The sequence below is a fragment of the Apium graveolens genome, chromosome 4 (genome assembly GCF_009905375.1).
Source record: "Apium graveolens cultivar Ventura chromosome 4, ASM990537v1, whole genome shotgun sequence".
In the NCBI taxonomy this organism is placed as follows: Eukaryota; Viridiplantae; Streptophyta; class Magnoliopsida; order Apiales; family Apiaceae; genus Apium; species Apium graveolens.
In genome coordinates, this window is record NC_133650.1 from 4,156,443 (window position 1) to 4,219,382 (window position 62,940).

Below are 62,940 nucleotides of genomic sequence, written 5' to 3' on the forward strand. Positions count from 1 at the left end.
ATAATTTTATACAAAAATAACCTTAGAAATCAGGAAAGGAAATTTCGTGAGATAATCTTATACTTCCTCCATCCCATTTTAATTGTCACATTTTTTTTATATAAGTCAAACTGACCGATTTTTGACCAAATATTAAACATTACTCTTATATTATTTTAAAAAAATAAAAATTATATATTAAAATAGATTAAATCTACTTTTCGGTAAAATAATTTTTTTATTTTGTTCAATTATAAAATATTATAAAATGGGACGGAGAGAGTAACTTTTTTCTCCTTCCCGAAAATTAATATCATGAGCTCGGAAGGAACGGCTAGCACACGCACATGAATTCCGTAAAGTAATAAATAAAAATGAATAAATGGACGTACTTTTTGCTGTATAAATAGGTAAGCCTTAAATAAAAACTGGTTAATGTGAATGTGTATTTGACTCTTTGGGTGGAAGTGAAGGCAATGTACAGTCCATGCCCTCGTCTTGTCTCCTGCACGGGGCCGGTCCTTAACCAAGGTGATCAAGTCGGCCGTCTAGGACACCACCGCGTACAGGGGCATCAAAATATTTCAATAGTATATAGGTGTATTTATTTTTTATATTATATTATTTATTTTTTTATTTTTTATAATTTAAAATACAAATTTTTTAATTAGAATACATTAACATATATGTGATTGGGGCTATATTAAAATTTTAAAATATATTATTATCTTTGTGATAACTTTATTTTAAAATTAAAATATAATTTACTTTAATTTACTTTAAAAATATAATTAATAAATTTATTTAATAAACAAAACAAAGTAAAAATGTGAAAGATTTGAAGAAATTGAGTTTTTCGACTATGTGCGACTATACTCATTACCCCAGATTGCCGGATGAAGTCATATAACAAAAGTACAAAATCCTCTCCATCCCTCTGCTTAGCTACCGAATAAAATACAGAACACATATTGTTCTCTGTTCATTCTGAATATCAATTTTCAAAACAGTGGAAGTCATCGACTCATCGTGGAGATCGGATCATTTGTGCTTTGCAATTCAGCAATTATAACACATGTATGGTTTAAAGATTTCTATTCTAATTACTTTAATTTACTAGTAATGATGACTGTTCTATATTCAAGATATTACATCAGTGGCTTGCAGGAGATTATTGCAGGAGGTTGAAAATTTGGATATTTAGCGTACAAGAAATTCATTATATTTACTTACTACTTTAGATTCAAGTAAGTTTCTTTTATACAATGAATATATCTTATTGTGATTTTTTGATTATGAATATGGGACATCATTTTTGAATCCCGTCTAGGGCATCCAAATACATAGGACCGGCCCCGCCTGCATATTAATATTGACCTGCCTGCTTTGCTTGGTTCATTCATATATATAAAAACCTATCATGCCCTACATTTGTTCACAACAAAAAAAAATTAGAAGAACATGTACATAGTACTGTTGTATGTTTAATGGAAAGTGACACTGAGTCGTCTAAAATAGTAGAATCGATCAAACTGAAAAACCAAATAAGTTTAGCACGGAAAATTAATGTTATTGCAGATGTCAGTATTGTTAGAATATATATTTATTATATATTATTAGTGATATATTATATTAAAGATATTTTTCGTAATTTACCTTAAAACAGTTTATTATATAAATATTGAGACTTGTATCCTGATTATTAAGTACTATAATAAAAACCTAGTTATTAATCTATATTTCTAGTCTTCTATCATGGTATCACTCATTTTATGATTAGAGGAATGCTACATATTTAAAAATATTATCAAAATAACACGTGTTATCTTTTAATTTGTGAAATTCATATTAATACACAATGGATCCATTTTATTAATGAATGGACATCCAATAACACGTTGACAATTTATCATTCGGAAACGATTCTGAAAACCGTTTTTGGGACTCTGACATTTCTCTTACGATTAATTTTTCAGATTTAGTGTTGCGTCGCGAAAAATAATTTGTCAAAATCAATTATTATGTACCGACGCCGTTTGGCTAAAATATATCAATTTAATATGATAATTTTAGAAATAATTTCCCGTAATTAACTTTAGAAACATTTTACTCGGATTATATCTCGGAAAAAGTTAAGAAAGTTGTCCCCATATCTCTAAACGCATGACTTTAAAGGCCCATATTTAACCACGGGCCAACTAGTCAACCACTTAAAAAGTTCAAATTGGGCTCCAACTTACATCACATAAGCCCAATAAACTCAAAGCCCAATCACTTTCCCACTAAAAATTATATCTCTCCCTATATATATTGGACATTTTTTTTCACTTGATCTCCGGTCGATAAGGTACGTTAACAAAGCTCTATTTTTTTGTATATATACATGTATGTATTATTCTAGAAATATACAAATTTAATCTAATAATTTTAATTTTCAAAAATATTTACTCTTTATTCACCTTGCATGAAGTTGAATTTGATTATCTAAACGTTGATAAAGTAATAATAAAAAATATAATAATTTCCCTAAAATAATATTTTTCTATGGTCTCAACATTATGGACTCAAAGTATAGTTACTCCCGAAAAATTGTGATGTTGAAGCGATTAGAAGGTAAATTACTTTCAGCTCATTTTTGAATGGGGTGAAAATTTTGGAACCAAAGATTGTCAAATTTGCATCCATTAACACTTGTTTTCGCTCCTTTAAAAAACTCGGGAGCACGATTACGAAGAAAAGTGAAACTATGTTACACACCCTCCACTTGCTTTCCTTCCTTTTTAAAACTCGGAAGAAAGGGGTTAGTGGTGGCTGGAGATGAGAATTTCACTAGCTAGGGCACTTTCCGGGCAACCAACTCTGTTATTATTGGATGAACCTACCAACAAACTTTACAAATAAACAAAAGATACCGACGAAGGGTGAAAAAATTCATATACTATTTGTATATCATTCCAAAATTTTACTTTTAACCCATGGTACATCATAAACCTCAATGAAATGGACTAGTACAACACATTCTTAAGATGATCTAGTATAGTGTATTTTGCTCTATGCTTACAGGATGCACGGCAAGCAACTTCTCTGTGTTCCCAGTATATAATCCAATTACAAAACCTTCATCAGAATCACAACAGAAGCTGAGCCGAAGGTTTAAATATAAGAACTTTAGGAGCACTATGGAAGCAATTATACACATTCGCAAAGAAATTTTAACTTCCGTGGATGGACAGGACAATCTAGGAAAAAATTATAGTTTGGAAAAACTGAACCTTCTTGACTGCATAAAGATGAATTCACAAACATTGACGAGTCGCTTGTATCCTTTTGCTTGGGGTGCCAATCCGCAACACAAAAAATGGTTTTCTCTTGCCACCAAGTTAGTAAGGCCGTCTTTTCAGATTAAATTACCAGGTTCTTCAGCGCCTCTATGTTTTCTACTGTTCCATTTGAAGAAAGAGGCACTGCACTTTGATCAGCTTCTTGGTGATTAATACTCCCGTATACTGGAGTATCTTGTACCTTGTTGCGAGTAACAACAGAACTCTTACAGCCTTCAAAATATGTGGAGAATGGGAAGTACTCACAACATCGAACTTTCCACCCTACAATGTAAAGAAAAACATTATTACTATTTATCTATAATTTGTTCGCCTCAGCTTTCCTGTATGGTTCTACAAGTACTGGATATCACAAAACAAAAGGTGCTGAAGAATGGTGATACAAGACTGTGTCGTGAATGATGATTTTAAATCAAACATTTAAGAAATAGATAAAATAGATAGGAGTACTGCTAGAGGTCCAAAATAAAATCCCAATGACCACCCTTAATTGCTTACTGCTATTTTGCTCCTCTTAAATAAATAGACATGACACTTCCCACTGCAACATACTCCCTCCGTCTCATTGGATTCTTTACATACTTTTTCCACATGTTTGACACGCATTTTAAGGCTACTATAAAGTATAGTTCTATAATTTATTGTTAGAATTTTCTTTTTCTGTATAAAAGTTTAAACATTATATTTTTATTTAAAAGAAAAAAATATTTAAAATTATTTAGAGAACCATGTTTTACGGAAGCCTTAAAATGCGTTCCGATTCCCCCTCCCCCAGTGTAAAGAACTCAGTGGGACGGAGGGAGTACATTGGAATGCTCATTTCCTTTCCAAATTATGACCTCTTAACATTAGTTGCTTTGAAAAAAAATGGACGTGGCGCCAGTGACTTACTAGATGCAACTGCATGATCATCCGAAATTTTTCCTACAATTTTGTGCACCGCTATGCAGTCCTTGAGCTTCCATTTGTAAGATCCACCACTGATATAAAACAGATCAATGGCATAATTTATAACTAAAGTTTGATCTGGTCCAAACAACCAAACTAGTAACGGCAGATATAGATTAGAAAGATTCATATTTGAGGCATAATTCGATACTGACTTGTTGGTTGAATCTTCAATTAATTTGATGGCCTCAGCTTTCTTGTTTGGTTCTATAAAATAAAGCATTTCTGCTGCTGCTGCTCTATGCATCAAGGAATCTGCCAAGAAATACAAGTAAACAGATGTCAGAGTGAGGTGTGTATGGTGTTCATGAGAATTAGATTCAAAGAAATATTCAATTGACCTTTATGCTTCTCAAGGAAAAGAGTGTTTGCCTCTACTAGAGATTTGCCATGTAATTGACTGCAAATACAAAAAAATAAAGAGTATTTTAGTAATTTCATATGCTTGTTGTATCTAAACTAAAGATTAACAACATACAACATCAAAATAAACCTGAAATTGGGTTGCTCTGCATCTAGGACACTCCGTATAAGTTTCTCCGCGTCGGTAGCTGGAGCAGGCATAGAAGCCACCTTGTGGAAGAATCTTATCTGCATTGTTCCAAATCAATTGTGAAGAACAATTTACTCGGCAAAAATAACTTTGTGCACAAGGATTGCCAACACAGTTCTAGCAGATCGGAGACAAGAAAACACTAAAAAAGTCACCATGAACTTGATATAAATTTAAATTTTCAAATATATGTTATCAGGGGATGTTGTTTTATCTTATTCCTCAAAAATAAGCATGCCTTTCACAAGGGAAAAAAATCCATCTAATTTAAGATTATTTTCAAAAGATAAGAGCATGTAAATAGGTCTTTTTCTGATGGATTAGACCTTAATTTTTTAGAACTAATAAGTTACTACAAACACATTCATTATGGAAAAGCTCTGATATAAAGAACAATATGCCAAGAATTATATCAAGGGAAACTATTTACCAAGCAACAATGTGAATCTCGGTTTTCGGCATCCAATCGAAATAGCTGCTTTAGAGCCTATACGATAAAAAGATTAGAAAGACAGCATCAGTGTTGCAACTATGAAACCAATTAAATGAACGACTCTCTCTGCCTATGTACATATAGAAACATATCCAGAAAAAAAATCAAATCAAGAATGGGAAAATCAAGAAGAATAGCAGTATTAGTAAGACTGTGTTAATACTACTCTCAATTGAAAAAGAGCAAATTTGCTTCTTTAAAGAGAACATAGAAAAAGTGTTTTTGTGTGGTATCTCACAGGCAACGGGCATCTTAAGCAGGCAATACTGTGTTGCATGCCTTCAACCAAACCAATTGCTTGCAATAAAAAAATTAATAAACTTGATACATTAGGAACGTGATATTCCCACAAATATCTGTCCAGCTCCAGAACAAGGTCGTCCTAATATTAGCACAACTGTACTATAAAAATTAACAAATGTACATGATTGAAGATAAAACTATAATGTGTAATAACCGAACATGTTTGATATTTATTTAATTAATCCAGAAGGCAAGGTAGGAAAGGATTCATTTTTACACTTTGACATCAAAGTTTACCTGCAAGGCAAGCAAAATCTTATGCCTTCTCATGTGCACTTCGAAAGATAGCAGATGTGTCTCCAAGGAATCAGGTGAGTGCCTCTGGAGCAGTTTCAAATACTTAGTAGCTTCCAGTAACGGATCTTCAACCTACATCATTATAATTCCCAACATCAATTCAGAAGTACTACACATTATATACAAATCTGTCGTAATTTCAGATTCTGGAAAATAGAGAAGGATGAGGAGAGACCTGCAGCAATTTTTCTCCATGAGGATCTGGATCAACTGGTTTAACAACCCGTTTCCCGGATTTTGAGACATTGACACTGGATTCCTCACTCTTCACTTCTGCCTCCTAATAAAACCATAAATTTAGAACACACAATAAACAAAAAGAACAATAGAACTCCCTGAGGTACAAGAATTAAGTTAGTACTTTCTTAGTTCGGGCCACTGCCTTTCTCTGTTTTTGCCTAATTTTCTTTTTCTGAGAAGCGGGTAATTTCGCCATCTCATCATCTTCTTCGGCCGCTGACTTTGGAGGAGAATCATACAGCATAATATAGCATCTGCAACTCAATAATAAAGTACATGTAAACAACAGGGGATGAAATTCGGAAATAGCTGCGACTAAAAGACACGCTAAATGGCTCTACCGTCTATATTATGAATTACTTACTTTAGGTAGACCGCTCATGCTGACTATTATTAAGATATTCACAGGTACATACCAAGAAGAAATCGTATCAAAAAGTAAAATGTCAATAGAGAAACATAGAAGAAAGAGCACCTGACAGCCCCAGCCGCAGCCTTGCGAAAATAAGGATGTGAGTGGAGTCGATCTTGAAATTTCAACATATCAATATAAGCTCGCAGAGTCATCTTCCTTAAGCAGTAAGAGTGAAAATCAAACTGATCCTCAGTTATGTCTGCGTAATGCTTCTCGACAGCTAAGAATTTCTTTAGAGCTCTACCAATTTCACCTTGGCGGAAATAACTTTCTCCAGATGCAAGCTCATACCTTAAAGAAAATGGTTTAACAATCAAATTAAATTGCTACAATCCAGGGTAAGGGTTTAAAAATTAACACTAGATATTTTAGGCATCGGATTTAAACAGACACATACCACATGCACTGCATATCATGTAGGTTGTTGTGCTGCTCTCCATCTTTTGTGAACAATACAGCAGTCTTTTCTGCCAGGGAAACCTTGAAAAAGTTTTTAATGCAAAAGTTAGTTAATGTTAGAGAAGTCTGCATGTTGAAGACTAGATTACTGACGATCAACTTTCCTATCACATGTAAACTACAATGTCAAGCTGGGGAAAGTTGCAGCTTTAGAACCTGATCAGCTTGCAGCATGCGTTTAACACAATCACTATTTGCACAACGATCAGCAAGATCCATACATCTAGCTTCATCTGCCAATGCTGCAGCGGCTGCCAAATCACCTCCATGCTTTAATATCCGGCTCTGATGTTATTAACACAGGAAATAAGTATTTCCAATTATACAACAGACTAAGCCCGAGGATTAACTCGATATCGAAATCATGTAACAGCCAACCAACTCCACCATGCACACAAGATAAAAATCATATAAAATATTAATAGCACTGGTATGATTAGACCTTAATTGAGTACAAATCGATAACTGTTGGAGTGTGTTCGATAGCCTCATCAATTTTATTAAGAGCAATGTCAATCTGCCCTCGTCTATCATAATTCTGCGGTAAAGGGAAGAAAAAAGTAGCAACTGTCAGATCATGAACGAACTTATGGACTAGGTAAAATATAATATAAAACTATAAATATAATAAAAATTCATAAATAAAGCAAGTGCACTTGTTTGAAAAATCTACGGCATCAAACCTGAGCAAGATAGAACAAAGTCCACATAAGTGTTGAAGGGGGCTCTTTATCCTCTCTGCAAGATGAAAAACAAGGAATTAGCAGCAGACATGACAAAGATATTAACATAATCTTGATGCATGTTAAACATTATAAACAATCCATTTAATATGGTCAAGCAAAAGAATTTGAGCTAGTAATGTTACCTCCCAGGAAACACTCCACTCGTCTTAAGGGAGCGCTCAATATTAAGGGCCAATTCCTCTAAAATATCAGCCTGTATGAATTGACAAAAAAGGTAAGCTTTGTGATATTAATAATGCACGGGAGAAGCAGATAAATTGGGAACTGTTATCATCATTACATAGAATCCTGATAAGAGCTTGTACAAACCTTTCCAGGGTGATCATACAGCGGAGAGAGATCGGAGAATAGAGATGGAACTCCCTAAGTGGAATAATAAAGAAAACATGTAAGCTTGGCGCTGCAAACAGGATATCAACCAAATGAATCAGAAAGTATAGTACCTTTGCTAAAAGAGGCCGGATATAATTATCGGCTGCCTCGCAGAACTTCTCAGCATTTAGAAAGTCAAGCGGTATCCTCTGAAAAGTAGAAGAAAGGAATAGTTCACTACAACATAGACCGATTCTTCTGATCCATATTTTACTCAAGACGTAACAAAAAGAAGAAAGGAGAAAGGCATAGGCGAGCATCTCTAGGTGGATCAAACAGGATGCAGTAAAAACAAAATTTAAATGAAGACCATGTATATTAGAACATGCAGCCATGCATTGAAAAGTTCAAATCAAAATAGTCACATGAAGAAAAAATAGAAACAATGCACCAGAACAAGAATAACATATCTTTATTAGAAAACAAAACAGAAAAGCTTGGAGGAATAACATGTTATAATTAAGCTATGGAAATCATGGTCTAACACCGGCGACTCATTATTATTCTTATATGACATACAAATTTATATTCTGTGATACGTACTATTGCAGGTGGTGAAGACAAGACATGCATACACAATGATTTTCCAAAAAAAGTCTAAAGAGGCCAGCTAAGAAGATTTCCCCCAACTAGCAATATAAAAGCATTTTACAATTTTTGCACAAGTTTGTAGTAACTCTGTGAAATCAAAGGGATGTAAACAACGGAAGCTGCACCTTAACAGCAGACGACCAAGTGTATTGCAGCCCAAGTGACTTGTACAAAGCCTCCAACTGCTCAATCTCATTAGAGGAATATACAGCACTCTCTGAATATAGTCCTAAACACTTTTGCAGACCTTCATAGTAGCTAAAGAATTCAGAAGGGAAACAAAGGAAAAAAGTAAGACTAGAGCAAATATTGCACTTCAAAAATAAAATATATATTCCAGTACAGATGGAAGCATATGACTGATTTAGCATGCGTGCTATCCGTATTTGACAAAGCAACTTCAAAAACTGACAACTGAAAATCCACGAGATCACCTTTCATATGTAAAAAATTTGCATGAACATTTGAAGAAAAAGACATTACATGTGTCCTGCCACTAGAACTCCAAGTAACTTCCCTGTATCCTCAAAACGTTTTCAAGACACCAAAGCATCTAGATTCAAAGCCCTCAAATTGGATATATGTTTGGTTCAAATTATTTACTTTTGTTCATAAAAAACAATCAAAAAGTACAGCGTACTCATTAAATTGGTTTATTATGACGCAGTACTAATTTAAACATTTTTTATACAAGTAGCATGCTACACATCAACAACAAGCTATCGTAAGCATTTGGTTGTATTGGAAATTTAAATTATCATATCTTAAATTCGATCTCGAACTTAGAATCTTCGTTGCATTGATATGAGAAAAAACGAATTGGAAAAACATTCACATATCATGAATATAAATATTAAATCAAGATAATAGTAATGCAAGTACATATATTTATACAAGGTAGAATGATTATAAGTTGCACGATTGTACGATTTCTATCAGCAAAAACATCATCTATTTTATATACCTGTAATTGTCAGGATTCATTGAAAGCAACGCCCTGTACAACTTCTCACCCTCGTCCAATCGGTCAAGCTTGACAAGAAGAGATACCTCCGCTTCCTTGTACGACAATTTATCAACCTGAAAAGACATGTATCAATCCACATGAAACAGTCTCAAATTGAAAGTCAGATGTTAATGATAATACACACTTACAATTTTGTGATTCTTTTTGTGCAACTCGTTGAGGGCTTTCTCAACCATGTCACACTCCTCCAGTAAGGATACCTGGAAAGTATTGATTTTATGTGAGCATGAGCATAATGTACAAGTACATAGTTCTGACTTCTGCAAATGTTTCACAGTATATATTTCCTCTAATTAAAATGTTAAGATGTCATATTTAACAATAAAATCCTTGGACAATGAGAAAAATCTATCAACTTGGTGACAGTAATATTACATACATGCAGAGTTCAGGATATATGATACATGCGAAGTTCAAATCTTTTGTCCAATAATGAAGAGGATATAGATAATGATAAAAGGGAGGCCGGGATTCGAAAATAGAGCAGCAGGATCATGAACTATGGGGGAACAGTAAATTCAGCGCTCCAAAACAAAGCACTGAAACATATTGAACCAAATTGTTTCAAGTAGCAACTTAAACTGTTCATAACTTCAGTACATAATCTATTCAAACAAGTCTGTTATAAAGTTTTAAGTAGTACATTTGATCTGCAACAAATATCCAGAAAACGGCATCGATACAACAAATCCTTGACTTACACATAACATAAATATATTTAATATATTAAAATATATTTCATATAAATAATTCTATATTTGCATGTCAAATAACTTGCCTTGTATAACAGCATTTCCCCGTGCTCCAGACGTTCATTTTCTGGAGGATAATCGTTCTCAAGAGTCCCTTCATATGCTTCAAGAATATCAATTGCCTTAGATGCACTACATAAAAATAAACCCATAGCGCCATTAGTGCTGCTGAACAATTAAAATCAAGCAAATTCTAACTAAATATGTCCTGAATGCTTGAGACAAATGTGTTCCATGTATCATAACCAACACAGCAAATACATTAAAATAGCCAGCTTCACCCAAATATAAGAAAAATATCTCTCGCATTAATCTTGGCATATGATAGTTTTAGTTAAATTTTGTCATTCTTAGGTGAAGAACTAAGAAGCAAAGACAGAATATGAACAAGTATACAGTCCATTCCCAGTTACTGTACATCCCAGGAACAGTTGCATTAAGTGAGAGATTAAGAAATACAGATGCCAAAATTTAGGGGAGAGAGAAGTACATGAGAGAGAGGGCGGTTTGGTGGTAATTCTCGAAAAGTAGCACCTTTTCTTTTATTTAAGTTGGTTTTATGGAGTAAAAGCACATCCAAGTATTTACAAGACATAAGCTTCTTTTTGAATTAAAACAAAGGCTTTACTTATTTAACCTATGTTACTTATATTGATTTTGAACATGATACATTATGTAATATCGGGTTATCAGTTTAATTTACAATTATTTTTAACCAACTGGCTTGACGTGGGAGCTATTCTTTAAGTTGAATACAATTACAATTCCAATTATAAAGTTATCAAAGCAAGACGTTGGGACAAGATATATATTTGCTAATGACGTGGGCTACTAATTGAAGTGCAATAGCAAACATAAAATTTCCAGAGGCTCGTGAAAGCATCATGTGCCTATTGTTTCAAATTTAAGAATGTAGTAGAAACATTTACTTTAGATTCAAATGATGAGCAACGGCAAAGCCAATCCAATTCATTCGATGATTTGGTTTTAATGTCAGCAACTGCTGCCTAGTTTCCACAAAACCAGCTAAATCTCTTATCTGCGCCTGGATAACAGGTAAAAGTTTTCCTTAAGGCAAGAGTTTAGAAAAATCAGTAACTTAAAACAGATCAAACAGAAGAATAAAACATGAGACATTTTAAGAGAAAGAAGCTATACAGAAGTATTACAATCTAACTAAAACATGTGACTGAAAGGGCATTTAAATCAAAAATTTATCACCACCAAGTTGCACTAATATGAAAGAAATATATGTTAATCCATTGAGAAACTAAACAAGATTTGTGGAGAAATGTTCTGTTACAAATAACTAATACTGGTGGTATGAAGTATGATGGATATTGTTTGGCACCCTATGGCTCTAATTGCTTGTAGTTTGTTGTGCTGAAATGCTTCCATAGAAATATGATTAATTACAATCAATCAGATTCAGATATTTCATCATGTATTCTTGCATCGTCTATATACCACTAATTCAAAGGAGACTAATTATTTGTTTCCCAAACTAATCTTCTCATCATTTATGCATTAAGATGTAATTTCATTGAATTTCCAAAGAACTTGGCAAATAATAAAAAGTTTACTATGACCATATGTCCAGATACAATACATTAGAATGTAGCATACCTGTAGAAGGGACAAATCTCTGAGTATTTCTATGTTGTCAGGATCAATCCTTAATGCATTTCGGTAGCATTTGACTGCCTCTCTATATTCTCTGTCAGAGCGGTACAGAAGGCCATAAACATGCCAGCAAACATGACTTTTTAAGTCATTCTGTATTCAAAACACTGCAAGATTTAGCTTCAAGAATATAATGGCGTTGTAAGTATAATTAATTAAAGTGAGGAAAAATCCTGACCTTCAGCCCAAGACGGACAAGTTCATAAGCTTCTGATTTTCGGTCCATGCAATTCAAAGTTAGTCCCTTCATCGACAAAGTTTCTGGCAATACATTAAGACAAAAACAGATAACGCGTCAATCATGATTGCGCAAAGAAAGTCAGCTGCAACAATATCTGTCAGGTATGGTTATATAAATAAGAGCAATCAGTCGGGTATTTGCTAGATAATTACTTAACACCTAACCACTTGATTGCAAAATCAGATCATGTACAATCTCCCCAGGATAAAACTTCCTTACCTTTCCCAAGATCCCTTTAAACGAGCTGCTAGAGGCAAAAGTTATTTACACAGGTACACCACACGAATGCAGTGATACACATAACACGTGCAAACAAACGGTGTTAATGCACGGTCATTAAATAGCAAGGTCTCGCCATCTCGGTGTGCTGTATTAACAGTGTTATTAACTTCGTCCGCATTAGACAAGACCTCTGAAGTACTACATTTTACTCAAAGGTTTTCCAAGAAATTCACATCTATTTCTTCCCTGCAACCCCCCCCCCCCTTCATAATTACCTTTGAGGACCTCATTGGAGGACAAGATCTGAGATTCTTCCCATTGATTGTACATATACTGTTCTTAGCATAAAGCATTTGCATGGTTTTTAGGTTTTTATTTTGTCATGCCATTGTGATAGATAGATAGATAGATAGATAGATAGATGTTCCTAACTTCACTTGGACCTTTTGATGCAGGACAGGTAGTCTGAGCAAAGCATTGCAAATTTATGCTTAGGCCTTAGCACTAGTGGATCTCTTCACTCCCCCTGGAAGCATTTAGTCTAAGGCGCTATTTACAATTCTTAAAACAAAACTCTCATTCAACTTTATTTTAACCTTTCTTTTACGGAAATTAATGATTTTATCAACTAAAAAAGTTGCAAAAAAAAACCTAAAATTTCTAGATTAGAAGAGCTAAAGATATGCATGTTTACGTCAATTTATGAGAAAATTAGCACATTCACTGAAACGAGCTTATGTGTTTGGATCGTAGTCTTCCTTTGTTTAGTATGTCCTATATAACTAGACACATTGCATAAAGTTTCACTTACCTCCATGGTTTGGATACTTCTTCAGTATAGTATCCGCAGCCTTCAACCCTTTCTTGTATTGTTTTGTTTCGTATGATTTCTGTAACAATAGCAGCAAAAATTGAAGTATTTAACATCAACCATTATATTTGCAGGAAAAGTTTTCAATACATTGTGGTATTAGAAATAAAGATGATAAAAAAAATTAGTAAATCAGTGCCTCTTCAAACATTCAGTAATTCGTAAAATCAGAGGACAAAGAAAAAAATTTGGGAAACAAACTCCAATATGGCACAATGTTTGTATTAGCTTGCCATCATATATACCAGTCCAACAACATTATACGAAATATAAATACCAAACTCTACATTCATCATTTACAGTCAGCTCAATAATACTCAAAAGCACACGTGCTCGCCTAATTCCAAGTTTTAACATATAAACTCTTCCCTATCAACATAATTCCCCTATTCCGCCTTTACATTATTGCCACAACACTGCACTTCTTTCCACTTTCCAATAAAGCTTCAATCTTTTTAATCTTATCCCAATAAAGATTCGATTTTGAACAAATAACGAATCAGGTATAACTTCAAAAGTACCAAATTAGGTAACTACCACTCCTTTCAACTAATTCTAACCAATTATACCATTCCCACCAAAATTAAACAAATGGGTACCACCCAAAATTCAAGAACTCACAAAAAACAAACACCCAATTTACGATAAAAATCAAAATGCACATAAACCCAAAAAAAAATCCAAAAAAATCAAGATTAGACCAACAATTACACAACTCAATAACACAGTAATTAATCATCAATTACACAAATTAAACACACAAAAACATATAAAATTGAAAAGGGTCAATTTATATACACACAAAACAAGAAAAAGATACTTACAACAATGAGTTTGAAGAGATTGGCCTCTTTAGGAGGAAGTGAAGCCCCCATTCTTGAAGTTTAAGAAGCTTAAAGTCTAGTAAATATATAATTAAATATAATTAAAAAGCAGAGAGATTTATAAATATATGAGGATATAGATACAGATGGGTGTGTGTATAGGTCGGAGGTGTTGGGGATTGGTGTGGTGGCGTCTGTTTGCTGCTGCTGCAACCCTACTATGGCAAGTAAACGAAGCTCAGTTTTAGTATTTTATTTATTGTTATTGTTATGTTATATATACTTTTTTTATTTGTCAAGCTATTTATTGTTTTTGTTTTTTCAAATTATTTATTGTTATTGTTATATTTTATAAAAAATTAATATTTATGATTATATTTAATAATTTTCCAATTTTTTTAACATTTATAAATTTGAGCGCAAACGCGGGAATCAAGACTAGGGAACACATAAAATAAATTATTAATCACTTCAATTATTTTATCATCCTTAAGTTAATAATTGAAAAATGGACTTTTGTCATTTTAACTTTTTATACGGTTACTTTTACTAATAAAATGATTGATGATGGCGCATGTATATTTGTGTCATATTATTTCTAACAAAATATTATTTTTATCATTTTTTCACTTTAAACCGGTATAACTCAGATATTAGACCTAATAAATTATTATCGACTCCAGTTTTTTAATTTAGTGAATTTGAATTATACACTAATATTTTATTTTTTTCGATTGGAAATGTGAGTTCGGATAATTTATGAAATAACTCCATTTTATCTGAAAATTACATCTTAGTTGAAAATAATTTTGTATTTTGGACTTTTTTCAATATTTTTAACCAATTAAACTCACCAGAATTTTGATTAATCGATACCTTAAAATATTTAAGAAACGAAAAACTTGACTACCGTAATACTCGAAGTTATTATTGCACCTTACTTTACAAAAACAAAATTGCAGTTTTTTTCATAATCAAGTAATTCATTAATTAAAAACTATACGGTATACAAAAATAATTAAAATTGAACACATATGTATCAAGCTAAATTAAATTAAAGTCATCTTCATCAAAACTACAGTTAGATACATTCACGAAATTATATTTAATAATTTAAATTTCAATAGATTACATAAACTTTACCGTTACTCGAAAGTTAAAACAAAAAAGACGTATAATACAAAAATGGATTAATTTGGAAATAACTTTTCAAATATTTGTAAGAGAAGCTCATAAAAAATTAGATTAATCAAATGCCCAAGTTTATCCTCTATCGTTCCAGGTCCTAGTTCGATCCTCGGAAAATTTCCGAGAAAAGATACTCATTTGTAAGGTCACGAGCTGTATTTGTCAAACAAAAGAAACCGCTACTACTTTTAACATTTGAAATATCAAGAGTTAGCTCCAAGCTAGTAAGCCAAATATACACAACATTTAGAATGTACGTTGATACAAAAGCTTTCATGTTTTAGATTTGCAAAGTGCTGAAGCTACTGAGTTGTATGCTTTATCTATATCCTCTTCTGTCATCTCAATTGTTTCGTCGCTGTCATAGTCGGCACTTACACCGGACGTTTCATTCCGTTTTTTGTCTGTTTTCTTGCTTTCACCAGTCTTCAGCTTTTTCTTACTAGTAAATGAATCATTCAACGTTTCGAGTTCCTTGTCATAAATTTCTTTGCAGGCCAGTGCTTGCTTGAGTAGATGTTTTTTGGGAAGTGAATCTGGCTCATCTTGAGAACGTTCAAGCTTAGCCAGCTCCTCCACCACTTGGGGAACAAAGTTCCACTGCTCAGATATATGTTTAATTTCCTAGAAGAACGCAAATAAGTTGTTAGTTGAATATCATCTCTCGATTAGACAACTATACCCAAACTCTTCTTTAAAATTTTATGAAGAAGATAGCAAAGATGCCCAGGACAATAACAGTTCAAGATAGACAGTTGAGTTTTAAGGTCGCTCCGATGAGAATATATTCTCGGGTTGCAGCTGATATGATAAATATAATTCAAGATTAATGAATTCATACCTTTCATTCAGTATTTCACTCGGATCAATCTTTGGATGTGGAAAAGGAGTAATTAAAAACCTGTGTAAATGATTCATACCTGATCTTGCTTAAGAGAATCTATAGCGTCTTGTAAACAAGTCAAAATCCCTTCAGCAGCAATCTTCTTAATATCGCTTGGATCTGGCTGTTAAAAGCACACAAGAAAATTATTTGTAATTAAATGGTAAAACTACAGAAGATATGATTACTAGATATATGATCTGGCAAAATTTAAAGGCTCGGAATAGTATAACTACATAAGATATAACAACCAGATATATAATTTGGCAAATTTAGAGTTCCGGGCTAATCATCACATCAATGTTTTTTCTGTTTAACAGGTTCCTTTGAAGTGCAAATCTATATACCTAGTACACGATACACATCATTACATATTAGACTTGTTTTGGTTTCTCCCTCTAGTCAAAATTAATAAATAAAAATTACCAGTCTATGTTTTTTCAGGTAAAGGTGAGACCCCAACCCATGCAATGCAGAATTTAGTACTGATTTAGGCCATTCGCTATAATTAATAAAACTTATCGGGAAAAAAACTTACAAGGTACATGATACAGTTCAGAAGTATGTGAATTACAGTAAACCCGTTATCTACACAGTCATAAGATAGAGGAATTTATCAAGCTAACCTTTTGCAATTGGAATACAGAATTACAAAACAACAGTAAAGACTTCATGGTGCTAGCGCACAACATGAGTAGCAGTGCAAACATTACTGACAAGATTGTTAGCGCAAGATTGGAAAGTAACAAGAACAGTGTAGTTTACCTTTTCATCTTGACTCTCCAACCAGGATATGGTTTTGCGAAAATCATCTGCAGCCCATTTCTTCACTTTAGAAGGTACAAAATACTCTTGCTCACTAACAGAAGCTACACCATGCTACAGAGTGAGTGAGGAGACATAAGCAATGTATGAACATAATGTGTTTAACATGACTAACATACATGTTGAACCCCATAAACACTTCAGGAAGAATAATGCACATGAAAACATTTAGACTCTCAAAAAAACCTTTAGTGAAGCTTCAGGATTCGGCTTCGAGTATGCAGCCTTTTCGATTTGCTTCTGAGATTTCTTAGATGTTGATGGTTCTTGATCTGCACAAAGAACATGTCATCTAACATCCAAAACTAGAATTGCTAGAAATTTATAACTCATACAGCTTTACATTACAAGAAAGAAAGTGTATATAACTTTGTTCATATTTAAAGCTATATTTTAATACAAGTCATAAATATATTTTAATGTTGTGGCATTTGTTATCACACAAAGTTATAGTGTAAGTCTTACTAGTATTCTCCCCGTCACACAAAGCTAAAGTTTCTGACAGAGACGCTGAAGAGTGAAGACTAGTAATGCGATAGTTGGGCCTACCATGGACAGGAGTTTATGGCAAATATCTAGAAGTGTTGGGCTTTTAGTCAATTGACCTGAAGAGTTTTAGCTCACAAGAAGAATATGCCAAAGCAGTTGATACTAGGGAATTATAGCAGGGTTTATGAAATCTTAAGCTCCTTTTTTGTGCCAAGCACTGCATGAGCTCTGTTGTAGCAGGACCGCCATATAGAGTAGGGGGACAGGGATTCGAAAGTAATCACATCCCAGATAAGATGTAAGACCTGAATTTCAATTGATACGGTAGTCTGTGTATTTTAATGAAGCATGCTTATAGAATTTTGTACCATGACCTAATGAATATGATTTCGGATCCTGTTTCATCAGGCTTTTCCTAAGGGTTCATTAACAATTGCCGATGTGGGCAAGACACTAATGAAAGTAACTGAATCTGGAACCTTTAAGAATTAGAGGAAAAATGGTCGGAGAAAAGAGATGTGTTGAAGCGTATTCGCAAAAAGATGATGAAGTTAATCTAGGCCTTAACAGTTTTTGAATACCTTCTGAATTTACAGGAGGCACATCGACATGTGCTCTAGTAATCTATCTCTACGTGGACAACTAAAACAGCTAAAACGTCACCAGTACAAGAAAGTGGCGTCCTGACTGCATTTGCAAAATATTAGAGGCATCAAAGAAGAAGATTCTCCAGAAATATAAGTGATGTAGAAACTCAAATCTTCCTGTTGCACAGAAAACGACACAAATGCAATCCTTGGTTCAAGTTCAGGAACATAATTTTAATCTATAATCTTACCAATCCCACTTCCGGAGCATTGAGTAATTAGTATTACAATTTGAGTGACCACCACCAACACAGAAGAGTCGAACACAGACGACTCAACTTAGTCACGAACTCCAGTAATGCACGCACAAATTAATATTACTAATAAATTGGTCATTCGCATAGTACTTGTTCATTTTATTCTAATACACTATCGATATGTAAAAGGAAGGGTATTATGTGGCATAAATTACCCTGTGATAGAAAAATCTAATAAGTAACTAACTACTTTATAGCACCCATATAGTCACAGCACAAACTTTACAACTAATTATGACAGAAATGCACAAAGATACAGACCTTGGGTGGTTTTAGAAGCTACACTTTGTTTCCTCCATGGTTTACCAGCATGCATAAGGTAAGTGTCAATATCAACAAGTTTCCTCTTGTTGTAACATTCTGATATCCATTCCTACGACAAAAAGTTACAGATTATCTACACTATCATCAACATAAACTAAATCTTCCTTCAGGGACTAATAATATACATAAAGGACTTAAAATGCTTGCCTGTGATTTCAATATTATAACACAATTATAAACCTCCTAGATATAATTAGTATCCCTAAAAGTGCTTGTAGATTATTTCTCTCCTTCGAGTGACATGCACTTGCTATAAATGAAATTATCCCAATGAATGCTCAATAAAAAAAATTGGACATATCAGCAAGAAAGGATCAAGGAATAAACACAACAATGAATGTTTTTTTAAAAGTGACAAACCTTTGAAACAATAGTTCCACAATCCGACTCAACTTGTCGAAACTTTGGCGTGTTAGGAAATGCACACACTAACAATGTGCATTTCGAATTCCAGTCAGCCTGAAACTCTGCGCCCATTTCCATAGCGCGAGACCTCAATACACCACGCTCAGGGTTAATAAACCCTGACAGCACAAAAACTACCCCTTCCTGCACACATAATCTCACTTAATTATTCCTAAAAACATAAAAAATGACTTATACCACTTACAAAACTAAAAAAACAAAGGAATTAATCTGTATGCTAATTTTACGATACCAGTAGCTTCGAAAAGTTATCATTCTCCTTCGAACCGCCCTCACCACCCCCTCTACCTTGTTTCTGATTTTCGCCTTCATCATTTTTCTGATTTTGCCTCGAACTCATCCACGACGGAAGATTCCTCTTTTTTCCAGGACTTGCACTTGGATCAGACATTCTATCAAACACAATCAAATCATACACATTCAAACATACTTACAACAATACAACAAATCAAATATGAAATAGATACAAACTTTAACAATACAACTCAAACCCCACAACAAAGATACAATCTTTCTATCATACACATTCAAATTACATACATAAACATACTTACAACAGCACAACAAATCAAATATGAAATAAAGATACAAACTTTAACAATACAACTCAAACCCCACAAAAAAAGATACAATCTTTTTATCATACACATTCAAATTACATACATAATTATACTTAAAACAGCACAACAAATCAAATATGAAATAAAGATACAAACTTTAACAATACAAATCAAACCCCACAAAAAAGATACAATCTTTTTATCAGACACATTCAAATTACATACATAAACATACTTAAAACAGCACAAAAAATCAAATATGAAATAAAGATACAAACTTTAACAATATAACTGAAACCCCACAACAAAGATATAATCTTATCAGAAAACACATCTTACAATCAAGATTATACAAAAAATGCATAGCAAAAATCAAGATTTTTACAATAATTAGGGTTTTAGTTAACCTGTTAATGTAATTAAATTAACCCCACAACAAAAATATAATCTTTCTCAAAAATTATACAAAAATCAAGATGTTTAGAAGAACTAGGGGTTTAGTAACCTGATTAATGTCTTTGATGAGGTGTTAAGATCTTGCCAAAATGGTGTGTTCAACAAATCAAATATAACTTTAAATAAAATTTATTTCAAAAAAATAACTTTAAATAAAATTGTCCTCGTGAGTTAGTGACGATGATTAAGAATTCTTTTCCTGAGTAATTTACCAAACAGATTATTGATGTTGCTATTTTAATAAAAACTAGCTTTGTAACCACGGACATTTTCTAAAATCACATGTTAATTAAGAATTTACATATTATATAAATGAAATATAAATTATGTCGTATGATGCAATTTTTTCTATTTTATATCGGATAATTAATATATGATATTCGTAAAAATTGTATTTGTTTTATATTTTGAATATTATTGCTGAATTATCGTCATTGAGCACTTGAAAAGATCAAGTTGACTAATTGCTTTATAACTCGTGTAATACACGGACATTCTCTACATTGGGCGTTTTTAATTGCAGTTGTTGACAGTATATTCGTGTTGTTTCTAGGTGAATTGATGAAATTAACCTATTTATATGAGTAGTTTTTGACTTTCTGGGGTGTAGTTATATCGATGCAAAACAAGTTTTTCGACATATAATATTAAGGTGAAACAATAGAGAAATGTAGTGGTGTTCTATGCCCGAAATATGAATAAATAATTTTTTAAATACCTAATGTATTTGAATGTTAAAAGTGCGATAAATGAGGTACGTGATTGTGGATCTTGACCGAAAGTATGTATTGTTAGATTAATGATTCCATCAACTCGAAGTATATGTAATATTAATTATCCTCGAGTTTTTTCAACCATTTTTCTTATATGCATGAAAGTTCAATATTTGTTATGTATTAATACGGTTAAAAAATTATGCATTATATCGTCTATATCTTTAAAATTTCAATCTAATCATTGTTTATGTAGAATAAAGGCCTGAAATCTCACACATTTCGGGTAAATGGCCCAAAACCACATTGCCCGGTCCAAATGGCCCTTTCTCTCACTTGTAAATGTCAAAAATCATTGCGTTTTCATAACTTTACTAAATTAACCCTGAACACACTCTATACTTCTTCTTCACATCATAGCAAAAAAGAGGGAAAAAAGAAACACAGCTGACAATTTCGATTTGGGCGCAAATCTCAATTAGGGTCCTTCAAATTTCAGTTGCACGGTTATGGAATATCTTGTATGTCTATTTAATCCTTGAATATATCTATATACATCCATTTCTTCTTCATTTTATGTGTTCATTTGTATTATCTTTGCGTATTTAATATTTTTGTATTTAAATGTTTGATATTATTATTGTGCTTTTGTGGTGATTGTCAACTTATCTTGGTCGTAAATCTCAACTAATCTGCATAACACTTCATACTTACTAGAGTTGAATTTAGAAAGTAGAAAGTCATTTTGTTATATATTGTAAATGTAGATATATTGTAAACCCAATGAAGTTTGTGAAGAAAACCAAGAACCGGGAGTATGTGATATGGTAGTGATCTTGCAAAAGTGAGTAAAATACAGGAAAGTGGCTGAACATAAAATACAAACGGTGAATCTGATATGTACTAGTCTCTCGTATGTGGTGTGTAAATTAAGTTATATCTGATTTTGAATGTATATTTTGATATCTGATTTGTAGTTTTTATAAATTAAGTGATTAATTTGTGATAAACATTAGTTGAGATTAATGTTTGAAGTTTAGTAACAAGATATCAATTATTATTTGAGATGTAGTCAGAATTGAACATAAATTTATTATTGTAGACGATTACAATGTTCATTACCAGAAATAACATTTTAGAAGAATGTTTAATGTATGTGATTGTGTCATTAAATAATTTGTGTCATAACATAATTTTGCGTTTAGACGAATACATATATATGACTGTGTTTTTAAACATGTTGTGTTATGACATAATTTAGAAGAATGTGTACTGTTGTTTTAATTTTTATTGTTTACTTCTTGTATAACATTTAATTATTGGTTATGAATTTAATCTATATGGGCATGTCATTTATTTAGGATATGAATCCAGGACCTCGAGATTCTAGTCTGTTACATTTGCAGTCTGAGCACGGATCTACCGAGGTATGGAGATTAGGTGGTGGAGATGCGCAAAGATGCCATCGTCGTAAAGCAAATAAGTCTTGACTTCCTGAATTACACCATAAAATGCTTCCGTTGTTAGAATTAACTGGGTTTTATGGTATTGCAAGGATTTCTTCTCTCCAGCTTGATTGGGGTCTAATTTCAGCTCTCGTAGAAAGATGGAGGCCAGAAACGCATACTTTTCATCTGCCGGTTGGAGAGTGTTCTATCACACTTCAGGATGTTGGGGTGCTTACTGGATTGTGTGTTGACGGGGACCCTGTAATTGGTGCTACTTTGACTGCTGATGAGAAATGGGATGTGGTTGTTGAATCAGTGTTTGGTCATCGTCCCCCAAAGAGTCGATTTAATGGAGCTAGGCTACAACTTAGTTGGTTTGAGACTTTCATTCCAAAAAAATTGGATGATAATGCCACTAATGAAGATCTGTTGCAGTATACTAGGTCTTATCTGTTACAACTTATCGTTGGATCTATGTTTACAGATCATTCAGGTAGTCTAGTACATTCTATGTGGATTCCGTATCTTCGTGATATAAGTTCTTGTGGGAAGTACGCTTGGGGAGCCGCTGTTCTTGCATTTCTATATAGAGAGTTGTGCAAAAGTTGCAAATTGGATACAGATGAGGTTGTTGGCTATTTAATATTGCTGCAATCATGGGCGTGGGAGAGGTTGCCAACTATGGCTCCAATACGTACTGAAATTTCCTTAATTGATGAGGACTTTTGGCTTGGACAGCTTGCAGGCCCGCATGGAATGAGGTGAATTTTTAAAATATGTATTTATCCTTGAATATGTACTTAGTTGCTCGAGTTGGTACACATTTTTTATTATCTGGTAAGAGATAATTAAATTGTGTGTTCTAATTAATTATATTTTAGTTATGCTGCTATTGTGGTCGGCACACCCATTTTTATTGATAAACAAATTGCACTGCTAGAGCCTCTGTAATATGCTATAATATGTACAACACTTATTTCATGACTGAGTTCCAGCCCAGACTCCTGATAAATAGTCGTGCCCTTACTCTCGTAGAGGTTTCAGTATTCGGGTACATTTAAGAAGTAAAAATTATTTGAAAATATACAACCAAAACGCAGCTTCTAAATGGGAAGCAAATGGTTGCACTTTATTGCAGAACAATTTCTATATGTCTTATCAATTAAATGACTATACCACATTTACATAGAGGTATCACCAGTATCTCTTATTAGCATTGCTTACAAATGTATCTTGAAAATTCATTTTTATTACTAGTGTACTTATTCTGTTTTTTTATGTAGGTGGCTTGTTCATCATTTTTTTTCAGAGAAGAATGGGCGTACTCTTCCTGTCTACCGAGTAATTTTAGATGATATAGGTCCTTCGCATTTTATATGGCAGCCTTACAGTAAATCTGTTTTGGAGTCACTACCAGCATACTGCTTGAGGGGACAGGAAATCTGGCAGTATTGTGGCCCGCTAATTTGTATCTTTATCGTTGAGCCTCATCAACCCAACCGAGTTTTGAAACAATTCGGGATGTTTCAGCGGATCCCGGATCAGCCTGAAGATACGAGTGACCTTCACAAGTTGACTTTGCAAGGAAAAATTTCTGTTAATTGGGTACAGAAGCATCAATCATCTATAAATATTTGGAATTCACGATTGACACATCTTTGCGAATCAAATATGATCGTTGGTGCAAGTGAAGTTGCTGAATATGATGATTGGTATAAGCAGAGGACGCGGAGATTTCATTCTCGGAGGGGTGCCCTTCATGTATATGTTGTAAGTATTCACATAAATATCACTACTTTATTGTGTGTTTAATGATTAATCAGTATTATTTGCTCTAGTTGACCTGTCACCATTTATTTTGCAACCATGCAATGATTATACTGTTAGAATTTAGGATAATATGTTCATTATTTTCCTAACTTATTGCTGCAATTGTTAATAATGTAGTTGTTTCTGATCTTATAGAAACAGAGTGTATATTTTTAGAGTTGCTTTTTTCTGTTTCTTTTTTATTAATGGCTGATTAAGCGAGATTAAATTATTTAATATTCCTCCTATCTTTAAATTTAGGGAGAGTTATTTAAATCGATTGCAAGACGTTCGGAGAATTTACTACCAGAGGTTAGTGAATTAGCTTATCTCGGATGGCATGTTGTTCAACAACGTTATGTTCATGGATTTTTTGAGGCACTCCCTGTGGAAGAACGTCGTAATCAAGAAAAAGATGCGAGGAAGGTTGCTGGTTGACGTGCTAAACGTGGAGGACATGGAGGAGGTCGGGGAGGGGCTCGTTGTGTGAGACGTCGAGTGGATGGTGACGTGTGTGTGGAAGCAATTGTGTCTACAGCTCTAGGTGAAGATGATCATGATTTTGGTGCTGCCGCAGATGACAATGGATCGTCTTTTGAGCAGCCAAGTAATTTTCAGCAGCCATCTGAAGTTAATGAACCGCCAATTGATCATATGCATTTGACAGAGGATCTTGCTGCTATTCAGCAACCTTTTGTTAATATGGATTATTGTCCGTCTTTCAGCTTAGGTTTGACCCCAGGTGACTCTTTAATTCCTACACCCAAGTCTGGTAATGAAACTTCTCAACAACCTATGGGCAATGGAATTCAGAAGTCGATGGACCCTTCTTCGTCCTTTGATATAGTTAAAAGTCCTATTCAGCAGCCACCTGAAGTCAATAACGATGCTAATGTAGTTGATAGTGAGCATAATGAACATTCATTTGATGATGTCAATGAAGCTTTTCAGCAGACTATGGCCAATTCTATTCAGCAGTTGGCAGATTATTGTTCGTCTTTCAACTTAGGTTTAACTCTAGGTGCCTCCTTAATGCCCACACCTGAGCCTGTTAATGAAGTTTTGGAGCAGACTATGGACAATAGTGATGGTATTCTAATTCAGAATGAGCCTAATGATCATCCCCTTGATGATGTTATTCATCCACCAGTGGATCCTATTCAGCTTTCAAGAGATCCGATCGCTGTTCAACCACCTGTATGTAATACAGATTATTGTCCGTCTTTTGATTTACATGTAACACCTAGCAATGATGGTGGTGCAAGGGATAAATCTTCTCAATCTACCATGTCACCAGAAGTTAGTGTTGCCCAGTCATCTACTGTCATCAACCCAACTATTGCTCGTCCTGAAAAAGAATTGCAAGTTTATGAGCTACGTCGGTCGAAGAGGGTTAAAAAAAGTACCAAATGTGGTATCGATGGTGTTAAATGTGCAAATCGCAAGTAATCAAGTAAGTTCTTAGTTCTGCGACTTTCTCCCATCCTAGTCTAGTTTGTACTACTTAACAATTTAATGCAACTTGATATCGCTTAGGTTCACATTGGATGATAATAGCCGATACAAAGCTTGAATCTCTAGACTAATTTCATAATATATTATTGATGTTTTTTGTTGCTTTGCAGTTGTACAACACAATTGACATACTGACATCTACTGGCCTTGATTCAGAATGCTGCAATTACCACTGTTTCTCAGTCACCTTAATGGCAATATGTTAGTTGGATATTAGAAGACTTGTAAACATTTATTATCTTTTGTTAAACAAGATTAATATTTTTTGTTACCACTGTTTAAACAATTATTCCATCTTTTTGTTAACTAAGTGATGTGGGCATTGCAGATTATTGTATTTGAATTTATTTAATGTTCATTTAGATTAAGTAATTTTGAATATGAAATGTTTTGTTGTTTAGGTAAATTTATTTTCTGCTTGTATTCTTAAAAAGAAATCAGTGACAGCTATTTTGTACTGTTGTGTCAGGAGATAAACAAAAAATGCCTAATTTTGATGCGTTTTAGCATGTAACACAAATTGAACTTCCGTGGCACATATAGTGCAACACAATATTGTCTTGCATTTACCTTGTAACTACATTAAAATATGTGTTTAACAGTTTCCTGGTTTACAAGTTTTTTCAACCAACAACCAATTTCACATTCACATAAAAACACATATGTTAGTACAGGTTAAACTAAACATGTGACATGTACAGAAAACATAAATTTAGAAATTGGTCAGAGACTTGTATAAATAAAACAGTTAACATAGAATATAGCAAATATAGATTGATAAGAAATTTGAACCTCAAATTGGAGTTTAAATCCTCAAATTATAATATCAAATTTAATTATCTTAAGAATTGATAAGAAATGTATCTCAACAAAGTCTAGATATGTGGAAATTACAAAGTCTTAATGGTTGACAATAAATCTAAATTTAACTAGATTTTCAAGGAGTCGAGTTGCTTTTCTTCCCACGAGGTTCTTGAAAATTCATTTCATTTTTAAACCTTGTTGATTTCCTTCTCCCCTTCTTCTTTTGTACACCCTCGTCATGAATGACTTTTGGGAAATTTAGTTGTGTAGGCCAACGGGGATCTCCTTTGTTAGGAATTGGTTCGAACACACCGTTATAAATCTTTGAGATATTTTCTAACTTGTAGCAATCATCAACAAGTTTATCATGTGTCATTTTGACATGTGCGCAACAAGCAATGACATGAGAGCAAGGGATATGATAATTTTGCCACTTTCCACATGTACAAGTTTGCTCATGTATGCGAATGGTATGGTTGTTTCCTCCTTTTAGTCCATCCCTTTTTGTAGTTACTTGAAATAACCATGTGTCCCGATCAAACAACTTTACATGATGTCCACTCGCTCGTGATATTGCCCGTATCAATTTCATATTTGCAACCTTGGTAAAAATTTGACCATTAAGAGTTTGTGTTGCTATCTCCACACGTCTCGCATCAAAGTAGTCAACTAATTTTTCAAACAATGCCCTAACCAAAGAAGTGATGGGAAGGTTTTGTGCTTCAATTATTGCATTATTCCAACTTTCGGCATGATTTGTTGTCATGATGCCAAACCTTTTACCCCCATCATGTGCTAATGACCACTTTTTTAAAGGCTTATCTTCAAACCATTCCGTCGTCATTGGCTCCGCAGCCACCAATTGCTCCTATAACAAAAGAAACTTTTTAGGTTGAACTTGAGAAGCCAATTCAACCAAATTTTTCTTCAATCCTTTTTTCTTGTGTGCATTACAAAAGTTTGAAGCGAGGTGCCTGATACAAAATCGATGGTGATCATGTGGCTCACACCAACCACTCTTCTTCATAGCTGCCATAATCCTGGCGTGTCTGTCAGAGATGACACAAATCCCGTGCCTCTTACCTGCCACAAACCTTCTCAACCTATCCATAAACCACCCCCAGCTGGACATATTCTCGGCTTCGACGATAGCAAACGCAAGTGGAAGAAGATGACTAAATCCATCTACAGATGTGGCACTCAAGAGTACGCCAGGATATGGTCCATAAAGATGAGTCCAATCAATCAATATGACTGGAATGCAGTGCTCAAATCCATCAATGCATGGCTTCAAAGCCCAAAACAATCTCTTGAAAGTCATTACATGTTACATAAAACTCAATTTTTATTATTGTTCCATAATTAAATACTTTTTAATAGTTTAGGGTTCACTAATTCCATAATTGAGTTTTAGAAACTTTTATACGATTATGGAGTATTGCACAAATGGTTAGGGTTTAGGGTGTAGGGTTTAGGGCCTTTAGGCCCTAAACCTTATACTCTAAACCCTAATGTGTTCTAGGTTTTAGGGCCAATACTTTTTAATAGCTTAGGGTTCACCAATCTATAATTGGGTTTTAGAAACTTTTATACGATTATGGAGTAATATTGCACAAATGGTTAGGGTTTAGGGCCCTAAACCCTATACCCTAAACCCTAATGTGTTCTAGGTTTTAGGGTCGGTAGGCCCTAAAACCTGGAACCAATCTCTAATCAAATTTAATATTACTCCATAATTTAATACTTTTTAATAGCTTAGGGTTCACCAATCCATAATTGGGTTTTAGAAACTTTTATACGATTATGGAGTATTGCACAAATGGTTAGGGTTTAGGGTATAGGGTTTAGGGCCTTTAGGCCCTAAACCCTATACTCTAAACCCTAATGTGTCCGGCCCTAAAACCTAGGAACCAATCTCTAATCAAATTTAATATTACTCCATAATTTAATACTTTTTAATAGACATTAGCCTACAACAAAGCAATATATAAATTGAAGAAAAGTACCTCTCGCATCTCGTCTTTTTTGAAGAGCCAATCAACTTTTGTACCATTGTTGAAACATTGTAGCATTTCCATTAAATATGGAAGGCCACTATATGACCCTTCCCAAGAACCATGCACATCTTCCATGACTATTTTTTTTGCATTTCTTATTTTCTTCCTATTTGGATGATACCCAAACAAGTTTTCGGCCGTAGCTAGAAGCACTTTCTCCTTGATGTTTGGATCGGCTATTATTTGTGCCCTAATTGCTTCGGCAATGTCCGAAGATTTTAAATTGGAATGGTCTTGTGTAATAGATGGGTTCATACATGTGTGTGGACCCAAACTCTCCATTATTTCAAAATGATCATGCACACTTCGTTTCCTTGCTTTTAACTTCCAATTACAACCATTTTCCTCCATTTTGCAACAAACATACCAATTTAAGGAATCCGATCTTGTTGTTTTAATTTCTTGATGATTTCAGATATGAATATCTTTTACCACACGCATCAACTCATCTTTCGAACGAAATAGCATTCCTTTCCTCAATTCCATAGGTGACGACGCATTATTACTACTTTTAAGAATAGAGTTTTCAAGTGAGGCTATTGTTTTTGAACTACTAGAAATAAACGACGAATTTTCACTTGATCCCAAGCTCTGTACCTCCAAACGCCTACTAAAACTTGATTCTCCCACTCTTTCAACTAAATCTTTTTCAAAATCATGACGTGTACTTGTATTCAAATTAGTTTCCGTACCAATTGAAAACTTTTCCACATAAAGTTCCACGAACAAAGGAGTCCCCTTTGAAACCACTACACCAAACATCAACTCTACATCATCATCATCTTCAATAGGTACAATGCCAAACTTCAAATCATCCGGACTTTTACATCTATATTTTAACTTCAAGCCATATTTGTCTCTATCACTTTTAAATTTTGAGAACAAAATATCACACAAATCATCAAATTTCATACTAGTATTAAGTTTGACATGTTTTGCAACCGGTTTATCATAAATAAATCCATCTAACTGAGTTTTTAAGATATTACCATCAATGTAGATCCATCCAAGTACGGAATTTGTTGAATCTGATGCCATGATAAAACCCTAGTGCGAGATTAATACGAACCGATTTGATTATGGATGAGGTTGGTAGATATATGTATCACATTATAGAATTTTGGGTGTATAAAATTTTTTTGCAGAGAGTTGAAGCAAAAGCAAAATGAATTTCTTTTCAAAGACTTACAGTAGCGAGCCCCTGTAAGTAAATAACACAGAAACGTAATGTAAATATGCGTTAGTCGCTTAACGCATTCTTTGTTTGGGTTTCGTTTCAGAGTAAGCCCATCAACGCAAACCCTGTTCACGTTTTTCTAGTTCAGCTGATATTAAAAAAAAATGTGCAACGTGATTTTAAATTGCGTTTTCCCAAAAACGAATAATGAATTTGCGTTTCGTCTTTGAAAAAAACACTTTTATTTATTTATTTAGTACAACGTAAACTAAATTTGCGTTTTCTTTTTTGTAGTTGTATAAACTATTTACATTAAATTTAGCAGTGCAACGTAAATTACAATTACGTTTCTCTCTTAACGAATTTTTAAATTGCGTTTACAGTAAAATTATAAATTGTTTTCATAATTTGCAACAGTATTATAAATTCGTTTCAATGTTAACGCAACAAAATATTGCGTTTGTCATCAGAGTTCCGAAACACAATTTTTTTTTTTGCGTTTTCAAGTGGTACAAAAGGCCATCTTCTCGCGCCGGTGAGATTTAGGGACATTGTTTCAATTATTGTGGTAACGAGGGCCAACACCCTTTATGTATGATTTTAACCATTTTATGAAAATTATGCTTTTTTATAATAGTTCCCTCATTGTTAGAATAAAAAATAATTTCTATTATTTGTGCTTCGATCTCCGTACACTAATATTATTTTTCTCATTAAAAATGTATTTAATTTATTCATATGGTTATAAATTGTTATTATTAAATAATCAAGTAGTAATAAATATACGTAATAATGAGACATAATATTTATACATGCATATTAAGTTAGAGATAATTAATGCATGCATAATAAATTAAAATAATTATTAACATACAATTATGAGGGGCAATTAAGTAATTTTAACATGATTAAATTGTCTCATCCAACCCCTATTTGCTATATTATATATAATAGATTGTAAAAATAGGATGTAATTAGAAGTAGTAAAATGTTTTTCTTACCGGAAATAATTCAAATTAGATTTTTTTTGACGAAATGTTTCATTACTCCAAATGATGTTGAATACAATTTCTAACATTAACTTGAATATAACTTCGATCAAAAATACGATCAATTCAAATTAGTTTTGATTTCATTGCTTTAAGTATAGCTAAAATAAAGTCTATTAGGATCGAAACTTGCAATCTATCTATGTACTATCTATATTATATGTATATACTATATTATAATAATCGGAATTGAGTATAATTTGGTATAATTTTTTTTGGTTTGTTTGTTTATCCTCGTTTATTTATATAGACCACCAAAACTCATAAATTCGAACTCCACCAACAGTATATATTTATATTATTATTTATACAATATCCAAGATTCAGATTCGAATCTCACCAATAACAAATATTTATATTATTATTTATAAATATACTAATAAAATAATGATCCGAAAAAAATATATTATAAATTTAAATAATATAAATATTAATTAAGACTCATCCATCACACAGGTTATAAAGTTAGTACTAAATAAATCTAAGAATTATATTATATACACTATTTAGTTCTTAGTTTGAATTTGTTTTGAAGTAAAATATTATAACAACACGGGCCATGAACTGAAAAGTGACAAAAAGTCAAATTACACATTTATCAGCGTTGTAAGGTAACACGTAACTTCATTAAATATTAACAAAAAATACGATTATAAATATAATTATTAAATAAAATTTAAGTAATCTGATAAGTTCGTCTTATTCTTAATTTTGGCATTTAATAGAATTGTGGATGTTAAATGGTACGGAAAAATAGAATATAGCTACGAAAATATTATTTTACACGTATAAATTTTAAAACTTGGATATAGTTCGGAAGAGTAAAGTTTTTTAGGGGGATTTTGTTAAGTCCAAAAGGTATATGCAGTGGGTGCATGTATATTTTTCGTTTTGCTCTAAAATGAAGCGGATATTGAAATTATAAAAATAAATAAACAAATAAAAGAGATTTCACAGAATTATTGAGAAATTAAACCGCAATGGGTTGCTTACACCTTTGAACAATTATTCAAAGTTACAAAAAGATAAAGTCAATACAATTTAGAAGTTATCAAATTTATGACTTCTATCTATCACTCTAAAAACTTATAACTCTTATCAAATGATTAGCAATACAATCAAGTAAGTTATATATGATGAGTGTATTTATTGTGTAAGCCTTTATATGGTGAGTAAGCAAATGAGCATGACCTTTCCTTGTCAAATCAAGTTTTTTAGGTGCTGAGAATAATTTGCAAGAGTTTCGCAATATTCAACGATAGAGAGATATTTTTTCGATCTGCATCTGATTGATTATATAAACTGGTAGGTAGGTGAGAGAGAGTGGACATGTGACACAATAATAACCATGTAAATCATCTTGACAGCTTGCAAATAACAACTTGCGTCCATGTATCTTTCTTCTCACGACTTGCGCCTAGAAGGCATTCTTTTACTTGGAAATTATTTGAGTGCTATAAAATGCTTACTTGCGCATAGAAGGGACACTAAGTGTTTTTGCCTTAGATTATATGCCCATTTGCGCCATCTAACTGCCACTACATTCCACTTGCGCCTCTTTGATGTTAGATAACATTCTTGCTTAGTTTTTATATTAAGATGCATATAGAGAAGGTAACAAGGAGCTCACTTGTGCCAATAAGGTCTACATGCACTCCCAATTGCGCCTAGGAACTTCTAGGTACCATTCTGTCTTACCATTTTGTCTTAGACAAGTTACTTTCAACTTGCGGATACTAGTACATAAGGAGGTCTAATGGCGCCACTTGATGCTATGAAAGTATTTGCACATAGATTTTTCTCTAAGTGACAACCACAAGGCTCATGAGATCTTCTACTAGCGACTGCACTCACTAGATAAGGGTTTTGCCTAATAAATTATCATACAATACCCATAAACTCTCATACTGGCGCCTAGGAAGGAATAACTGCACATTTAGTTTAGTTTTTGCTCTATATTCTTCCCAGCTGCTCCTACTAGGTCAAGACCAACTCTGGTACTTAGATTTTAAGTTATAATACAATATTATTGCTTCTAATAAGCAAACAGAGTGGCCATAGTGACTCCTACAATAAGATAGTGATCATTTTGACTTAGTTTCTGTAGAGCATTGTAATTCTTAAGTTGTTCTGTCTTCAAGTCTTCTATCTGAGTCTTCATATAAACCATATAACCTGCATATCCAGATATGAACCCTCACTTAACAATCTTTCTAATTATAGTACTTAGTTTCCTTTCACGAATCGCTAACGCCTAGTGCAATAGTCTGCTTCACAGGCAACTAGTTCCGCTCCCAGCCATTCGTACTATAATCTTCTCAAATCACTGTCAAGTCTTCTACCAGATACAATCAACTTCACATAAAATTCTTTAGGTTTTCATATTAATCATAATAACTGCTTCAAATGATTTCAACCTTATTCCTCTGTTGCCTGAATATATTAATGAAATTCTTACGGATCTCTATTAACGTCTTCTTCACTGCAACTATCAAGATCATCATGTATATACCCAATAAACATTTTGTATTGATTCTAGTGGAACATAAATTATTTTCAAGTCTTTTGTTATATGTTGAGTTATCCAGACCATCATTGTTGAGTTATGCATAATCTTCAATCTTGCTCACCAGTTTTCTTTCAATTTTTTAAAGTCTGACGAAGATTATTACAAATTATAAACATCACACACACGACAAAATCTCATAACTCTATAAATTATACTACAACGTGATTTGTGTCTCGCACATGTCTACATGTTAATTTTCATATATAATAGACTAACACGAGTAAATAATTATCAAGACATTTTATTTAATGTCACGACCACCTCATTTTCACATCACCCGGCCGTCCAAAATACTCATTTAATTATATACATATGTGATATTATTCTAACATTTAAGATATATCTCTTTATGTGCACAAACCCTTATTGCACCTCACATGATCTGAAATTTTAACCAACTTCATGACTGCTTCCCAACTACGCTTGAGTATTATTATGATATTACTTCCATAACTTTGCCTATTTAAATATCTATAGTTGGACAATAAAGAGTCTGAAGTCAATATTCATAAATAATTTAGAGTTGTCAATTCCTGTCGAAAGTTACATAAGGAATAAAAAAAGCCAACAAAGTGTTGATTCAGTGGTTGAGCTTGTATACCACCTAGCGGGAGGTCTCGAGTTTGACTTTTGGCACGCGAGTGTGTGATTAATTATCAAAAAAAAATTATATACAAGTTATGAATATATTCCGATTTTTAATCAACTAAAGTCAACCCTAAACGTCGTACAATAAACAAACAACAGTCCATATTTGAACATAACATATAAAATAGGGAACAAACTAGATAAGAAGAAGAAGAAAGCAGAGAAAAAGATTATATAATTACAAACCATATAATTATTTGTTATATTATGGTGTAGAGGATGGTTTTTTTACATAAAGGTTGGGACTTGCAATTTTGAATCAAACTGTAAATTTAATCACCCACCAATGAGGAATGAAATGGCTTGTAACTAATTTTATAATATCAGGCAACGTTTATCCAACACATGATTTTCTGGTCGTTGGATAAACAATCCAATGGCCATGATTTTTTTAAAAAAATTAACCTTTCCTCGCTTAAAATCTGCGGAAGGAGGAAAACTCGCACGCATTCCGCGCTTAATATTTGCAGACGGTGGAATTACATTTTTACACTTAATTATTTTCCGCGTAAAAAAGCACAGATGACCTGGAAAACAGAAAACCTGAAATTGAACCCGTTTAGCAGTTGTATTCCCAAATAAAATTAGGGAGCGATTCCATACCGATCTCGTTGTTCATCACTTCCTCTTTGATTATCCACACCAAACTACTTTAAGGTTCAGTTTTTATGATTTTTCTACATTTTTTCAGGTTTTATGGTTAGGGTTCTTCGGTCCCAATCGGGTCATTGGCGAATTGAATGTGTAAATTGCATGTATTATCGATTAATTGTGTATGTATAATCGATTAATCGTGTATGTATTATTGACTAATTGTTTGCATTTTTTGGTAGTATAACCGTTTAATTGTGTATTATCGATAATTAATGAAAATAATTAATTTTGTCTTAATTGTGTATTTAATTGGATTATATGTTTTCGATTGTTTGATTTTATTGATGAATGGAGGAGAATATGTGTTATGGACGCAAAATGTTGAGTAGAATATATGTGAATTTTGAATTTGAATTTGAATTTCGTTCCCGACTAGTTAGAATGCGATTTTGAATACGAATTGGTCGAGTCTGAGACATAAATTATGAATAATGTGTATGGTATGCCTTCAATGTTTGAAATTGTTGATTTGTTTTAATACTTGTTTAAAAATCATGGCAATTGTTTGAGAATGCACCTTTTAAATGTTAAGTTGTTGTAAAAGAAAAGATGCAGGTAGTTGTCATTAAAATAACATATTTCCTTGAGTAAAAAAAAAACATATTTCCTGCATTGTATATCACTACACCATAGAATGGCTATGACTTTTTCAAAAAATATGTCAAAAACCGTTGCTATTAAGAGGGCACATTACATATATTGCAAGAACTTTTAAAAACATTGCAATAGACGGGAAAAAATTGGATGAAATTAAAATTTTGTGTTCTATTGCAATATTTATTTTAAGTCGTTGCAATAAATCCAAAATTTGGGCTAAAATTTTAGGCGGGCTTCTGAAATGTATAGCGGGATATCTTGTCGGGCTTACCAAAAATTATATATATAAAAAAAAGAAAACATAAAACATAAAAGTAAGAACACACACTCTGGGATAATAATTCACCCAGACTCAACACACTCACACAAACACAACACCGCAAGAGAGAGAGAGATGGATATTGAAGCTCAAAGTTTAAATCGATTGAAGCTCGAAGAAGACGAAATCAAGCTGGAAGAAGCTTGAAGCTGCAAAAAGGTAAATCATCGACCTTATATGTTTTCCCCCAAATCGATTATAAATTTGGGTTTAATTGAGTATGCTTATTTTTTTCAAATCTTAATCCAGTATGTTGTATATGTTCATTGTTATTCCTAGTGGACTAATAATGAGATTTACAGAAGGGGTGTTGAATGTAAATCTCAAAACTTTTTCTAGTTTTGAGCAGTTTCAAAGGCTATGTGTTTAAGACAAACAAGTGTATGAATTGCTTTAAGCTAATACAGACAGATATATATTCAAACACTAATGTAAAGAACACAACATACCTTAAAAACTTTTCTGGTGGATTGTTGTTCCACCAGAGATGGTATTTCAGAAAATCTGTGATTCAAGAAGTTGATCACAACTGCGTCCTAGTACAAACTAGATAATTTTTCTCTCAAGATTTTTCTAAACAGCTCTGGAAAAATTCTTATCTAATTACTAGCTGCTACTTGGTTTATATATTACCAAATTTACAAGTGAAGACAAAGATAAAAAGTACAATAATAAAATAAGTTCTCCACTTATTTCTTCTCCATTTTACTCCAGTGTATTGTTGACTATTGCCTCTTTATACTAGAGTAGAACGGCTGCTTTTTCTGATATTCCTGAAATAGGCTACCACATCTCAGTTGTCTCTGTCAACCCATGTGCCTCTGTTTGTAGGTACAACTACCACTTGTCAACTGCTATTTAACAGAACATCCGTTGAAGCCTTCATCCGTTGATGGCTTTATTCGTTGATGTGTTAGCAGTTGAAGCTCTATCCGTTGATGCACTCATCCGTTGAAGGATGTTATCCGTTGAAGCTTTAGAGACATCCGTTGAAGCTTTGTTTCTCATCCGTTGAAGGTCTTTAAGTTATCCGTTGACACCATTTCATTTATACAAAATTACAAGGCATGAAATATTTACAATTGGCCTTCCTATCTGCATATCCTCTAGTAGTCAACATGACTTATAATTTCCCTCAACATTTAAGAATTATATCTCAAATTCAGAGACTGAAATGTGCTACAACACTAGACTTATTTCTAAGTAAAGCTACACCATCAACGGATAGCCAAAATGGTCTTATCCGTTGAGGCTACAAACACTAGATTTCTACTTAAGTGTTTTGTTAAACATATCATTAAACTAATGCACATATATTCCTAACAATCTCCCCCTATTTATGTCTATAAGAATTGTAGACATAAATTCAAGGTTAACTTGATGATAACAAAACACTTAACAAATATATGAACTGAAACTAAGTAGAAATTTAAAAGTGCTGCAAAAGTGTATGTACTAGAAGGTAATTGAAGATTTACAGTATTTCCAAGGGTGCTCCTCTAGCCTGAGCAAATCATCTTTTTCTTCTTTGTTCCCTGGTTTTCTTTCCTAGCCCTTTGTCATTTTCCTCAATTTGGAGTTGGAGTTGTCTGAAGAATTCAGCTTCATCTTCATCACTGATATCCAACTTAGATTGCATTTCTTTGAGAGTTTCATTGCTGGCAATCTTGAGTTGGTCTTCAAGTCTGAAAAATCTTCTGACTCCTTTATCATCTCTGAATTCCATCAACCAATGAGGTGATTTGTGAATTGTGGTTCCTTTTTCTTGAATGAGTAAGGTTCTGGGCAAAGAATTGGGCTCCCTCCAAGTTTTCCTTATGTTGGCAATCTTGTTGAGAATTTCAGTCTTGGCAGTCCTGGTAAAGCCAGAATCCTTTTGTATGGCTGAAAAGACTCTGATCAAGGTAGAGTAGCCTTCATTCAGAATCCTGTAGAGAGGCCATGTTCTTTCCCCAGCTCCTTTGTTAGATATATTTGATAATGTCATGGCTAATATGTCTTATGTTTAGCTTTCAGATCTTGTGTGAACAGGATAGATCAGTACTTAACTGTTGATCAGTACTTATACTGGAAGTCAGGACTTAAGGATATCAGTACTTATATTATCAGGAGATAATCATCAGAAGATAGATATCAGAACTTAAGTGCTGAAGGACAATCAGATAAGGACAGTAGCTGATTAAAGGAAAGAAGATAGAGATAAAACATAAGAAGAGATATGCATGAAGAAGGAATTCCGTGAAGAATGGAATACTTGTAATATAAGATATCTGATTGATATATTTTAGGAAGCAGAATTATATTCCATATCAATTAGCGATTATCTTGTAACTGTGTAGTATATAAACACAGGCATAGGGTTTACACTATAAGTGTTATCATTATCGAAGTTATTATTCTATATAACCCTAGCAGCTCTCGTGATATTTGTTCATCACTGAGAGGTAACAGTTCCATATTGTAACAGAGTTTATTGTTTCAATAAAGTTTGTTTTCTGTTCGATTTGAGTGTACTATACACTGTATTCACCCCCTCTACAGTGTGTGTGTGACCTAACAATTGGTATCAGAGCCTATCTGTTAACTTACATACAGTTAAAGATCCAAACACAATCATGTCAGACACAGAAACTCCAACTAAGCCTACCACAACTGAGGAACCACCAAAGACACAAATTCAGAGTCGGTATGAGACCATCAGAGTCCCTATACTGAGACCATCTGAATATCCCATATGGAAGGTAAGGATGACCATGTTCCTGGAAGCAACATATCCAGAATACCTGGATAGAATCAAGGAAGGTCCTCACAAACCAACCAAACTCGCTGTTGCAGTTGCAGGTGAAGCAGCAACGACCGTACCAAAGGAGAAGAGTGATTATACTGCTGAGGACATAGCATCAATTGCTAAGGATGCTAAGGTACGACACTTACTGCATAGTGCCATTGATAATGTAATGTCAAACAGGGTAATCAACTGCAAGACTGCTAAGGAGATATGGGATGCTCTGGAAACAAGATGTCAGGGAACTGACACAATTAAGAAGAACAGGAAGACAATACCCACTCAAGAGTATGAACACTTTGACTCAAAGACTAATGAGTCATTGAATGATTTATATGATAGATTTGTCAAACTTTTGAATGATTTGTCATTGGTTGATAAAGAGTATGATCTTGAAGATTCAAACCTTAAGTTCCTGTTAGCTCTTCCTGAATGCTGGGATTTGAAGGCAACGACAATAAGAGACAACTACAATCTTGATGAAACAACTCTTGACGAAATCTATGGAATGCTCAAGACACACGAGCTGGAGATGGAACAAAGAAGCAAGAGGAAAGGAGGAAAGTCAAGGACAGTTGCTCTTAAGGCTGAAGAAGAATTCCCCAAAGCAGCTTCCTCAAAGAAAGACAAGGGTAAAGCTCTTTTCATAAAGTCTGATACTGAGTCATCAAGTTCTGAGAGTGATGATGACTCAGATTCTAAAAGCTTGCCTGAGACTGATGCTGATGAGGAGATGATGAAACTGTGTGCTCTTATGGTGAAAGGAATCACAAAGGTTGCATACAGGAAGTTCAGGAAGGGAAAGAAGTTTCCTAGGAAAAGCATAAGTTCTGATAAGAAGAATTTCAGAAGATTTGAAGGAAGAGGAGGAAAGTCTGATAGAGGAGATTACACCAATGTTAAATGCTATAACTGTGGTGAGAAAGGCCACATATCTCCTGACTGCAAGAAGGTAAAGGGTGACAAAGGCAAGGCTCTTGTCACAAAGCAGAAAAGCTGGACAGACACCTCAGACTCTGAAAGTGAGGAGAACTATGCATTAATGGCAAATGCTGATAAAGAAAGTGCTGAGAGCAGTTCTGAAGCTGCTGAAACAAAGGTACCTCAGACTACTTATGCTTTTCATACTGATGATATTAATGAGTTGAGAAGATATCTTAAAACCATGTTTGTTAGCTATAGAGATCAAACTTTAACATGTGAAAGATTAACTTCTGAAAATCTTGCATATAAGAAAAGAAATGATTTCTTAGAAAAAGAGTTAGTCATATTCCATCAAACTCAGAAGGATAGAGATGATGCTTTTTATGTTAGGGATGAAGTGCTAAAAATGAATGAATCTCTAAAAACTGAGTTAGAAAAGGAAAGAGAGATAATCAGGACTTGGACTAACTCTGGCAGAACAACTCAAAATTTGCTAAGTAGTGAAAATTGGAAAGAGGGCTTAGGTTATGGAGAAAATAAGAATGATAAAGGAACTGAAGAAATTAAGCCTGTTGTTAAGCAAAAGCCAAAGTTAAAACATGTTAAGTTTGTAACTGTAAAGTCTGATAATGAGAAATCAGAAGTTAAAGAGGAATTAACTTCTGACAAACTAAAACAGGAAAAGACAGCTGAAGTAAACATAGGCTTAATGACAAAGAAGCAGCTTAAGCATAAGCTGAAAGATGTCAAGAATGCAAACAAGGTAAAATCACCTAGGAAAAATAGGAATGGAAAGGAAGGTGTGAATAAAAGCAATGATTATAAACCTGTTCCTGATGCACCTAGGAAAACATGTCATAACTGTGGAAGTTCTAACCATCTGGCTTCTTTTTGCAGGAAAAATAAGAATATTAACTCCTTACCTTCGAAATCAGGAGTTAAGAGTCAGTCAGTTAGATACAAACCACAAAATCCTTGTTTTCATTGTGGTAGTTTATGGCATTCCATTTATACTTGTAAGGAATATCATAGTCTGTACTATGATTATTATCAAATAAAACCTTCTTTGAAGAAAGTTTCCATTGTTCCTTCTAGTATAAATTCTGATTCAAAGTCTGATAATGTAAATTCTGATAAGAAAAATGTTAACATAAACTCTGATGCTAAATCCGCTGCAAATGTTAACAAACTTAATAAGACCAAAGGATCCAAGCAAGTCTGGGTCCTTAAAACTAATAATTAGTGGTCTTTATGATTGCAGGGCAACAGGAAAAATATTCTAGTTCTGGACAGTGGATGTTCAGGTCATATGACTGGAAATAAGGCCCTGCTATCAGACTTTGTGGAGAAAGCTGACCCAAGTGTTTCTTATGGAGATGGCAACATTGGAAAAATATTGGGATATGGCAATATCAATCTTGGGAATGTCATCATTAAAGAAGTAGCTCTGGTCTCAGGACTTAAACACAACCTTCTGAGTATAAGTCAAATCTGTGACAGAGGTTATTATGTTGATTTCTTTGAAGAACACTGTGAAATTGTAAGTAAATCTAAAGGCAAAGTTGTTCTGAAAGGATATAGACGTGGTAACATTTATGAAGCTAAGCTTTCAACAAGTACTGATGGCTCTGCAATCTGTCTGTTAAGTAGAGCATCAATTGAAGAAAGCTGGAATTGGCATAAGAAACTCTCTCATTTAAATTTCAACAATATAAATGAACTGGTCAAGAAAGATCTTGTGAGAGGATTGCCAAACACAGTATTTGCTCCTGATGGTCTTTGTGATTCATGTCAGAAAGCCAAACAAAGAAAATCTTCATTCAAGAGCAAGACTGAATCATCAATTCTTGAGCCTTATCATCTTATACATGTTGATCTATTTGGTCCAGTAAATGTCATGTCTATTGTAAAGAAGAAGTATGCGTTGGTCATAGTGGATGAGTTCACCAGATACACATGGGTGTATTTCCTGCACACAAAAAGTGAAACTGCATCTATCTTGATTGATCATGTCAAATAGCTGGATAAAATGGTCAAAGATTCTGTGAAAATTTTAAGGAGTGATAATGGCACTGAGTTTAAGAATTTGATAATGGAAGAGTTCTGCAAAAGCCATGGAATAAAGCAGGAATTTTCTGCTCCTGGAACTCCACAGCAAAATGGAGTTGTTGAAAGGAAGAATAGAACTCTCATTGAAGCTGCACGTACAATGCTTGAAGAAGCAAAGCTTCCAACCTATTTCTGGGCTGAAGCTGTGCAGACTGCTTATTTTACTCAAAATGCAACACTCATTAACAAGCATGGAAAAATACCATATGAGATGGTGAAGAAAAAAAAGCCAAATCTGAAATATTTTCATGTATTTGGATGCAAGTGTTTTGTTCTTAAGACTCATCCTGAACAGCTATCAAAGTTTGATCTAAAAGCTGATGAAGGAATCTTTGTTGGATATCCACTTTCCACAAAAGCCTTCAGAGTCTATAATTTGAGAACAAAAGTGGTCATGAAATCTATCAATGTCTCTTTTGATGACAAGAAGATCACTGGTCTTAAAGATTTCGTTGACCATGATCAGCTGAGATTTGAAAATGAAGACTCATATTCTGATACTGAAAAACCTGACAGTCTAAGTCCTGATACTACAAACTCTGACGGATTAAACTCTGATGTTATTGAAACTGTGGTGACTATGTTAAAGGAAGATGCACCTATGCAGGGGGAGCATACTCAAGATCCTACCACATCTCAAGAAACATCAGAACATGCATCTGGCTCTTCAAGTTTTGATTCGTCAAGTTCTGATAAGCCAAGTTCTGATAGTGCTGAAAATCTAAATACTGAAGAATCCAACTCAGAGAGCATAGTTTCAGGGGGAGCATCAGAAAATGAAAATGAAGATAACATGGATCATGGGGGAGCATCCAGTTCTAGAGAAAACATTCCATCTGCAAGGAAGTGGACAAAATCACATACACCTGATTTGATAATTAGAAATCCTGATGCAGGTGTCAGAACTAGAACAGGTGCTTCAAATGAGTGTCTATACAATTCTTTTCTCTCTCAGACTGAGCCAAAGAAAGTAGAAGAAGCTCTTCAAGATGCTGATTGGGTGCAAGTAATGCAGGAAGAGTTGAATGAATTTGAAAGAAACAAAGTCTGGACCTTAGTGCCAAGACCAAAGAATAGATCTGTTGTTGGTACAAAGTGGGTATTCAGAAACAAAACTGACAGTGATGGCATAATTACAAGGAATAAGGCAAGGCTGGTTGCAAAAGGATATTCTCAACAGGAGGGAATTGATTATGATGAAACATTTGCACCAGTTGCTAGGTTAGAAGCCATAAGGATATTTTTGGCTTATGCTGCTCACAAAAAGTTTACTGTCTTTCAAATGGATGTGAAAAGTGCTTTTCTCAATGGAGAATTGGAGGAAGAGGTATATGTTGAACAACCTCCAGGTTTTGTAGATACCAAACATTCAGATTATGTCTACAGGCTTGATAAAGCACTTTATGGACTTAAGCAAGCTCCTAGAGCATGGTATGAGACTTTAGCTCAGTTTCTTCTGGAAATTGGATTCAACAGAGGAACAATAGACAAAATACTGTTCTACCTCAACCATGGAAAGGACTTACTTCTGGTCCAGATTTATGTTGATGATATCATTTTTGGATCTACAAATGACAAACTTTGCAAGAAGTTTGCCAAACTAATGCAGTCAAGATATCAGATGAGTATGATGGGGGAACTTAGCTATTTTCTGGGCCTTCAAGTCAAGCAGAATGAGGAAGGCACTTTTATTTGTCAAACCAAGTACACCAGAAACTTGCTAAAGAAATTTGGAATGCAAGATTGTTCAAGTGCATCCACTCCAATGGCCACTGCAACAAAACTGGATAAGGATACCGGTAAATCAGTAGATATTACTGACTACAGAGGTATGATTGGCTCTCTACTCTATCTAACTGCTAGTAGACCTGATATCATGTATGCTACCTGTCTTTGTGCAAGATTTCAAGCAGATCCAAGAGAACCTCACTTAACAGCTGTAAAAAGAATCTTTAAGTATCTTAAAGGAACAGCTGCTCTGGGATTATGGTATCCTAGAGAATCAGATTTTAAACTAATAGGTTACTCAGATGCAGATTTTGCAGGTTGTAAAATTGACAGGAAAAGCACAAGTGGAAGCTGCCAATTTCTTGGAGGCAGATTGGTTTCTTGGTACAGCAAGAAACAAAAGTCAATTTCCACATCAACTGCAGAAGCAGAGTATATTGTTGCAGGAAGCTGTTGTGCACAGATTCTTTGGATGAAGAATCAGTTACTGGATTATGGGTTAACATATTTCAAAATCCCTATTTACTGTGATAATCAAAGTGCTATTGCTATGACAGGTAATCCAGTTCAACACTCAATGACAAAGCACATCAGCATCAGGTACCACTTCATCAGGAAACATGTGGATGAAGGTACAGTGGAATTGCATTTTGTTCCCACAGATCAACAGTTGGCAGATATCTTCACAAAACCATTATGTGAAGCTACTTTTACAAGATTGGTAAATGAACTTGGAATGGTTTCAGGTTCTTTTTTTAAATCTGCTTAGACTTGTTATGTGTTATCAGACTTTATGCTCGGTATTTACAGAATTAATCTCATTGTGTATTCTGTGCTTAATTGATAAATGTCTTTAAGTACTGACTGTTGTCTGATATATGTTTCTAAACTCTGATAAGTGATATGTTTGTTCTAGTACATATTCAATCCTATGAGGATAACTGTGCTAGATACTGACCTAGTAGTCTTCAATAAACAAATGATTCCATGGAAGAAGTAATTATTTCAGTGGAAATCTTATGACACTAGCAAATTCTGATAATTGAGCTTAGTTAAGTTTACTTTGTATATCTTATTACTAAGTCACAAATTAGAATAATGCTACTCATCTGTTAAGTTCTGATACTAGTAAAACTGCTGAGTGCACTAAGTGCTGATAGACCTCTCTTATCAAAAGAAAAAGCAAAAAGATTAAAGAATAAAATCAGGTACTCCTTTGAGATCTAGAGTAAAAATATGAAAGGGACGACCCAAGTGCATTGCTGGTATTAAGTAAATATGTATTAGAAAAGCAAAATATTTTCTTGGTGACTTTTCACACTCTATGATTACTGGAGAAATACTCTGATAATAGCATAAATTCTGATAAACAGTCGTGACTCACTTACACTGAGAAGCCACTGTAAAATAGAATTTCAAAAGATGCATAAAATTAGCACAAAACAGTTGAGGTGGCCTCAAGCATGAACTCATTCATCAGTAGGTTTCAGGATAATGACAGCTCTTTAGAAAAATTTTAGTTATGCCTTATTTCTAAGATGTACTGAAGTGAATCAGACTTTACTCTTTGTCTGTTATTTAGCTTAATGCACTCACTAATCACTCCATCTGAATGATGAAAATTTCTGTGGTGGTATATGTTATTGTAGATAAACAGTCATTGTGTCATTTTTGCACAAATTCTGAGGACAAGTTCTAGTTACACGTTCTGATGATTCAGTTCTGACGTTCATAACTAAGAACTTGTATGAGGATTTACTAAGATGAGCATTCCTTTTTCGAGTTAAGAAATTATGTTCTGATGACTATTAAGTTCTGGTATAGGTCTAAGTTCTGATTTCTCAGTCTAATCCTTTACTTGGCTTATTTTTGAATGAAATTTAATAACAGTCTCAGTTTGTACTCGCATATATTGAAGTGGAAGATTAATAGTCACTATGATTAGGATTAATGGTTTTGTACTTGAACAGTCCACTGTTTCTTGTGTCTTGTGCGGTCTAGACCATGATTCCTCTTTCCAATGACTGTTATTCTTTTTCAAAGTCTAGGGAGACGAGGTAGAATTAATTCTACCTGTCAGTATTAAATATCTTTGCGTCTCTTGGCATTCTTTTGCCTATATAAACAACCACTTCACATCAGTCTTTCCATCACATTCTTCTCACACACTTATCCTCCTTCTTCTGTCAAAAACACAATGGTTCGATACAACATATTTTTGAACACACAAACCTTCACAATGGAGCTCAGTTGTGCCGACTGGCAGCAGGAGTGGCATGTAACAGCCATTCCTGAGGAGATCTGGGATTCTGTCCCACAGGAGGTGCTAACTCACCTCCTATTCTTCTATATGGACTACCATCGCCATCTGGAGCGATTGGAGGAGGAAAGGCGGGAAGCTATCCGTCAGCAAGAGCGAATCATACGACTCGCCATCTTGTTCGTCGAAGATAGGAAGAGGAAGATGGCTTAATCTCGTCTTCTTCCTGTTCTTCTTCATCCTCAGCTTTGTCAGGCTTCTTAGCTAGGACTAAAGCTGTTGACGTTAGGATTAGAAGCTTAGGGAAAATCTTGTATTGATGTAATTTCTATTTCATATATGTATTGACTTGATATATTAATGAAAACTGTTTTTACTTCAAGATTTTGTCTCTGAGTTATTTTATCTTGTGTTGTTAAATCCTGCTTGATATTCTGATGACCATTTAAATTTTGTCTTCATTTAAGTTCTGATTCTCTGTCAGCACTTATTCATCGAAATTATCTCGGTCATTTTTAACATGATTCATTTTCAGAATATTAATGTTGCAGTGAAAAATAATTCAATCAGTGCTAACGGTTTAAATTTTGAATTAAAACTGTGTCTCTTGATAAATGGAACGGTTTTTCCTTGAAACAAGGCAACTGGGTAAGTAATCATTCCTGTTTTCTCGAGCCCAGTAACTATCCGTTATTACTGCATGTCTGACAGGTGTCCAACGGTAACATTTTTTTTCAGAGTATAAGAACAACAGAGAGAAGATTTCTTTAATCTTTTATTTTCTTTATACTTTATCTCTCTTCTTACTTTTACTCTATTTCTCATTCTTTCTCACGTTGGTTTTTCATACAAACATTATCTCAAACACCTAACAGGCATACTTGAATCTCAATATTTTTTCACATGGCACCAAAGGATTTAATCATTGATGGAGCAAAGTTTGTTCCAAACAACTATGCTGCAATTCTTGATCATGCTGAAGCTCCATCTGAATTGCACTTTGTGCAAGATCTTCTTGCACATAGTGAGGTTGGGTACGCCTTAACTCAGCCTGAATTATTTTCAAGTCAACAAGTTCTGCGGTTCTGGAGGACTGGAGTTTTTGATGATGGTGGTAAATGAGGAACTCCCAGTATTATCTTCCAAGTGGGTGATTCATCCTATGTAGTCACTCCTGGTACAGTACGAAGAGCATTACATCTTCCAGAAGATTGTACCTTCTCTATACCAGAGGAATCAGAACTTCGGGGGTTAATGACTGATTTGGGATATGAAAAGAGTCTGACGAAACTTGGACAGTTGAAACGGGCTAATATCAGAAGAGAATGGAGTTTCTTCTTCGATTGCATCACCAAGGCTTTTGGCAACAAGTGTTCGAATTTTGATGCCATCCCAATTATGAGTCAGCACATCGGGTATGCTATTATCCATCAAACTCATTTTGATTTTGCAACTGGAATAATTGGTTTTATTGGGGATAGGATGACAGAGGATCGAGATGTTGTTTATTTTGCTAGATTCTGTCAACTTATTTATACGTATTGTACTGCTGAACCCCAGTTAGTCAGCACTCAAACCCCACCTTTTAAGGTTGTAAAAAGGTACTTTAACGACCTGATAAATGCTGACACAAAGAAATTAATGGTGAGACAATTACAGATTCCTCAGTCTGTGAAACAGATTCTGGTAAATGCTGATCCTGCTACTTACAAATCTGTTTACTCAAATGTTCAACCAACTCACCATAACCAAAATCCATCAACCTCAGTACCTACCTCTCACTCTACTCAACCTACCCTCAGAACTTATCTCAAATCCTATCTCTCCACTTCACAAACTGCTCAACCTTCTTCTTCAGCACCTACTGTGAAGCCTACATCCTCTAAGCCAAAGAGAACAAAGACTGTTCTTCAAACACCTCAAAAGAGGAGAAGCATTACTTTGAGAGATGAATCGGATTCTGAGGATCAGATTCCCTCTTCAGAACCTGTGGTAAATGAAGCTGAGAAGGCAACTTCTCAGAAGGATTCTGCAATTGGGGGTTCTAGGCTTCTCAAGAGGCTTAGACGTATGACGGTTCCTGAAACTCCCAAGGAATCCAAATCAACAAGGAAGTACAAGAAACAGAGGGCACAAAGGTCAGTTTCAGATGATGAGGAGGAAGCAGCTAAGGAAGGGGATCAGGAATCTCTGATCTCACAAGACAAGGAATTTGCTCCAGTCACTTCTTCTCCATCAACTCCATCTCAGGAACCTGTATCTGACAAGGCTAATTCACCTTCTGTGTCTCTTGTTGATCCAGGCACAAGTGCTGAAATTGATATTCAGAACCTGGTTGTGCCTGAAATACTTTTCTTAGAAGCTCCAACAGCAAATAATCCTTCCACAACACCTGTTACTGATGTTGTTCAAACTCCTGAGTTATCACTAACACCTTCTCTGCATCAAGATGCTGATGATCAGATTTTAGGTGAGCATCAGGATATGGCTGTTGATCAGAACTTAGTATCAGATCAGCAATTAGAGGATGCTGAAGCCTCCATTGCTACTCACACTGTTGTCTTATCAGAAGATACTGATTCTCTAAGTTCTGATGCTGCAAATGTTGGAGATACTGGTGAGGCTGCTACAACTGTAGATGCTGATGAAGCAGGTCCTTCAGGACATACTCCTCCACTGACTCTTCCTAAGTCTGAACTGGTAAAGGAGTTTGTTATCAGGGATGCACCAGTACCTTGGAGTGAAACTCCTGCAGGTCAGGAGTGGACTAAGGAATGGACCTCAGTTTCATGTGTTCCAAATGCTTTACATCTTGCTGAGCACTTGACTAAAGCTGATGAAATGTTACATTCTGATGATTTTAAAACCCAGCTTAGAGTCACTGCATTGAGTACTAAACATCTACAAGGTCTTCATTCCAACACTCATGCAGAGCTACACAAGATTCAGGAGAACTTTATCAAAGAGGAACAAGTTTGGAAAATTGATAAGAAAAAGTTCTTCCAACCTACCATTGACAGGGTTGCTTATATTGAGAAAACTCAAGAGAAGCAACAAGCTCAGATTGATCAAATTCTGACAAATCAAGCTTCTCAGCAATCGCAACTTACTGAAATCCAGACCTCAGTGGAACTACTTATCTCTCTTTTATTACCTGCTGATGCCAAAAAGGGGGAGAAGGTAATTAAGTCCAAATGCAAAACCAACAAGACACTGCAAGGAAATGATGATGGAAAAGATGACCAAGGAAACTCTGGAATGGGTAGTGGTCATAGTCAAGGTAGAAGGTTTACATCAAGACAAGCTAGTCACAGAACAAATTCTGATACTGGGAAAAGAATAAGTTCTGCTGCTGGTAAAAGGATAAGTTCTGATGAACTTCTAGATCTTGATGAGGAAATGTCAAGACAATTATTTCTTCAAGAAAATCCAGGGATGGACTTGGAAAGTTTAAAGGAAGAAGAAGCCAGACTTAAATCAGAGAAAGTCACATCTAAATCTGAAGCTTCTGGTAAAAAGTTACTTCCAAAACCTAAAGGCATTGTGATCAAAGAAAGGATACATACTGAAGAAACTTTGGCTAGATCACAACCACAGATAGATCCAAGATCCAAGGGTAAAGAAAAGGTTGGTGAACCTATCAAGCCTTATGTACCTCCTGAGGAAGAAGAAATTACTAATGGAAAAGATGATCTTGCTCTGACTTCAAGAAAAGTTCTTAAAACAACCTCTGACATGGCTCAAGTTGTTCAGAGTCAAGAAATTGTAAGTTCTGATATTCAGAAGAAGCAAGTAACCTCTGACAGTGCTCAAGTTAACTTGATATCAGAAAATAGATCTAAAACACTCCTACCAGGATTCACTAAAGCAAAACAGACTCAATCTTTGAAGACTACTCCAAGTGGTTTTGAAGCAAGAGTAGTTACTGGAAAGGAAGCTAGAGATAAAACTGGATTGGGAAGTGCTGATGAAAGAAGAGTACACAACACTACCGATGATCCAACTTCCTTGAGTGAACCAGGTATTGGAGCAACTCCTGAGAGATTGAATCAACTAGAATCTGTACAGATGGTTTACCATACCTACTTGAAAGAATACATCATGTTGTATTTCATGACAGATGGTAGGGTTTATCATATAAGACAAAATGCCATTCCTTTGAAGTATTTTGAAGAATTGGAGCATGTACTTTTCTTACTTCAAGTGGATGACAGAATAACAGAGACTGCTGCAAACTACTTAAAAGAACAGATTCAGAGACAGAAAAGGCTTTATTCTGTTAAGTCTGACAGCAGATATGTTCCAAAGTACAGAGATCACAATGGGGATATTGTTGATATGAAGCCTAATACTGCACAGATCAGAACGTATCTTGGTATTAAGGGACTTGAATTTAATCTTGAATCTGACAAAGCTTATGTCATAAGACTAGACCAGGAGTTAAGGAAAGCAAAGATTAATGATCTCAGAGCTGCAATCTTTCAAACTGGTGAAGATACTGCAGAGCTTAAAGGTGTTAAAAGGAGAATGATTGATGAACTAAGATATGCTGAGAAATGTTTGTTGAAGAACTATCTCAGAACAACTCCTGACATCAGAGAGATCAGAAGATGATGAAGCCAAGTCGAAGATCTACAACTACTTAAATTCTGATATTTATGCAGATTGAAGTTGTTATCAGAAGTTGAAATTGGTAAAATTTTAAGGACTGTAAGTTGTAGTTATCTAGTCTATTTCTCATGCATTTGTACTTAATGTTTTTGACATCATCAAATATCTGTTTAACTTGTATATTTTGTTAATTTACAAGTTGGGGGAGATTGTTAGATATATTTGATAATGTCATGGCTAATATGTCTTATGTTTAGCTTTCAGATCTTGTGTGAACAGGATAGATCAGTACTTAACTGTTGATCAGTACTTATACTGGTAGTCAGGACTTAAGGATATCAGTACTTATATTATCAGGAGATAATCATCAGAAGATAGATATCAGAACTTAAGTGCTGAAGGACAATCAGATAAGGACAGTAGCTGATTAAAGGAAAGAAGATAGAGATAAAACATAAGAAGAGATATGCATGAAGAAGGAATTCCGTGAAGAATGGAATACTTGGAATATAAGATATCTGATTGATATATTTTAGGAAATAGAATTATATTCCATATCAATTAGCGATTATCTTGTAACTGTGTAGTATATAAACACAGGCATAGGGTTTACACTATAAGTGTTATCATTATCGAAGTTATTATTCTATATAACCCTAGCAGCTCTCGTGATATTTGTTCATCACTGAGAGGTAACAGTTCCATATTGTAACAGAGTTTATTGTTTCAATAAAGTTTGTTTTCTGTTCGATTTGAGTGTACTATACACTGTATTCACCCCCTCTACAGTGTGTGTGTGACCTAACATCCTTTGTATCTGAACACCAATCTCTCTGGTAGCTGTCTGTAGGCAGCAATTCCCCTTACATCCTCCAGCTCATCCAGATAGAGTTCAATGTCTGAAATTTCTTTTATGTCACAGATGTGAACATAATCATCTTTAGAAATGGGTGGCTTAGGGTTAGGTTTATGTTTTTGAGTGAATTTCTTAGAGTTTAGGGGAGGTGTAGATTTGGATTTTCTTTTCTATTTCTTTGGTAGTGGAAGAGTGGTTAAAAAAGTAGGCAAATTGATGGTGTCCCAATCAATAGGTTCCTCTTTTGGGATGATTGGTTCACCATGGATGTTTATAGTGGGATCAGCAACAAAGGGTTCAGGTATGGAAGGTAGAGATTTAGTTTCTTCAGTGTTGTCTTCACTCCTTCTATGTGCCTTGGCCTTTCTTCTGTTTCCCTTCTGCCATTCCTCTTTTTCCTCCATACTTTCACCAAATATACTCCCAAAAACCTCATCTAAGTTTGCAATCTTGTCTTCACCCCTGACTTCAATTCCTTTCTCATTTTCAACTAGACTTGACTTTAGCTTTTGTTCAAGCTTTGCTTGTGCTCTTTTGTCAGCCTTGAGTTTTTCAGCTTCTTTCTTTAACCTTTTGGTTTCTTCCCTCTTGGCTATTGAGAATTTGGGATGTCCTTGCATCACACATATACTCTTTCCCTCTCTAAAGATAATAGCCATGTTTCTCCTTACTGCCTCATCCATGGTCTCCTTGTGTTTTATGATGCTAGCACCCAAAACTTTGTCTTCATCAGGCTTTGGAAGAGGAAAGTCCACTTCTTCCATTTGAGCAAAGTCTAGAGGGTTCTTTGTGGAGTCCTTGCTGGATCTAGTGTTGGGCTTGAGAACCATAGGTTTTAGATTCTTGAAAGAAGTCTCTCCAACCTTATTTCTCCTTTCTGGCTTGTGCTCCACATTGATTGGTTCAACCTTTGTGCTATGTTTCATAGATATTGATTTATCTTGTGTAGAGCCAAACAACTGTTGCATCCTTTCATCAATTCTCCTCCTTTGCTCTTTCACTTGAATTTCAGCTGCTGCTAGCTGGATTAAATCAATTCCATCAGGCTTTCCTTTGATTTGAATGATTGGAGAAGTAGTGATGGCAGGAACTAGCACTTTAGATATTTGGATTTTTGTAGATGGCTCTCCTTCCCCTTCCCTTTTACTCTCCCCCTTTTTGTTATCATCAAGGAGAGGGGTCAAGCCCTGTGCTTTTGCCAGCTGCATAAGTAGAGTTGTTTGAGATTGTTGGTTGTGAAGAATGGTGGCCACAAAATCTTCAATAACTTGAACTCTGTCTTCCAATTTGGCCAGCCTCTTTTCAGTATGTAATTCCTTTTTCAATCTCAACAAAATGTCCTGCATTGTACCATAGGGCATGACTGAATCCAATTTTTCAGAATTGTAGGATTTCAAGTCAGCAATATCCTTTCTGAGTTCATCCACACTCAGATTCTGTCTTACTTGCTGCAACTTCATGAGATGCAGTGAGTCCAAGTGAGCTGTAAGGATAGCCTTTGTACCAGCATGAGAAGTTTTCTGAATGGCCTGTTTGATAGTACTGATTTGTTTGACTAAGGAGACATTGAATTGCCCTGTTGTAGACTCCTTTGTTAAGGCCCATTCAGGTAGATTTGGAATAGAACTAGGCCCTTCATCTCCCCCTAAGTTCATGCTTCCATCAGAAAGAAACAAAGTCATCATCATCAGAATTTACTCCAAATTCTTCAAATGACTCACCAGCTGTTGAAGGCATCTTGTTAATAGCAGCTTTATCCCTTTGAAGAGATGCTGATGTATGTACTAGATGTAGTGTCTTTTCTGCCTTCACATTGCCCTGTGCAGCCAATAATTGATAGGCTGAAACAGGATGAGTAAAAGTGTCAGCATCCAAGGAAATGTTATCAATAACAGCTTTGTAATGTTGCTGAAATTGTCTTTCCTTTTCAGCATCATTCACAATCATTGACTCACTAGCAATGGCTGGATCCATCCTTATATCTGCTGTACCTGCCTTTCTCTCATTTTCTCTATGTTCTTGCATCAGGGGCTCCCCCTGGCTCACACAACTCACTCTCTCACCTTCACCTACTAAGGTGGTACTCCTCTCACTTACTTTTGCCATGCTGGAAAAAATAGCATGCATGTTTGAGCTCTCAATCTCTCCTTTTGCCTGGGAGCAACCCAGTCTCTCACTCAAATTGTCACTCCCTTCCCTCAGTCCTAGAAGTGATTGTACAGTAATCAAGTCTTCTACACTTGGAATTGTTTCAGTTGTGTGTGTAGAGACTATCAACGGATGAGGAATAGCCGTTGAAGGTGAAACTGATGGTATCAACGGATAACTGCTGTTAAGCTTATCCGTTGAAGAACAACCACTTGTCAATGGATGAGTGATATCCGTTGAAGAAGGAAAAGAAGTAGAAATTGAAAGTGATATAACTGTTGAATCTGTGTAGATTGATATGAGTTTTGGTGACACAGATCCTTCAATTACATCTGAAAGAATTTGCGGGTGATCCAACAAATCATCTAAAAGATGATGATCACCTGTATTTGAGTGGGGCTCCTCCCTGAGTTATAAAGAGGGAGAATCAGGAATTGATGGGAATAACATATCCACATCTAGAGATGGTGATGAAGTGTGTGGTGATTGATGTGTGTTAATTGTGAGAGAATGGGGCTGTGACTCCATATTTGTTGGAGCCACATCAAACTGAGTTTGAGAAGGCATAGATACAGATGGATGTATCTGTGCAGTGTGTGCACCCTGTGTAGAAGATTGGGTTCTTGCTCTCTTTCTTCTAATAAAGGCTTTTGTTGGTGAGTGTTTGGCTTTAGTGTCCCTCCCTCGTTTGTTCTGTGTTCCTTGTTGGGAACTATTTTCAATAGTTACATCCTTTTGGGAGGATGCAGCTAGGGATATGCTAGTAACCCTTTCAACCACCACAGCTTTTTGAGAAACTGTGGCTTGGCTAGCTTGGGAAGCACTTATCTCTCCTTCCTTATCCTGGGGGTTTCTTTGATGTTCACCCCTCCCCTCACCACTCACACCCTGTTCACTCCCCTCAGGGTTAATGGTAGATGTTACAACTGTTGTCTTTTGAGAAACAACAGAGGTAGTTTTCTTTGTCTTTGATTTTGAAAGTTTAGTTTTGGTGACCTTGGTAGGAATCTGTTGGGGCATTGTCACAGATTCCATGGCCACACTAGAAGATAAAGAAAGAGAGGGGTTGGAAGAAGTAGGAGTTGTAGAAGCAATTACCTCACTTACCTGAGGTGCATTCATGATTGGTAAATATACCAATGGCACACTGCTGTTGAGATCCATTCTCAATAAATCTGCAAGAACTCTTTTCTCTTGTGCCCAGCACTTGAGTTTATTATTCTCATTGGTTATGACCAAACCTTCAGCAACATGGTTAGCCAATAACATAAAGAATCTAGCATAATAGATGTTATTAGATCTATTAGCTTTGTTACCTAATCTAGTACCCAATTCTAGCATAACATAGTTGCTAAAATTAAAATACCTATCCGAAACAAGCATATAGAGCATATTAACAAGAGATGAAGTTATGGCATCAAAATTGCTAATTTTCCCAGAGAAAACCTTGATAAAGGCATCCCCAAGAAAACTCCATTCTTTCCTAAGGCCTTTTCTTTTAATACTCCCTAAACTAGCAGAGTTAAGAGAATAACCTATGGAATCTAACATGCTGGATACATCATTATCAGTGTGTGGTGTCATGGCATTGTTCTCAGGTAATTTAAAACATGCTAGTAAATCATCACAGTTAACACAGTGATTTTTACCTTTGAGGGTGAAGGAGATAGTCATATCTATTGAGTTGAACTCAGCAGTTGTCCAAAGCTCCTCAACTACTTCACAGTAAATCGTTGGGGCTTCCAGCATTGCATAGCTAAGTTTACAATTTTTGATGAAGTCCATCATTTTGTGATAATCGGAGTGGGTTTCATTCTTTTCTACCAAAGCTATGAAATTGTTCTTCTCATAGATGAACCCAGATTGAGACATAATCTTTACTACTGGTGCCATTGTTGTGAGTAGAAATTGCAGAGAATAACTTGAAGGTTTTGCAGAGAGAAAATGGTAAAAGCTTTGAAATTTCAAGAAAGCGTAAAGTAAAAATGAAAAATCAGAAGGGCTTATATACTTTCTCAAATTAAAAAGCATAAATAAAAGATTAAACAATAAATATATGTAAGTGAATTTCAACCGTTTAAGAATAAACTGTAAGTATTCTAAAAACTACCTTTAAAACATGTACATACAGCTGTATGTATGAGTATCAACGGTTAAGACAATAGAATCAACGGCTGTGAAACACCTGAATCGACTGATGTGATATTTCAACGGATAAAGTAAACTGTCATCCGTTGAAGAGCACTTCAGTTTTATCCGTTGACGGATAAAAAAAATTCCAGAAACGTATATGTCTTTCAACGGATAATGAACATCCGTTGACAGAACAATTTTGACTTTCAACGGATAGGGAATATCCGTTGATGGAATAATCTGTGTTAAAAATCAAATTTGTTCTAGCAGCTAATACATTTCAGGCTTCAAATCAAATTGCAATAAGGACATGAATTTAAAGAGTAATTAAGCATACCTAGCTCACTTACCAATCTTGTGAATGTTGATTCATCAAGTGGCTTGGTAAATATGTCTGCAATTTGTTGTTCACTTGGAACAAAATGAAGTTCCACTGTACCTTTCATCACATGTTCCCTAATGAAGTGGTACTTGATATCAATGTGCTTGGTTCTTGAGTGCTGCACTGGATTTTCAGTAATGGCAATGACACTTGTGTTGTCACAAAATATTGGAATTTTGTCAACAGTCATACCATAGTCAAATAACTGGTTCCTCATCCATAGTATTTGTGCACAGCAACTACCAGCTGCAATGTACTCAGCTTCAGCTGTTGATGTGGAAACAGAATTCTGCTTCTTGCTGAACCATGATACAAGCTTGTTCCCTAGAAATTGATAGGTGCCTGTTGTGCTTTTCCTGTCTATTTTGCAACCTGCATAATCTGCATCTGAGTAGCCAATTAGATCAAAACCAGACTCTCTAGGGTGCCAAATTCCTAGATTTGGAGTCCCCTTGAGATATCTGAAAATTCTTTTAATAGCCACTAAGTGAGATTCTTTAGGGTCAGCTTGAAATCTAGCACAGAGACATGTAGAAAATATTATATCAAGTCTACTAGCAGTTAAATATAAAAGTGAGCCAATCATGCCTCTATAACTTGTAATATCCACAGATTTTTCAGCCTTGTTTAATTCAAGCTTAGTGGCAGTGGCCATGGGAGTTTTTGCAGGTGAACAATCCATTAAGTCAAACTTCTTTAAAAGATCATAAATATATTTAGTTCGACTAATGAAAATTCCACCACTAACTTGTTTAACTTGTAACCCAAGAAAGTAAGTTAGCTCTCCCATCATGCTCATTTCATATTTACTTTGCATTAATTTAGCAAACCTTTTACAAAGCTTATCATCTGTAGATCCAAATATAATATCATCTACATAAATTTGTACAAGTATCTTAGAGCCATTAACATTTCTAAAGAAGAGAGTTTTGTCAACAGTACCTCTTGTGAAATGATTATCTAGAAGGAACTTTGACAAAGTCTCATACCAGGCTCTAGGTGCTTGCTTTAGTCCATAGAGTGCTTTCAACAGATATTACACATGGTCTGGAAAATTTTGATCTTCAAAACCTGGAGGTTGGCTTACATAAACTTCTTCCTCCAATTCCCCATTTAGAAATGCACTCTTGACATCCATCTGATAGACTTTGAATTTGGCATTAGCTGCATAGGCTAGAAAGATTCTGATGGCTTCAAGTCTTGCAACTGGAGCAAATGTTTCATCAAAATCTATTCCCTCTTGTTGAGAATAGCCTTTAGCAACCAATCTGGCTTTATTCCTTATGACAACGACATTTTCATCCATCTTGTTTCTGAATACCCATTTTATGTCAATGGAATTCTTGTTCTTTGGCTTGGGTACCAGCTTCCAAACTTTGTTTCTCTCAAATTGGTTCAGCTCTTCCTGCATAGCTAATATCCAATCTGGATCCATTAAGGCTTCTTCCACTTTCTTAGGTTCCTCCTGAGATAGAAAACTACTATACAGACATTCATTTTGAGTAGCTCTTCTTGTTTGCACTTTAGATGATGCATCACCAATGATCAGTTCAAAGGGATGATTCTTGGTCCATTTCCTTTGAGGTGGAAGATGTGCTCTAGATGAGGTGGCCTCAGTATTGTCGTGATGTGAGACAGAGTGTTGATCAGTTGAAACTCCCCCTGAGTTGTTGGTCCTTTGCAGGGAACTTGGAGTTCTATCAACTGATGATGTAAATCGATTATCCGTTGATGAACTATGATCAACGGATGCTTCATTATGTACTTCAACGGATGATGCATTACGTCTTTCAACGGATACTGCATTGCCTCTTTCAACGGATGCAGAATTCTGACTTTCAACGGATGCAGTATTTTGTGCATTATCCAAGGGCATATCTTGAATCTCTTTTGAAGTGTCATTTCCATCAATCTCCTCTTCACTATCATCACAATATATCTCAATGTTGTCAAATTTGAGTCTTTCATGGTGTCCCTCATCTGTTAGTCCATCAATCTTTTTATCATCAAACACAACATGCACAGATTCCATAACAATGTTGGTTCTTAGATTGTAGACCCTATAAGATTTTCCAGCTGAGTAACCAATAAATATCCCTTCATCAGCCTTTGCATCAAACTTCCTTTATGGTCAGATTGATTTCTCAGTATAAAGCATTTACATCCAAAGACATGAAGAAAGTTTAGAGTTGGTTTTCTTCTCTTGAACAACTGATAAGGAGTCATGCCTTTAGCTTGATTGATCAAAGAAATATTCTGAGTGTAGCAGGCACAATTAACAGCTTCAGCCCAGAAATATGTTGGTAACTTTGATTCTTCAAGCATTGTTCTGGCAGCCTCAATTAAAGATCTGTTCTTTCTTTCAACTACCCCATTTTGCTGAGGTGTTCTTGGAGCTGAGAACTCATGCATGATTCCATTTTCTTCACAGAACAACCTCATTGTCAAATTCTTGAACTCAGTTCCATTATCACTCCTGATATTCCTAACCTTCAAGTCAGGATGATTATTGACTTGCCTGATGTGATTGATAATAATTTCACTTAGCTTCATCCTTTGATCCAAGAAAATAGACCCATGAAAACTTTGAGAAATCATCTACAATCACCAAGCAATATCTTTTTCTTGCAATTGACAATACATTGACTGGTCCCAAACAAATCCATATATAGCAGCTGTAATGGTTCATCAATTGTTGTTTCAAGCTTCTTTTTGAATGATGTTTTCCTTTGTTTGCCTTTCTGACAAGCATCACACAAACCATCCCTTGAGAATTCAACAAGAGGAATTCCTCTGAACTAAGTCCTTTTTGACTAGATCATTCATTGTCTTGAAATTCAAATGGGATAGCTTCTTGTGCCATAGCCAACTTTCAACTGAACTTGCTTTGCTGAAGAGACAAGTAATAGATTCTGCATCTGTAGAGTTGAAGTCAGCTAAGTACATATTTCCTTTTCTAACTCCAGTTAGAACCACTTTGTTGTCTTTCTTACTGGTGATAACACAGGCTTCTGAATTGAAGGAAATTGTATTCCCTCTATCACATAGTTGACTGATGCTCAGTAAGTTGTGCTTGAGACCATCAACTAGTGCAACTTCATCAATTATGACATTCCTTGTTGAAATCAAGCCATATCCCATAGTAAACCCTTTGTTGTCATCTCCAAAGGTTATGCTAGGGCCAGCTCTCTCCTTAAACTCTGTGAGCAGGGAGAAATCTCCTGTCATGTGTCTTGAACAGCCACTGTCCAAGTACCATAGATTTCTTCTTTTTCCCTGCACACCATAAAATCAATCAAGTTGATTTTGGTACCCAAGTTTCCTTGGGTCCATTCTTGTTAGCCTTTCTCCTAGACTTCATTCCTCCTGCATCTTTAGACTTAGGTAACTTTGAGTCAACCTTGATCTTAGATGTAGTTGGTTGAGGTGTAGGGTTAGTCACAGAATCATTTAGCACATTTGGAATTTGATAAGGCATGGATTGTGCAAGCATGTTATTCCATATTGGCATATTGTATGGCATTTGAGGCATACTAAATGCAGCAAGATAAGGATTGTTAAAATATGGCATGTTTGCAAAATGTGCATAAGGATTCTGATGAGACATAACAGGCATAGCATGCAGAGGTGATGCAGACATATTAGGCATGGAAGAGGGCACAGGTATGGGAGTTTTCTTAATAGATTTGCAATTAGCAGATAGATGATTAACACTACAATGCACACAGCTTTTTCTAGGAGCATACTTATCAGGTGTGTAATTGTTATGTTTGTTAACCCCTACCTTCCCATTTCTATTAGATTTCCTTTTAGTTTCCTTTTTATCCTCAACCACTTTGAGCCTATTCTTTAACTGTTCTAAGGTCATGTGTCCTATATTCACCTTACTGAAATCTTTGGATGTGCTTTGCTTCTTCTTTGACAAAGTTCTTGGAAGTTGAACCAAACTTTTTGTTGAGTTTCTTTAGATTTTCACTTTTAGAAACATCTGCCTGTTTTAATTGAGGAACCTTCAACGGATGCTCATTTTCTTCCTTTCAACGGATAATTTTCATCATCCGTTGATTCCACATCCGTTGACAGTCCATCAATTAATTCCAGTTTCTTTTTGTTTTTATTCCAGGCAGTCTCACAGAATGATTCAATTCCTTGGACCTTGGCAATTTGAGCACTAACATCCCTAGATGTCTTCCAGGCTTTAATCACCTCTTGCTCTCTCTCTAATTGATTAGAAAGTATTTCTACTTTCTTAACAGATTCAGCTAGTTCATTTTCAACAGATATACAATGTAGCTTAGTTTTCTCTAGGTCAATCAACTTATCTTCTAACACAGCATTTCTATCACTTAAAAACAAATTGTTCTCTTTAATCCTACTATTTTCTTTAGCAAGAGATTTAAGAGACACACGCAAATGATACAGTTCAGTAGACATGTCATTAAAAGCATCATTGCACTCTTCTTTAGTAAGCTGTGTTAAATCAGTAGTGATTACCTGGTTGCTTGATGAACTAACTTCATTTTCCTCAGAATCAGCCATGAGAGCCAAGTTGACATATTCCACATTTTCATCCTCTTCTTCTCCATCAGCTGCCCAGTCTTTTTCTTGAGTAATGAAAGCCCTCTCCTTTTGCTTGAGCAGATCAAAATATTTCTTTTTGTAATCTACTTGGTCAAATTTCTTCTTTTCAGAAGTTGGCTTTCTGCACTCACTTGCAAAGTGTCCACTTGTACCACAATTGTAACACTTGAACTTGGATTTGTCCACCATGTTCTTATGAGGTTTAGTGGCTCTAGTGTTTTTCCTAAATTTCATCTTTGCAAATCTCCTGGACAGAAATGCAAGATGCTCATCAATACCATCAGAGTCATCTTGGCTGGAGTTGTCTTCATTCTCAGCAACTTGCTCCTTACCCTTGCTTGATTCTGATTTGCTTGTGCCATCTTTGGAGTTTGATGTAGATCTCACAGTTTCTTGTCTGCATTCTTTCTCATTTTCAGCTACCAAGGCAACTGAACCTCCTTTCTTTCTTCCCTTCTCCAATACCTCATCCTGTTCCAGCTCTAGTTCATAAGTCTTCAAGATTCCATATAATCTTTCAAGAGTGAAGTCCTTATAATCTTGAGAGTTTCTCAAGGAGACAGTCATGGGTTTCCATTCCTTTGGCAAGGATCTTAAAAATTTAAGATTTGAATCCTTCACCTGGTACACTCTACCATACAGCTTCAGTCCATTCAACAGCTTTTGGAATCTATTGAATGTGTCATTTAAAGATTCATTTTCTTCAAAATGAAAATACTCATACTGTTGAATGAGAAGCTGCATTTTGTTTTCTTTTACTTGTTCTGTACCTTCACACAGTAGCTGAACTGTGTCCCAAACCTCTTTGGCAGTTGTGCAATTTATCACATTATCAAACATATCCTTGTCAAGACCATTAAACAAAATGTTCATAGCCTTCTTATCCTTGTGGACTTCTTCTGTGTCTTCCATTGTCCATTCTGCTCTAGGTTTTGGAATGGATTGACCAACAGCAATTGTGGCTGTAGCAACTGTGGCTACTTTGTGGGGAATGTGAGGACCATTCTCAATGCAGTTTACATAACCTTCATCTTGGGAGAGTAGATGAAGGTGCATTTTCACCTTCCAATGGTGATAACTGTCTTTGTCAAGAACTGGGATTTTTACTCCAATATCCTTCTTACTCATCTTTGTTAGTTTCCAAGATCTTTAAACTCTTTGTGTGTCAAGAGCTTGCTCTGATACCAATTGTTATTCCTAGTGGACTAACAATGAGATTTACAGAAGGGGGGTTGAATGTAAATCTCAAAACTTTTTCTAAGTTTTGAGCAGTTTCAAAGGCTATGTGTTTAAGATAAACAAGTGTATGAATTGCTTTAAGCTAATACAGACAGATATATATTCAAACACTAATGTAAAGAACACAACAGACCTTAAAAACTTTTCTGGTGGATTGTTGTTCCACCAGAGATGGTATTTCAGAAAATCTGTGATTCAAGAAGTTGATCACAGCTGCGTCCTAGTACAAACTAGATAATTTTTCTCTCAAGATTTTTCTAAACAGCTTCTGGAAAAATTCTTATCTAATTACTAGCTGCTACTTGGTTTATATATTACCAAGTTTACAAGTGAAGACAAAGATAAAAAGTACAATAATAAAATAAGTTCTCCACTTGTTTCTTCTCCATTTTACTCCAGTGTATTGTTGACTATTGCCTCTTTATACTAGAGTAGAACGGCTGCTTTTTCTGATGTTCCTGAAATAGGCTACCACATCTCAGTTGTCTCTGTCAACCCATGTGCCTCTGTTTGTAGGTACAACTACCACTTGTCAACTGCTATTTAACAGAACATCCGTTGAAGCCTTCATCCGTTGATGGCTTTATCCGTTGATGTGTTAGCAGTTGAAGCTCTATCCGTTGATGCACTCATCCGTTGAAGGATGTTATCCGTTGAAGCTTTAGAGACATCCGTTGAAGCTTTGTTTCTCATCCGTTGAAGGTCTTTAAGTTATCCGTTGACACCATTTCATTTATACAAAATTACAAGGCATGAAATATTTACAATTGGCCTTCCTATCTGCATATCCTCTAGTAGTCAACATGACTTATAATTTCCCTCAACATTTAAGAATTATATCTCAAATTCAGAGACTGAAATGTGCTACAACACTAGACTTATTTCTAAGTAAAGCTACACCATCAACGGATAGCCAAAATGGTCTTATCCGTTGAGGCTACAAACACTAGATTTCTACTTAAGTGTTTTGTTAAACATATCATCAAACTAATGCACATATATTCCTAACATTCATTCTTATTTTCTGTGGTTGTTAATGTTCTTTTTTTTTGCTTTTAGGTGCCTGGTCTTGATTTTTTTAATTTTTAATTGGTCTCTTGTTCGGCGCCCATATCTTAGTCGGGTTACATAGGCACCTCTTCATGGAGGTGAAAGTAAACTTGGGGACGTTCCTTTTGAATGAATTTCTTATTCTCCCATTCACCAATACTGGAATTCTTCAACTGTATTATATGGCCTTGCCCTGTAGACCACCTTTTATGTTTAAAGGATCACACCTTTGTGTTGTTGAGCATTTTTTACGACTCGATGGCCAATAATTAACCGGGAGGTAACATTTTGGTCTTTCTTTTATAGCTAATTTAATGCGTTCGCTTATGATCCATGTACATCCTTCTTTGCGAGAGAAGCATG

General features: G+C 34.9%; 3 protein-coding genes across 4 annotated transcripts; all 3 read right to left on the bottom strand.

Annotated features, from left to right (window-relative positions):
* Positions 1-2,903: 2,903 nt before the first annotated feature.
* LOC141717519 (N-terminal acetyltransferase A complex auxiliary subunit NAA15-like) lies at positions 2,904-14,603 on the bottom strand. Its single transcript, XM_074519635.1, has 26 exons — positions 14,358-14,603; positions 13,474-13,552; positions 12,378-12,460; positions 12,143-12,292; positions 11,446-11,561; positions 10,543-10,648; positions 9,893-9,964; positions 9,702-9,817; positions 8,863-8,995; positions 8,218-8,295; positions 8,084-8,137; positions 7,897-7,967; positions 7,712-7,766; positions 7,471-7,566; positions 7,185-7,313; positions 6,967-7,049; positions 6,630-6,860; positions 6,276-6,408; positions 6,090-6,194; positions 5,855-5,986; positions 5,252-5,308; positions 4,762-4,859; positions 4,610-4,668; positions 4,424-4,523; positions 4,212-4,300; positions 2,904-3,584 (listed from the first exon to the last, which is right to left on the bottom strand). The coding sequence occupies exons 1-26, from the start codon at positions 14,406-14,408 to the stop codon at positions 3,382-3,384; spliced, it is 2,679 nt and encodes an 892-aa protein (XP_074375736.1). The 5' UTR covers positions 14,409-14,603; the 3' UTR covers positions 2,904-3,381.
* Positions 14,604-15,703: 1,100 nt separating this feature from the next.
* LOC141717520 (DNA-repair protein XRCC1) lies at positions 15,704-20,596 on the bottom strand. 2 transcript variants are annotated; one of them, XM_074519636.1, is made up of 8 exons: positions 20,462-20,596; positions 19,629-19,788; positions 19,331-19,519; positions 18,908-19,019; positions 17,440-17,525; positions 17,194-17,307; positions 16,466-16,552; positions 15,704-16,169 (listed from the first exon to the last, which is right to left on the bottom strand). In XM_074519636.1, exons 2-8 carry the CDS (start codon positions 19,785-19,787, stop codon positions 15,819-15,821), a joined length of 1,098 nt encoding a protein of 365 aa, XP_074375737.1. In that variant the 5' UTR covers position 19,788; positions 20,462-20,596; the 3' UTR covers positions 15,704-15,818. The 2 variants fall into 2 exon arrangements, with proteins under 2 accessions (XP_074375737.1, XP_074375738.1); XM_074519637.1 differs by lacking the exon at positions 20,462-20,596 and having other exon boundaries at positions 19,629-20,040.
* Positions 20,597-26,834: 6,238 nt separating this feature from the next.
* LOC141718204 (uncharacterized) lies at positions 26,835-29,109 on the bottom strand. The gene is made up of 4 exons (XM_074520581.1): positions 28,708-29,109; positions 27,785-28,010; positions 27,656-27,675; positions 26,835-27,569 (listed from the first exon to the last, which is right to left on the bottom strand). Exons 1-4 carry the CDS (start codon positions 29,107-29,109, stop codon positions 26,835-26,837), a joined length of 1,383 nt encoding a protein of 460 aa, XP_074376682.1.
* Between the last annotated feature and the right edge of the window lie 33,831 nt (positions 29,110-62,940).

Bases quoted from the DNA above. Each gene is read 5' to 3' on its own strand.
- LOC141717519 (XM_074519635.1), bottom strand. From the start codon at position 14,408: ATGGGGGCTTCACTTCCTCCTAAAGAGGCCAATCTCTTCAAACTCATT. The intron at 12,293-12,377 runs GTCAGGATTTTT...TTTTGAATACAG, and splicing joins TTGTCCGTCTTGGGCTGAAG to AATGACTTAAAAAGTCATGT. The intron at 10,649-11,445 runs GTAAATGTTTCT...ATTTTTATGTAG, and splicing joins GCTCATCATTTGAATCTAAA to TGCATCTAAGGCAATTGATA.
- LOC141717520 (XM_074519636.1), bottom strand. From the start codon at position 19,787: ATGTCTGATCCAAGTGCAAGTCCTGGAAAAAAGAGGAATCTTCCGTCG. The intron at 17,308-17,439 runs GTTTTTTTGAGA...CTCACTCTGTAG, and splicing joins ATCCTGAAGCTTCACTAAAG to CATGGTGTAGCTTCTGTTAG. The intron at 16,553-17,193 runs GTAAACTACACT...TGCTTTTAACAG, and splicing joins TGGAGAGTCAAGATGAAAAG to CCAGATCCAAGCGATATTAA.
- LOC141718204 (XM_074520581.1), bottom strand. From the start codon at position 29,109: ATGGAGGAAAATGGTTGTAATTGGAAGTTAAAAGCAAGGAAACGAAGT. The intron at 28,011-28,707 runs GTACTTTTCTTC...ATGACTTTCAAG, and splicing joins AAAAAGACGAGATGCGAGAG to AGATTGTTTTGGGCTTTGAA. The intron at 27,676-27,784 runs GTAAGAGGCACG...ATTTTGTATCAG, and splicing joins GTTGAGAAGGTTTGTGGCAG to GCACCTCGCTTCAAACTTTT.